At 34.7% G+C, this 71,127-nt stretch overlaps 6 protein-coding genes and 1 pseudogene across 12 annotated transcripts; 3 read left to right on the top strand and 4 right to left on the bottom strand.

Moving 5' to 3' along the window:
- Window positions 1–5,502: 5,502 nt before the first annotated feature.
- LOC129307652 (uncharacterized) lies at window positions 5,503–6,247 on the bottom strand. Its single transcript, XM_054948505.1, has 2 exons — window positions 5,979–6,247; window positions 5,503–5,892 (listed from the first exon to the last, which is right to left on the bottom strand). Exons 1-2 carry the CDS (start codon window positions 6,124–6,126, stop codon window positions 5,768–5,770), a joined length of 273 nt encoding a protein of 90 aa, XP_054804480.1. The 5' UTR covers window positions 6,127–6,247; the 3' UTR covers window positions 5,503–5,767.
- Window positions 6,248–7,427: 1,180 nt separating this feature from the next.
- Window positions 7,428–11,740, bottom strand: LOC129309350 (sugar transporter ERD6-like 16). Of its 2 annotated transcripts, XM_054950906.1 has the most exons (18): window positions 11,385–11,737; window positions 11,178–11,240; window positions 10,977–11,066; window positions 10,757–10,816; window positions 10,583–10,648; window positions 10,239–10,304; window positions 10,072–10,147; window positions 9,905–9,969; window positions 9,620–9,712; window positions 9,433–9,513; window positions 9,207–9,291; window positions 9,061–9,107; window positions 8,908–8,970; window positions 8,750–8,809; window positions 8,607–8,660; window positions 8,445–8,504; window positions 7,839–7,953; window positions 7,428–7,747 (listed from the first exon to the last, which is right to left on the bottom strand). In XM_054950906.1, exons 1-18 carry the CDS (start codon window positions 11,601–11,603, stop codon window positions 7,632–7,634), a joined length of 1,479 nt encoding a protein of 492 aa, XP_054806881.1. In that variant the 5' UTR covers window positions 11,604–11,737; the 3' UTR covers window positions 7,428–7,631. The 2 variants fall into 2 exon arrangements, with proteins under 2 accessions (XP_054806881.1, XP_054806882.1); XM_054950907.1 differs by lacking the exon at window positions 10,583–10,648 and having other exon boundaries at window positions 11,385–11,740.
- Window positions 11,741–14,705: 2,965 nt separating this feature from the next.
- Window positions 14,706–23,986, bottom strand: LOC129308496 (squamosa promoter-binding-like protein 7). The gene is made up of 10 exons (XM_054949620.1): window positions 23,214–23,986; window positions 22,552–22,709; window positions 22,210–22,433; window positions 22,039–22,113; window positions 21,826–21,933; window positions 21,407–21,521; window positions 20,916–21,051; window positions 20,043–20,205; window positions 16,227–16,805; window positions 14,706–15,129 (listed from the first exon to the last, which is right to left on the bottom strand). The coding sequence occupies exons 1-10, from the start codon at window positions 23,780–23,782 to the stop codon at window positions 14,836–14,838; spliced, it is 2,421 nt and encodes an 806-aa protein (XP_054805595.1). The 5' UTR covers window positions 23,783–23,986; the 3' UTR covers window positions 14,706–14,835.
- Window positions 23,987–35,754: 11,768 nt separating this feature from the next.
- Window positions 35,755–40,952, top strand: LOC129309407 (serine/arginine-rich SC35-like splicing factor SCL28). The gene is made up of 8 exons (XM_054950979.1): window positions 35,755–35,879; window positions 36,023–36,316; window positions 37,045–37,122; window positions 37,784–37,948; window positions 38,058–38,122; window positions 38,503–38,542; window positions 40,203–40,418; window positions 40,686–40,952. Exons 2-8 carry the CDS (start codon window positions 36,132–36,134, stop codon window positions 40,693–40,695), a joined length of 759 nt encoding a protein of 252 aa, XP_054806954.1. The 5' UTR covers window positions 35,755–35,879; window positions 36,023–36,131; the 3' UTR covers window positions 40,696–40,952.
- Window positions 40,953–43,314: 2,362 nt separating this feature from the next.
- Window positions 43,315–46,222, top strand: LOC129308088 (probable 1-deoxy-D-xylulose-5-phosphate synthase, chloroplastic; annotated as a pseudogene).
- Window positions 46,223–57,949: 11,727 nt separating this feature from the next.
- On the bottom strand, window positions 57,950–61,830 carry LOC129307902 (uncharacterized). 4 transcript variants are annotated; one of them, XR_008592507.1, is made up of 5 exons: window positions 61,767–61,829; window positions 60,428–60,523; window positions 59,524–59,653; window positions 59,240–59,319; window positions 57,950–58,672 (listed from the first exon to the last, which is right to left on the bottom strand). XR_008592507.1 is itself a non-coding variant. In XM_054948849.1 (4 exons), exons 2-3 carry the CDS (start codon window positions 60,516–60,518, stop codon window positions 59,529–59,531), a joined length of 216 nt encoding a protein of 71 aa, XP_054804824.1. In that variant the 5' UTR covers window positions 60,519–60,523; window positions 61,767–61,830; the 3' UTR covers window positions 57,950–58,672; window positions 59,524–59,528. The 4 variants fall into 4 exon arrangements, 3 of the variants coding, with proteins under 3 accessions (XP_054804824.1, XP_054804822.1, XP_054804823.1); XM_054948849.1 differs by lacking the exon at window positions 59,240–59,319 and having other exon boundaries at window positions 61,767–61,830; XM_054948847.1 differs by lacking the exon at window positions 57,950–58,672 and having other exon boundaries at window positions 59,076–59,319.
- Window positions 61,831–65,412: 3,582 nt separating this feature from the next.
- LOC129307847 (uncharacterized) lies at window positions 65,413–70,183 on the top strand. Of its 3 annotated transcripts, none has more exons than XM_054948775.1 (9): window positions 65,413–65,556; window positions 65,749–65,823; window positions 66,670–67,071; window positions 67,346–67,472; window positions 67,982–68,294; window positions 68,646–68,718; window positions 69,163–69,253; window positions 69,345–69,424; window positions 69,758–70,183. In XM_054948775.1, the coding sequence occupies exons 2-9, from the start codon at window positions 65,773–65,775 to the stop codon at window positions 69,890–69,892; spliced, it is 1,272 nt and encodes a 423-aa protein (XP_054804750.1). In that variant the 5' UTR covers window positions 65,413–65,556; window positions 65,749–65,772; the 3' UTR covers window positions 69,893–70,183. The 3 variants fall into 3 exon arrangements, with proteins under 3 accessions (XP_054804750.1, XP_054804748.1, XP_054804749.1); XM_054948773.1 differs by having other exon boundaries at window positions 66,664–67,071; XM_054948774.1 differs by having other exon boundaries at window positions 65,513–65,823.
- The last annotated feature ends 944 nt before the right edge of the window (window positions 70,184–71,127 follow it).

Raw genomic sequence — 71,127 nt, 5'->3', positions numbered from 1 at the left:
GTATTTTAGGTACGAAGTTATGAAATAAAAAGAAAATTTTGATAATAAAAATTAGTTTAGAAGTTGATTTTTAGATTATTAATGTTTATTGATAATTAAAAGAGGAGTTAAAAATTTTACTTAATAGTATTGACTCTAGATTTGTATTAAGATTGAGATTAGAAATTATGTTATATTTTAGAATTATTTTATTAGTTTCAAAAATTGAAACTAATATTATAAATAATATGTTATTTGTAGATTGTATTACTGGTGAAGATTGTGGTGAGAGAGAAATTTTAAGGAATAATTTATTGAAAAAGCCATGAGGTAACCATGCTTTTAATTTGTGATTAGTGTTACTTCTTGTTAATTGGGTGATTATTGAGAAAATTATGAATTTTGTAATATTGTATAATTGTGCAAGATTATTATGAATTTGTTTAATTATTGTGGGAGGTGTTGGGAGATTTGCTATTATTGTTGTATTTATGTGCCACGTGGTACGCCCCTATTGGAGCTCAATAGGTGGCTTGTAAGGGCTCGAGCTAATCTACCTTTGGCCGGGTAATTTAGCACCGAGTGAAGGCTACGGCTCGAGGTTAATGGAGGGATATAAGGATGGTTGTTTGTGTGTATTGTATTATTTCTTATATTTATTGGAATTATATTATTTTTAATTCTCACTTAGTAAACACACACTTAATTGTTTGTATACACTATCATAAATTGGCTTTGGTTACTAGGACTTTTGAGTCTCATTATGTGGTTAACAATTTTCAGGAGAAGAGCCACGAGTGACACGTGGAGGAGTCCCAGAGGCTTAGTGGTATAGATCCACTGTCTCTTTTGGGTATTTAATTTATGATTTATAATGTGTTATATTGCCAATATTAGGGCTTTTTGTTTATTGTCAATTATATGAATATATAAATGTAATCATGCTTTTCAAACTATTTCTATTTTTGGTACAATTTAGATGACTGTAATTTTAATATTTGGTTTACTTTGGATTGGTTAAAATGGCATGATTATAAGACCAAATAACTGGCTTGTGTTGAAAATTGACTAAATTGCTTATTTTACTTGTTGGGAGTATAAGGATGGACAAATGTGATTTAGTTTACTTGTTGGGAGTATAAGGATGGACAAATGTGATTTAGCCTAATGGCATGTGGGAGGTAAAAATTTATCTGAAATGTTATAGTGTGTGAGTTGAAGCCAATTATAAAATATTTTATATCGAAATTATTGATATAAAAATGTGTTGGGTGGCTGTAACCCAACTATGGTTGAGTTAAATTATTTAAAAAAAAATTTGGTGTGTTACAGGAACTTCTCTTTCCTTGAACCGTGCTGGCTTTAACTTGATTAACCTCTTAATTGTGACTAAGTCAGCTAAACCCACAAAGTAGGCAAAGAGACTTAGGAGAGCTAAATGCACAAGTAGAGAGTAGAGAGTTTGAGTGAATGAACTTAAGAGCTTTATTACTTTGCTTGAGTGGTTACAAATGAGGAGTGAAGGGGTATTTACAGGCCTCCCCTTTTTTAAAAAAATTCCCACCTCCTTAATAGATGATTGCGATTGATTCGATCTAACGGTGTATATTCTATCTCTAGATATTTTTATAGAAATATCTACAAGGAATATTTTGATATTTACAAGGAGACTTCTAGAATGTATAAGAGTAGGATATCCCTAAAATGATCTAGATACTTCAAGTGCTTTCTAAACTATTTTAGAGATATTTAGGTCTTTCGATGTCATATCGGCATATTTCAGAAGACTTCGATATCTTCTTGATTGTCCTAAATCGTTTCAAAAGTTTTAGAATATTTTAAACTCGTAAAAATTTTAACTTTATCACAGTCAACTATGAATAGTGGCTTTAAAAGAGTTGACTTATGTTTCTCCGCTTATTCCGGACAAAAGATATTAAATAAAATGGGTCCGTTTGCACCATGTTGTGCATTAGTAGCTTCTTGTACACGTTATTTAAAATCTCTTCTTATTTCTCATGCACATTATTTATAAGATTCATGGAAAGCTGTGCGGCCTGTTGTATTTAATAAGCAGGGCTCTACTTCTATTTACACGGCACTTTTAGCACGATGTATTTAAATTAAAGAAAATTTTAAAATTTATTAATTTTATTTAAAAATTTAAAAATTTATTCTTATCAAATATATATACTTTAACAATATATTCTTTCTTCAACATTTAATGAAAATTAAATGAAAAAATGATAAAAATTTAATGAAATGACTTATGAATAAAATAAAAAAAATTCTCTTTTATTTTATAAATAAGATAAAAAAAGTATAATAGTATATATTAATTTCAGTAGGGTACAATTTTATTTTAGTTTGTCATATATAAAATAATTTTAGTAGTTTGACGGGAAAAAACCCAAGGACAAAACGGCATAGAAGGTCACTTGAGAAAAGTCATCCAACGCTGACAAACACATATATAATAAATTGAAGGCATTTTTAAGTGAATTTTAGTTGACATAAGAAGAAAAAAGAAAGATTTAAATATGACTTAGATCTCAATAAAATGCATTCTACATCTCTCTCTATTCATTTTACCAGAAATTACCTTACAGGGTTTAATAATGCAGGAAGTTCTCATTTGATAGGACTTGACTATAAAACCAGAATGCAAGTGATAATATTTTCAGAGAGAGCTGAAAATGGGTTTAGTGGTCAAATACTGTTAAGGCTATAAAATTTAAAAAAAAAGTTAACTTTCAAATGCATTAAGTCTAAAGTGACAATGTTCATTTATTGCATTTGTTCAAAAAACGACTAGATCTGAGATCAAAAGAACCAAAAAAGTCTATGTCATTATCATTAATATTAGGCTAAACTCTGCCCCTCAGCTCTTGTTATGAAACATCTCTAACTACCTAATTAAAATTAAGAAAAGGTAATTAAATCATTAAATTTATCTAAAAATTTAATAAATTTGCAACTTTACGCTTATCTAAATAAAAAATTTTCAAATGTATATTATATTCTTTTTTATAACTAATGAACTTAAATAAAAATGATATTGAAAAATATAATTAATATCCCATTAAGTATCTTATATTAACAATTAAATATTTTTAAAAAAGTATTCTATAATAACGACCAGTGGGAGCATTTGCATGATTTATTAACTTTTTTTGGCTGCAGTTGCAAGGTTTGACTTTGGTATACAATAAATTAAGAAAATAAAATCAAGCTGGTTTTGCCAAAAAGAAAAAAAAGTTCGGCATACACTTGCTTGTTTAGTGTATTGTAAATGGGAAGTTATACATGTTGTAAAAATGTGACTGTTTTTTTTCATCCACTATCGGGATGCTGATCTCACTTAAAATTTGATATGATTTGATTTGTAATCACTTTTACACAGGTTCTCCATGACCTTATATTCAGGAAAAAAGAAAGAAAGAAAAAAAGAAACGTGCCTTTTTTTCCTCCTCTACATTGGGACGAGAAATATTAAGATGAAGAATGGTTTATTCCGTAAAATCAACACACATTTTTGTCTGTTACATGCGGCCTGTGATTATTTTGTGACCAGTTCGGAGAATGGTTTCTCGTGTGAATAGGTTATTTGCAACCTAACGGATGCGTGTCCTATCCATTGACAGTTTCTTGACATACAAGTCTGTTAAAACCCTTATGAATGAATGCATTGACATACAAGTTTGCTGGTCTAAAAAAGAGAATGCATTGTGCCACATAGCTAACTTCTCTAACTAAATATACTTTGACCCTATGAAATCTACGGATTATATGATTTATTTTTATTGTTACTCATTTCATTCCCTTATTTATCTTCCATTTCAGACAGACGCTACCCCCTTCTTTCACCCAAAAAAAAAAAAATAATACCTCTCCCATTTATGCATGCAGGAAAATAAACATAGTCTGGAGCTTCGAGCCTTTCTATCTGTTTAAAATTTTATTTCTATTGCACTCTTGTCCTCTTATTTAAAAACAAAAAACAAAAAAAGAACAAATTTAAAATCAATATAGTTTTCATCACGAGTTCCTTTCTCAACAGAGGATACAAATCCAAAAATTTTCCTTCGGTTGCCAAAGACAATTTCCTCAAGTATCTCAGTTAATTTAGAGGACTATAGGTCTGCTGAGATGAATAACACTGATCTTTTCCATTATCCATCTAACTTTATGCCCTAGTTGCCACTTGCTAGAATGAAGATCATGATTGCAATCATCATCAGTTCTTGAACTGGTGATTACACATTTTTTAATAAAAATGGATACTATTAATAATCAAAATTTACAAGGAAGAAATGCAAAAGTTCAAAGAGATCTCTCATCATCCTCCAACTCCAAACACCAAGGTGGGGAATAATCAAAGGTTACAAAAGAGGTAGAGAGCAGAGTCCACCATACAGTTTCTTGATATACAAGTTTGATAAAACCCCCATTGGTGAGTAATATTAATATCTTGGGACATAGTCCACCATAAACCAAACCTTCAAGTTGGTTGGGCATATGCCCACCAAAAGCACAGAAGACAATGATTTAGAAATACAGGAAAGGAAAACAAGTCCTCGCTGAATTAACAACCTCAAACCTTGCATAGCTAAGCTTATTCAACAATGCCACTAAACTCTTGATGAGCCTATAAATTTGCTTGGAAATAACCCCCATTAGTTAATATTCCCATCTCACTCTCATAGTCTCATTCCTAATACTTCAAGCTTCCACCGCCCAAAAGATTAAGCTTAAGAACCTTAACATCCTCATGTTATTCTAGCAATGCTTGTTTTGTATTGAGCCACTCCAAAGCTATGCAAATCCAATTTCTACTTTGTGTTTCTGAACCTATTTAATCCACTAAATATTGCAAGCTTGAAGGCTCAATTACTAATAAATGGAGGTAAAAGGCAACCTAGATGAAGATGGCAAATTTACTGTCTATCATTAAAAAACTATACATGCAAAGCTCAGCCTCATACAAGAATATTTTCACCATTTCCACATTCCCCAATATGCTAAGTTAAATACTTTCGAATTTCCAAGAACCATGAAACACAAACAATGCTTTGATGAATCAATATATCTCGCTGTAAAGTTTCAAACAATGATTCAATCCTGAACTTGCACCAAGTGTTCACAGTTGTGCATAACATAGCTCCCCAGGAAGCAGAATATAAGCCTGATGTAGGGAAGGTACCAGATCAACCCAGAAAAAGGAAAAATAAACCCTGACTTACCTAAATTAACGAGGTTGAATAAATATAAAATGCTGGCCAAATAAATAAATATAAAAGAGAGGGAATCCACTGAGGCACGCTTGGTTTAAATGATATTTGCAACGCAATAATTTTTTTTTTTTCTTTAACACCAATACATTCCAACTGCACGTATTGTATGAGTTCTGAACCCACAACCTCTATCCGAACCACAAGCATTCGCTTACTGTTTCAATATATGTTTTGTTAATGACTTACTGCATCAAAACTTCAAAATAAAGAGAGAATTAAAGGGCACAAGTTATAAGAAGTCACCTAGTTTATTTCACTGCACAAATCTCAGAACCGACAGCCTTTATTCAACTACCAACAATGAAGAAAACATTGATATTTTATTTTGCCCAGAATGTCTCAAATCTATCATTCTACATTCATACACTACTATAATAAGATACCCCTACCTCAATTATCATTGATAAAATAAACTAACTAGATCACAAAATCTCGAAAAAGACAAAACCCCTTTTTTATTTTCAGTTTTGTTTTCCACCCCTTAAAAACTCTCATCAGCCAACAACCGTCCGATAAACCTGATCCAGAAGCAGCTTCCGGGTGTTAGCACGACCCGAGTCAAACTCGTCGCGGTACCAACCAACCGATCTCTGAGCTTCCATAACGATCTGGGAAAGACCTGGACCGAGACAAGCATATAAAATTATTTCAAAAATCATGAAATGGAACACAGATAGAAGATATTAAGAAATAAGACAACGGTACCTTCTCGGACGGTTTGTTTGTTCTGCCGGATATCGTGTATGGTGGCGGAGATTTTCCAGTAGAGAGGGCGGCCCATGTAGAAGAGAAGAAGAAAGAATAGAGCAATCAAGACAATGCGGAAAGCAATCCTCGATGTAGACGACGCCATGAAATTATTCTGCCTTGGTCTCTTGTTCTTGTTCTATGAAGCTCTGAAACTCGTTTCTGAGAGGGGCCTGGGGCGAACAACGGAGATACCAGACAACTTCCGCAAATAATACTGTTTTGATCTCTTGTTCTTGTTTCGCTCCTTATACCGTGCTCAGATATTGCTATTTCCACGTCATTCTTTATTAATTTATTTACTAAAATCAAAATTCAATTTTTTTTTAAAAAAAGCATATCATTTTTTAAAGATACTTGTTTAACAAAAATTTTTTGTGACGTGAGTCGATATGCAATAAATTAATTTCATTAGCATTTTTTATTATGTTGGTAAAAAAAGCATTTTTTATTATATTATTGGGTTTTAACTTTAAAATTTAAATAGTATTCTATCATCCTCACGTCACTTTTATGATTTTGTCACATAGATATAATTTTTATCTTTAGTGAAATATCACACACACACACACACACATTATTGATGATTTGACAAACACTAAAACTAATCGTATATATCAAAAAGAAAACATTGTTCTCCGGTTCCAGCCTGTACACAGAACTTGCAACATTTATAATATATATTGAAAAATTTAATTTTTTTAATCTTTTAACTTTTAACTCACTTATAACTCAATCCTTCAATTATGATTCGCTACAACTCAATCCCTCAATTATAACTCATTACGATTCAGTCTCTCAACTTTTGATTCACCTATAACTCAGTCCTTATTTTTTAATTTTTTTAAAAATTTCTTATCAAATAAGAGGGATAAAAAAATGCTCATATATTATTTTAAAATATCCTCCTCTTACTCATTGATGTGAGATATAAGCTAATATAAAAAAAATTAACAAAAGTTAAGGGACTAATTTGTAACTGATTTAAAAGTTGAGAAATTGAGTCATAGGCGAGTCATAGTTAAAAGATTGAGTTACAACGAGTTATAGTTAAGGGACTGAGTTACAAGTGATTTAAAAGTTGGAGGATTAAAAAATTAATTTTTTCATATATATTTATATTAATAATGACTTGTAATGTAATACTCATTTCGTTCTTATTTATAAGAAAAACTATTATTTTATTTTTTTATATAAGCAAAATAATATTTTTAATAAAGATTTATTGCAAACTTTTTAAATTAACCCTCATAATTTATTATTTATAGTCATAAGAAATAATTAATGAAGGTTTGATTAACACGATTAATGAAGAATATTGTAGTTTAATTTTTTTATTTTCATATACAATTGATATAATTAATCAATTTTTTTAAATTAAATGATGCAATTTTTTTCTTCTACAAATAAAAACAGAAGGAGTATGGTGGACACATTTGTATTGCACAAATCAAGCTCTGCTATCTTGTTACTGAAAACTGAATGCCTTCTTTCTTCCTAGGCAATCCTATCCATTAATTCAAAGAATGTGATCAATGATGAGAGTGAATGGCCACAAAGATGGTTGAGACTGTCATGGTATTCTTCCGGTACTATGTAAAGAACTTGTGCTTATGAATTGATTGATGCCTGAATCTCTTCTAGTGTTTTCCCTCTGGTTTCTGGCACAAACTTTGCCACAAACAGAATGGTTACCAAGGAACATCCACCATACATGAATAAAGTACCTGACACACAATATCATAATTCAACCACATGTATCAGACAAAACAATTTTTTGAAGTATTTTTGCTTCACAGGAGTTGACCAAGTACTTACCAGGAGCATTCCAAATCATGAGAAAGTTGTAAGTGTATGAAACTATCCAAGCTCCTAACCAAGTCACCAAAACCACCAAGCTTCCAGCAATTCCCTTCACATTTATGGGAAATATCTGCCATACCAAAACTGCCGTTAGAATATTCTTCACATTGCTATGAACTCTTCACTAGACCTTTCCATTGCTAGGAACGATTCATCTGCTTGGTTGCTTTCACTTTTTCAGCTTAAGAACAAGGGGGGAAACTATTTCTAGATTTTCTCTACTGCTTGCATTTTCCTTTGAAGACTGCAAAATTCTTTGTCCCATGCTTTGGGCTTTCCTCTTCTCTATTTTCCTCAAGGCGATGTATTCATGATGCACAAAGAACAGAATTGGGACACACATACAGTAAAAAACTTTCCTGTAGTGTTAAAATGGATTGGATAGTTTGCAAAATGGCTTCAGTGAAAGCTTCTGCTTTGCCAATTGTACCAAATACAAACAAAAGAAGTCTATAGGAAAATATACTAACAGCAAAGATCTCAGAACTGACTTTTTATTCTTTAAAGCCATGCTGCAACAGCCAAAAACCATGGGAGCTATTGGTGTAGAGATATACATACCTCAGACATAATCACCCAAGGCACTGATCCCATTCCTATTGAAAATGCTGCAATATAGATCTGATACAAGCAGGGCCAGAAAAGATGTCACAATAAACACGTGCCTGAAAGAAACGAGACAAAATATTCAATTGTTGTCAAAAGCTGAAGAAGACGACTTACCAGCACTCCAGCAACAGCTAACATTGGTACCCAATCAAGCAATAAGCTTTGACCCTGATCCATGAGACACGAGCCCGGATTTTACATTTTAAGACGCATCACACACAATAGAAACTGGTTAAAATGTGATACAAAAGACTTACTCTGAGAAGGAAGGCAATTCCTGTGATGAAGCATCCTAAGAATGTCCCACTTGCAGAAACCTGCAATTGTACAGGCACTTTTACTAAGCATCAATGCTCCTGTCCAGCCTTCTGTGTTTAGATGGTAAGACAAATTGCATGATTAATGACCAATTTACCATTATGAGGGGCCTTCTTCCTGACTTGTCCATCAAAATGGCCCCCAATAAAGTGATTGGAATCTGTCATTCGTTTTAATAGATGAAGTTCAAACAGAGAAATGATGCGATATGCGATGGTTAGTGTAGAAGATTAGTAAAGGGATCAACCACCTGTATACAAGCATAGCCTATGGTACCAATGTTGGATGAAGAAAGTCCTACAAATCAAGTTATAAAGGAATAAATACAAAGGAAAAACAAATTAATTAATTCTTTTTAACATATCAGCGTATATATTGTTCTCAGTTCTCGCTTACCGGCAGCAACAAATGTCTCAGCGGCATAAAATCCTATACCATTGATTCCCACAGCTTGTTGACAAGCCATTATTCCAACCCCAATCTGCAGTTAGTGCAGAACGTTAAAAGTAAGATCCCTGAGCAGTTACATGAACAGTAGTAATTATGGATAAACTCATAAGCATGCCACTATGTTTTGGTTTGAATAGTTCTCATGTTCCTATGGGAAAAGTATGTTACTTACAACTACTGAGCGCACATGCTTGCTTCGGAACAAATCCAGAAACTGAGCTTTGGGAAGGCTCTCAAGAGTTGCAATATAATCCTGTTAGAAAATAATGTTGAGGCCAGCCCCTCTAACATGTCAAATCGATTAGAATTTTTCAGTTCAGCAAAAGTTGTTCAATCAATTAAGGAAGCTCAGAGTGCACCTGAATTTCAGCAGCTTCCTCAGAGACATCAGTATCTTTGCCACGAAGTCTGCCTAAAGCTGCATGAAAATCTTTTTCACGGCCAACCTTTGCCTGCAAACATTTTACTTTTATCATCCTTACATTGTTTTAGGACAAATCCAACACAAGAATTTTAGATTTTTTTTTTCATCTGCTATATTCAAGCATCTTATGAATATGTTTCTAGATGTTTGAGAAATGAAGTTTTCCTTATAACAAAAACAACTCATATCTTGAAGAAGAAAACAAGCTACAAGTTTTTACCAGCCATCTGGGTGACTCTGGGATAAAGCACAGGCCAATCAACAAGGAAATGAGAGGCATGAGACCTACAAATTTGAAATCAAACCAACAGTCAAACCATTTTTTTTTTTGCCATAATTGGCTCCACACTTTATGAGACAGTACAGTACCACAATGCTATAACTCACCAGATAAGGCCAGTGTCCTCCAAGTTACTACACTTCCTATTAAGAATGAGACTGATGATCCAATAACAATCATAAGCTGAGAAAAGAATCAAGTTATCTAAATGCCAACATGACTTTAATTAACCAGAGACAATACAAGCGTAACAATATATACTACACTCCCTCACCTGGTTTGTTGTTGCAAGCCCTCCTCGAAGGTTTTTGGGTGCTATTTCTGCTATATATACAGGGACCTGTTCCAGTTTTTCTGATTTTGTTAAGATTTTGAAATATACACTATACGTGATTGAGCTCAAACTACCAACATAAAAGCAAATACAAGTTATCACCAACTGATTGGTCTAGTGGTGGATGTTAGCGAGTGTTTTGTGGTTTGGCTCATTGTTACTTGTTCAGATTTTAACTCGGTCATTTTAACCCCATCAGTCCATTCCTTTATAGTTTCTATTTTTCTATAATAACACCAAGAGAAAAAGATAATCAGAGTTCATTGTTGTTATGAATTAATTACCACGTAGGAGATGACTCCGATTCCATAGCCTGTGAAAAATCTTCCAAGGTCAAGTGAGAAAGAACCCTACAGTATATATATTGAATAGAACATATGAACCCTACAATGGCTCAATTACATTAAGAGGTAAATAAAGAGTTGAACTTGAATTAGGTAGGAAATGCATATTTCTACCTTTGAGAAGAAGATTGCTATCCATCCAGTAATGCAAAAGCCTGATGACATTCTCATTGCCTGTCCCAAGAAAATTGAAGTCAACTCAGTAATTTGAGCCATTCGGATCAGGACAAATGGTCTTCAATTATAATTCCTCCAATAACATGTGTAAATATATAGCAGGTACACATTCAATAACATACACGATTGAAAATAATCTTTTTAAGGTTAAACATACCCCTTTCCTGCCCATGAAATCTGCAACCCGGCCACTAGTCACAGCCCCCAGCATTGCTCCAATGGTTACCAAGGAACCAAACATGGAATACTGCCAGTCCATTTTGAAACAAAGAAAATATTTATTAGGCACTACATTTCAAATAACATGAGATAAAAATAAGGATAACAAGGAGAAACAAATAAAAAATACGAATGATACCTCAGCAAGGGAAAGTTTAAGATCTGCTCTGATAGCCGCTTGAGTGGGTGCCGAATACCCTACCTGACAAAATAACAGCTTAAGCTAATTAAAAATACAAAACCTTTTTAACATTTAGTAGTAAACTGTATATTCTTAAGTCAATACGCATCACATTCTGAAAGGCAAAAGAGAAAGAAGAAGCAGGTATATATACTTAGTACTTACACAACTTCCAAAGGAGAAGGAACCACAAACAGCCACAAAGGTGCTGAGTAAAACCATATTAATGGATCCATTTTGAACCCTTTTGTCAGCTTCAGCATCTCTACAGGCCGCAGATTCTGTTGTTTTGTTTCCTTGTTGGATGAAAGGTTCCTGCAAATCCCCAAGCCTGTTGCTGTTGGCTTCTCCACTTTCAACGTCCTTGTACTGATCAATTCCCATTTTGATTTCTAAACGAAGTTATATATATAACCTACAAGCAGATTAAGAACACGAGACAAAAATAACACCTCAACCCCAATAACTCAGAGCGCAATATTGCAAACAGATGGAGAGCATGAAGAACGTGGTCAGCAATGCGTACTATTTATAATACACGTACCATACACTGAGATGGATATATATATATATATATAGCAGTATATATCCATGTGGTTGCTGTGTATTTCTACTATTAGTCTGACTTGTGGTTATAGCAAGTTGCATTAGAGTGGAAATTTTGTTTGAAAACAAGCATGTGGGAATATTGCAGCTGTCAGTGACGTGGTGGTGATTACAACAGGCCAATTTAGATAATCAGAGCCTCAGCCGATCCAGAAATTTAATTTTGGGTTCATTTTTGCTCTTTTAGGTTCACAAGATCTTGGGCAAGAAAAGAGAAAAGAAAAGAACAAATATCAAACCCACCTCCACCTATAAAAGCCTGAAAACTTTTGAACTTTTTAGATTTGAATATTTATTCAATCTAGATGGAGGACAAATTACAAGCAGACCAAATGAAGTATATTTTTTCATGGTAAAATAAACTCCCTTTCATACGCGTACATGATACACACATACCCCCCATGATGATCTGTGATGATTAGTTTATAATATAGGAAAAAGATTAGAAGGTGATCGAGTTTGGTGAAGGAGGGACAGTAGCATATATGATTGGTGCAGTTTAAGGGCTTACGTGGTTCTTAGTAGGATAGAAGGAAAGGACAAGTAATATGTGCGAGTGTTTGTGTTTTTTGGTCAATAAAAAATACTTTTTTTCATACTATTTATAAATAATTTCTATCAACCCCATCAACGTTGATATAACAAAAGCACAAAAAATAAAAATAAATAAAATTTTAAATATGGTCCTCAAATAAAAAATAAAAGGCAAACAAACAATATAATGTTTTTTTTTATCTTTCTTTTTCTTACTTTTCAAAAGTAATTTAAAAATTTTAATTTAAAACAAAATAATTTCATTAACAAATGACTTATAAAATAAATAAATTTGTTTTTAAAAGGTAATTAATATACAAGATCGGTGGAGAATATGTTATTTGATGACATTGGGTGTTCTCTCGTGTTCTGCTCCAAGACTAAGTACTGCACGTGGCCTTCAATGTCTCTCTCTCTCTCTCTCTCTGAGGTTGCAAGTGGTCGCCAATGGCTGTTTTTTGGATTAACAAATTGGATGTCCACAATAATGGTCGCCATCAGATTAGAAAATGTAACTAATTTGGAGAGCAAATAATCTCTTATATTAAATATTAATTTGTTGATGAAAATGCATAGAACAATACATAAAAACTAACTTTGGGGCATATATATGAATAATATGCATTTCTTTGAAATAAATAATATAAAAAAATCATGTTATCTTGGGCAACATTCGAAATATCGTTACTTTTTGGTCCCCTGATCTACAAAATGAATCATAATAAATTATCACAATAGAATTATCATTAGAACTGTACTGTTTACTGTCAGTTCATTCTTTTTATTACTGCTTGTATTAAAAAAAATATAAAGTTCATAGTAAAATATACTATTGATAATTTATAATTTATAATTAGTGTGATCTAAATCAGACTTATTACAATATACAGAAAATATATTTAATTATTTTTTTTATATCCATACAATGCAGGGTGCTTTGTGAATTATATTATCCTTGAGAGTTATAATCTATTTTAGAATCTCTAGAAAAAGTCACTTGGCTCGCTTGGTTAAAGTCAAGAGTTAAAATATAAGATTTTAACTAGTATGAAAAAAATATTCAGATTCGGCTTGTCAGAAAAAATATTAATATTCTTGCGTGAAATTGGATCATAAAAATCGAGAGCATTAAAAAAATTAATCTCATTGTTTCCCTTTTCAATAGGAGAAAACAAATTAATAAATTATCAAGTGATATGACCCCCTCAATTGCTTCTTATTTCTTTAAAAAGAAAAAAAGAAAAAAGAAATCCTTTCTCCATGCTTATGGGACGGGCGACAAAGACAACTCGTGTCGAGTCTGCACCCTAAAATATGCGGCAATATTATAATTTATGAAAATATAAAAAAAATAAACCCACAAACTCATCTTTTTAAAAATATTCAAATCAAATAAATTTTATTCTTGCCAAATTCATTATATATACACACACTCAAATATTTTCAAATTTATTATTTATATAATATAATAAATACTAATTGTGAAAATAGAAATTAATTAATTTATTCATTGATAAAACTGCTTGATTACATTGAAGCTTTTTTGGTGTTAAGTTATATTTCTTCTTTAATATTTTTCTCCATTCCCCCTTTTTTTTTGCCAGATTCTCCATTCCTCATCAATCTTAGTTGTGTGACAACTAATAAAAAGAAAAAAAGAAAACGCATTTACCCACATGACACGAGATTAGTTCGGGTTGCGAAAGTGATAGTATGTGATGGTAAAGTGCCAGAATTCATAATATACTTGGTCAAAGAAAATAACCTTTGATATAATAAAAATAATAATGATTTGAACATTTAAATTTATGAAACAAAATGTAATTTTTTTTCAATGATTGAAATTATGTTCACACTTACACTTCGTCTAACAGTGTAAGTTGTTGAAATTATTTCCAATACATTCACAGATAATATATTATTTTTTTATTACTTGCAAGTCTTCTTTTATGGAATTTAAAATTATAAAAGAATTATAATGAAAAATTAATAAAGTTGTGTGCATCCATCTAAATGAAAAATTTGAATTAAATTCAAATCTAAATTTAAATTCCTTATATCTACGTCACTTTACTGTAATAACTAATAACAAACCTGACTTGAATTACTAAACAAGTTTTTGTTTTGATGTGAATGAGAGAGACATCGTGGATCTTCTGCCAAGATGAATATAAGCTATAAGATCAAATCCCAAAAATACAGCCAAAACTGTCTAAGACGTTGAATAAATTTTCATTTTCGGGTGAAACTCAAATTTGTGAACCTCTTCGAGCCCACCGGCTATGATCACAATTAGCACTCGTCCGTCATGAATGCCCATCGAATTAAGTGGAAGGACGCAAAATAGAACCCATTAATAAAGCTTGCAATTTCTAATTAACTCGCTAATAATAACAACTCTATACCTTACGCATGTTTTGTTCAGTGTACAACAAATATGTACCAACCCAGAAATCACCCCCAAAATGTGATATATCTACGAATTGCTGAACAAGCACCTTCTAATGGATACTGCAAACTCACCAACCCTCCCAGGATGAAGGAGGGCTGCGCAAAGCCCAAGACACACAGCAACTGAAGCAATCATGAGAATGGCCGGCCGCGAGCTCAAGAATCCCCTCACAAGATGTCGATAACCAGATCTTTGAGGCGACTCTTCCATGTTCATTATGATATCACCCCCCAAAAGTGGTATCCTTCCACTTCTGTCGTAGTCACCTGCTGGACTTCTCAGTACTTTCAACTTCGCATCTGCTCTTGACCCGCCACCCTACAAATTATATCAATGAAGAAAATGCGTGTTGGTTTCCAAATCAATGTCACTATATCTTGCATGATAATGATCATTATAAAACCCTGGTAGACTGTGTAAATTTGGAGTCTAGGATGCAGAGAAGTTATTTAAAACAAGGTAGATGGCCCCATGCGTTGCATGAAGACTTTAAAATGAGTAACGCTATTCATGGCTGTTAAATGATGCAATTTGTCACAGGTTTTATATAGTAAATTGATTGATGATAATGTTCATGAATGAAAATTGAAACCATACATCAACTGTAGTGGAATTCAAGAGTACTGAAACATTAACAAAGAGCTTAATTGCGTACGAAGTTGGTAATTAATATGAGACACCCTACATAAACAGTAGGATCACAGTTAAAACGTTCAAGATTTACATAATTGCCACGTTGCATCCAGGGATAAAAACTGCCTTGTAACAGGAGTGTTAAACGATACCCATTAACTGCTTCTCTCAACTTGAATATTGATAAGTAATTATTTTATGTGTGTGTGTGTGGTTATCTAATATCTACGCCTACTTGGTCAGATTCAAGCATTGTTGAGCTTGAACCTAATTGAGAATAGCTCTCCCAAAGGCAATTGATAAGTAATTTTACTTCTCATTCCTTTTTCTCTCAATCATACTAGCTCACTGATGACATAAACACCTTTTCTATTTATAATCACTGCTCCCCTTCAATGGCAATCCATCTGCTTTCTTCTCCTTTCTAATTAAAGTTGTGTTTCTCAGGTCTTTCAAAACCAAGTTGATTCAGATCTCTTCTAGAGCCACATAATCCAAATTTATCATGCATGCCCATGTCATCAGGTCTAATCCAGATTCCATACTGTGAACAGAGCTAACAATTCGACTGCCTCTAGCTTGAAGAGAAGTTACCAAGCTTAAACTAAAATTAACCTAACTTATACCATCAATCTAAACACAAGCAACTCCATTTTATTCTCCCTAATTATATGTGGTAACAAAGACCCTATCAGATGCAAATGAAAAGCACATCTAAAAACTAAATTTCTTCATAATTTGTCATCACAAAACTATGAAGACATAAACAATAAAGTCCTAACCTGATTGCTGATTTTAACAACTGACGGAATGTTATCTTGATAGCAGCTTGGAGCAACTTTATGTCCATGCATTTCAGAAAAAACAGAGTACACGACAAAATCTCCACCTCTCCGATGTTTCTGATGAAGGAATTCTCTAGCTTGACAGGTATGTTTCAGTAGTAATGTCAAGTCAACCTCACTCATTCTGTTAATCACATTGTTGGTTTCCATATTGTCTGTCAAAATATTCAAATTCCCTAATATTTTCCCCAAAATGACAACTAAGTCATTGCACATCAGAAAGTCTATCAAATAACAAAATCTTTGAATTTGTGAAGATGTCATAGCTCTATGAAAATCTTCTGAAGTAGGATCCTTAAGCAGCCATGCTATATCTAACAGCAAGTCTGAGTATGCTGTATGTCTCAGTGCAAAAGCTTCACAGAAGCTGCAAATAGAACCGCCAGATGCAGCCTGCATTTGTTTTGAAAGAAGAGATACGTCTGGTTTTTGCTGCAATGTCTCAAATTCAGAGCAGATTTCTGCGTCCCCAATGAGTACAGGAATGAAGTTTGATAAACCAGACTCATTCTCCACCTATAGAAAAGGTAAGAAAAAACTATGAAATGGAAATTACGAATGGATGAAAAAGACAACAATCCAAAGATTTACAAAAATCTTCCAGTAAGAAATGTGAATTAACCACATTTTAAATGCATCAACTATCAAGAATCAATATCACTGGGAAATATGAATCAAATGGTTTTGGCAATCTATTTGAATATCGTGTTATATTTAATCATCAACACATGCAGTTCCATAACTAAAGCAAACTTTTAATAAATGCTGGACTCGAAGCAATAGTCCTCATTCCTACTGCAATCATCATCAATAAAATTGTACGGTTTATAATTATTTACAAGTCACCATCTACAATATGAATCAACAACTAAATCAAAAGTACTCTCCAATCAGTTGTGAATTATATAAATTGGCATGATTTGATCTTCTATGGTAGAATCACATGATTCTACAATTCATAATGTGTGAAAATGTTGGATATCCCCATAAACTAGTGAGTTGTGTGATTGTATTTTATCTGTGTAGCTGAGTGATATATAGAACTAGGATAGCATAGAGAAACAGAAGAGAAAGATAGATAAGGGGAGGGGGATAAGAGGAGAATAGAACTCAATCTCTGTTACTCAGAAAGCCTAGTTACAAACTAACCAAGACCATTTTATTCACAGCCATGGTTGTTAAAAGCCTACCCCCTCAAACTATCTTTTAACCCCCATAATTACCTCCCTCATTTATTAATAATTACACATCAATACCCCCTTCCCAAAAGGCCATTTTCCCCCAGGGTCAAGTGCACTGAAGTCTTCCACTGTACTGTATCAAAGCCACCAATTGAGTAGGGAAGAGTTGCAGGATATGAGGAGCAGTTAGAGAAATCAATGGAGGCAAAAAGATCCAATTGCAAAGGTACTCTTGGACCCTTTCCTTTATTGCAAATCACAAGGCCCATATGCTTATCTGGCAGCACAAAATCTATTACACCATTCCATTTCCAGGTCGCTGCCAGTTGTCCTGTTAACCTTTCTAGCTGAGCAACACCTGACACATTGAACCATGCAGATCGTTCAATCTTTGACCATGAAGTTCATTTACCTTTCTCACTTCGTGAAGTCCAACAACCAAGAGAACCCGACAGTGGTGATGGTGAAAAAACAGGAGTCGACAGTAACAGTGACAGAAAAACAGAAACAGACAATGATGATAAAAGAGAAACACGCAGTGGGGAGAACAATGAGACAGACAGCAGCGATGACCTTGCAACTCAAAGAAGCAGCTGTTTCAAAATGCTCCGAATCCTCACCCCCAATAAGTGACAAAGGAACCTTGGGTACCTTATTTGCAGCAGCCCTCACCCTCACCCACAAGTCTGCAACTACTAAACATTCGAAGGCCCAACAAGAATGTGCCAAGAAGCCTTCTTGAAGGCATAGCCGTCAAGCAAAAGGAGTTCTTGCAACTTGACGCACTCTCTTTGAGTGGGTGGCAAAAAAGACCCACCTTTTTGGACTACCTTGTCCCAGGGCTCCCAAATGCCACCACCTAAGTCACTGGGTTTGTCCTTCCATGAGATAATTTGTTGGAGCCTACCAATACTTCTGGCTTCAAGCAAGGTGACAGGTTTGAAAAAACTGCACCACAGCCGCAGGTTTTGGCTTGAGACCCACCACACAGCAGCTGAAAAGGTAGCTCTCTGGTATTTGAAGCTTGCTAGTAATAAAGTCAAATGCATCATTGAAGTTAGACACCACCATGCTGTCATAGCCACATCCCATCTGCCGCTGATTTTCTGAATGACTTGGATTCCATCATGTTAGGCTAAGAATCAGTGGCTCTAATACCACTTATACGTAGTCATAGCATAGCAGAGACAACTAGAAGAGAAAGACAGGAAATAGATGAGATAGTAGGGAAGATGGGGGGGGGGAAGAGGAATCAGAAATCAATCTTTATCACTCAAAAAGCCCAGTTACAAACTAATTGAGACCATTTAATTTTTGACCTGGTTACATCCCCTAAATACACTTAAACTTCCATAACTAACTCCCTCATTAATTTAGAATTACACAGCAGCTGACAAGGTAGTTCTCTGGTATTTGAAGCTTGCTAGTAATACAGTCAAATGCATCATTGAAGTTAGACACTACCACGCTGTCATAGCCACATCCCATCTCCCGCTGATTTTCTGAATGACTTGGATTCTATCATGTTAGGCTAAGAATCAGCGGCTCTAATACCACTGATACGTAGTAATAGCATAGCAGAGACAAATAGAAGAGAAAGACAGGAAATAGATTAGATAGGAGGGAAGAGAGGGGGGCGAAGAGGGAGCAGAAATCATCTTTATCACTCAAAAAGCCTAGTTACAAATTAACCGAGACCATTTAATTTTTGACCTCGTTACACCCCCTAACTACAACTCCCATAACTAACTCCATCATTTATTTAGAATTATGTATCACCGAGTGTTGTACTTGTTAAACATCAATCTTTTTGGGACAATGAGTTGACAAACAGCGCTGTATTTTTATTATTGTCCACATCTCTTATCAAGAAAGAAAAGAAGCATATTTTGTTGTGGTGATCTTAAGAATGAGTTATTCATAAAGTGGTGCTAATGATCTTATCTATGACATATGGTTTAATACTTGCATTAACTGTTGGGCTAAATTTAGGATAAAACTACATGGACCTCTCATATTTTAAAAACATAGATGACCCACCCCTGAAATAGAAAGTTGTGCAACAATTCAGTATGAATTCTAATTTTTTAACTAAATTACCTTCGGTTAACCTAAATATACTTCATTGTCAAATTTAATGAAGACAAAATCTCCCCTTTTATTTTTATCAGTGCGATCTACTCTTTCATTTTTGATGAATATTTGGATACAACATATATTTTAATACAATGACTCAGAGAATGATGGTTTTTTTATGTGTTGATATTTATTTCTCTAGAAAATGAACAGACCCATAATAATGAACAGACCCTGAATAATAGAAATGTAATACCAACCCAGCTGGTATATAATGCTTTAGTTAATACTACTAAGTTTTGACCATGAATTTTTTTACAAAAAAAAAAAAGAACACATCAAAAGTTTCTAAATAAGAGATTCATATTCAACGAGCCCTGCAGTAATTATAATCAACACAAGATCTCAACACTGGAAGCATAGCAATCCAAAACAAAACACTCAAGTCAACATTTAGGTAAGGCTTGAAAGAAAGAATTCATCAAGCAATGTCTACCTCAATAAATGCAGGTCCAAATATGTTTGGTTCTGTATGAGGGACGTAAATCTTGTACAACTGACTGTCAAAAGCACAAGAAATGCCATCTCCTGCCCAGTTATGAGGAGATGCAACACAATATTCGTACTTTAAATACTTTCCTGAAAAAGATACAAGAAGCCTGCCATGATAAACACCATACTATAGTGAGAGGTGCGCTAACAATTGAACAAGCATGTTAAATGAGAGGACAAGCTGTCTAGAGAATTAAGTTGTTATTTTGTACAGCTTCTTCAGCCCTGTTTCTGATTCCGGTTGCCTGATGTAATTCTTTTGTTATTAATATATCTCCTTTCATTCAAAAGAAAGAAAGAAAGAAAGAAAGAAAGAAAGAAGAATATTAAATGAGGTACAATACAAGATAACAATTTAATGTTGTGCAGTTGAGCTTATATTAACAGCATTGAATGGTAAGAAAACCTTGTAAGGCATGATAAACTTAGGAAGAATTTATTTTTTAAAAAAAGAATTAAGCGTGACAACAAAAGGAGTAAATCAAAAGACAGCCACCAATACATCCCACATGCTCTGGAATCTTAAACGAACTAATAACTTAAACGTACAGATACAAAAGGGGTGTTGATTATGCTTCTAGGTTTAACGGGGTCAAAGCACATTTCCACTCGAACCACTCAGCCATTGCATTCTGCATCTTCCTCTCCCTCACCGATCCCTACTGGAACTGCCCTTACTTTCACATTGCCAAGAAATACATATGAAAATGAAATGCAGCGTGCACACAATATACTTATGTTTGTTCCTGTACATGATACGGAAAATAAATCCACAATGGTAAAAAATGATACAATAGAAGAGGTGATATGTTCACACCGAAACTTAGGCTGCTTCAAGTTACTTCCACAAGCAACAAATTCCATAGGTTTTCCAGCCTCAAAGTATGTAGGATGAACATAGTGAAGCCTTGGTGCGTGCACCTTTATCTGAACTTCCATCACAGAAGTTTCATCTGCAATCATTAAAATCTTCTGATTATTTTTCACAATTTGAGAGATTTAAGAATTATAACCTTCTATAAAATATATTAGCTTACGTTTAAAAAAGCTGAATATCATCTATAAATACTTTCAGATCACAGTTTTGCAGAAAAACACAAAGGGATAAAACCTGAAATATTAAAAATTTAAACCGGATATTTCAGCAACCATGCTGGAGGATAGTGCAATTGAGGAATTTATGCAAAGACAACAATTTTGAGGATAAAATTCTAATCTAACATCTCAAAATCAATGCAAATGAAATGTAAATCAAAAAGAAAATATATTTAGTTAACCGAAAGGTGAACAGATAGAACATCAATAGACCTTTCAAAATGCGGAAGATCATGTCATTTAGATGAACAAGTGCAGTGCCTCTTCCAGATAGCATCTTTCTTGGAGCTACTAGGTCTTGAACATAATATAGAGGGTCTTCAAGTAACTGCACCATTCATAAGAGAGAGAATGAATAAAAGAAACCATGGCAGGTTCGGTAAAACATGGTAAATTGAGCAGCTTAAGTAGAAGAAACCTATACTGCTAAGAGTGAAAGCAGGGTAATTGATCATAAAACTATTTAAGAGGATGAGAATGGATAGTTTTTGTTCACTTCCCCAAGAATATTTACTTGAGGAAAATCAACTTCTTCAGGTCTAACATGCTTAATCATCACAAACAACAAAACGGCACCTCCCAAACTAAGAATAGATACGACGTTACACAAAGGATAGCCAGTTAATCCTTACATTTGTCCACATAAATCTAGGCATAGCAACAAAAACTGTCAGGATTGTACACCCAGGGCGGATATAACCCTCCAGCTCAACAGGCATACTGGCCAACCATTGGAATATCTACAAGCACATTTGACTGCATGTTAATCTGTTACCAATGTCGAAACAGTAGAAGATTTTACCACTATGTAAATACTAAACTGTAATAACAATGCTTTAATATACTTGATGTCGTAGCCTTCTGGGAAACTCCGCAGGATTCCAATCATAAAGCTTAAAAGATACCCGACCTGTTGGGCACTACAAGTAAGTATTGGATCAGCAAATCACACTTATCTATTCCTGCATGAAATAAAATATTCAAAAGGCATGAAGGACACAATTGAGCAAACTTACCATGGATGAGTAAGCACTCTTGTCACAATATGATGGTGAATAAGAAATATCAGAATTCTCTTTTCTACCATTCACTTGTGTATCACCGTAAGCAACATAGGACACAAAATTATCATTTTTAGTGTTCAGGGTATCAGGAGCTGAACATGGCGTAGTAAATTGTCCATCTTCATGCTCCAGAGCAGTTTCTATTTCGTTTATCTCACTGCTTATATGGGAACTATCTGCATGATTTGAGCAATGACCATTAAACATCTTGTACTGTAAAAACATACTTTTTGTATCAAAATATCACTAGACTGATTAAAAAAATTTACAACGCTATTGAGATAAAAAATAAACCTTTTCCCGCATCAACCTCAGCCTGTTTAACAGGTTGAACTTCTTGATCTTCTGCAGCTCTGGTTTCTGTAGGCTTTCTACGCCTTCGGTTGTTGTGGCGCTCTAATTTTCTTCGACAGCTTCGTTTACCTTCATCAAAATCTGGTAAGATGTGAAACCTGACAAGCAAGAGGCTAGGTCAGGGAGAGATAATTATAAGGGGGCCAAACGACAGGACTATGACAGACAAAGAAAACATGAGAATTGTCACTCCACCAGAATTCAAAACTATGTCAGCACAACCATCTCACGCAGAATGCGTTAAGCATGAAAATGATCCACATCACAAATCAAGTCGAACCATGACAAACCAGGACTTGTACATTCAGAAAAATAAAGGAAGTGAACTGAATTACAAATGAACCCCCCCCCCAAAAAAAAAAAGTGATTCTTCAAGCTTGGCGCTATCATTAAAAATGCCCACCCAATGGCCGGTGAACATTATAAAAGATTCCAGTTCCCTCGTTTCCTAAGTTCAAGGTTATATATTATGTACTATCATTTCGATTTCCAAAAACGAAAACTAACCCTATTTTCTCCAGACCAGAATGCAGTAACGAAAGAGATGTGCTCGATTAAATTATGAAACAAAATTGCATTTCCGTAATCTAATTTAAGCTTACTTTCCACACTGCTGGCAGTATCTCTTAGCGTCCCCATCAAGTATAACTGTACTAGCGTTCGCGCAACGCAGGCAAACCCTGTGCCTTCGATGATACCCTTTGAGCTCACTAATATCTGCCTCGCACCCAGGTACCTGGCACCGTGCAATTCCAGCCGATGCCCGGACGGTGCGAGCGCGCTTCTTACCAGGCAAACCTTCTTCCTCGAGCTTAGCATCGACCTCCGGGCATGCACATGGGACCCGACCGGCCAGGTAATTGGAACAAGTCAGCCTGGGGTCTCGCTTCCGAACCTTCTCGGAACTGGGAATCTCTTGAGGAGGAAGCGCCGGATTTTGAAGAACATCTGAATGAGGGGGATAATCGTCAAAGGAGAGAGCTAAATTCTCGTCCAAGCTAAAATCCAAAAGGCAGTCCAGGTCCCAAACAGATGAAGAGTCTTCCGACAAATGATGTTGCGCCTCCATCTCAGAATCCCCCGGTGGCCTATCGAGGACCGATGGTGGCGGGGACAGCTGCTGCTGCGGCGATTTGGTTGAAGTAGGAGTAGAAGGACCTTGTGTTTCCATTATCGCGGATTAGTGGGTAGGATATGATGGTGGTGGTTGGGTGTTTGCGTGAAAAGGGCAGTAGACGGCGGCGGTAGGTGGTGGTGGTTTGATGCATGTGGTTGTTCTTTTGATTGATTTTTACGTCTTCTTGGATCTTGAGGGTAAAATGGCCAGGTGGGGTCTTCTGTGGCGACACTCTGAATTTTCATTCATCACGCGCTCATGTTCCACTCGCATTTACGTTTTCTGGGAGATTCCCTTGTTTTTCTAAAAAAAAAACGGTTTTATGGGAGATTCCAACTTTTCTGCGTTGTGACATGACACGAATATTCAAGGTTCAGATCATCTTTTGCAGTGAACATTTTATATCGGCCTCTGTTCTCAGAATAACAAGTGAAACGATAGAGCAACCTCGCAACCCAAATCTGTCCCCTGTTGGAATATTTATTTAATTATAAATTAACATTAATTAATAAGTCTAAATAGATTGGTCTTTATGATCTTGTGTGGATCGTAATATGAGAACCACACAAGTGAGTTCAATGGGCAGAGACTCAACCCACAACCCAATAGCCGTCAGGTATTCCCTATCTCTTAACTGACTGAATCAGAGATAATAAGATATATAATTATTTGTTATCTAATAAGGTGGTTACCGATCTGATCTATATAAGTCAATTAGTTGATAATTGCGAACACACGACTCTTTTCTTTACTTTCATTATCTATGAACTCTCTGAAGGCTCTGGAACCTGTGGGTTGTGTACCTGTCTATACTCGAGATAATCGAGATTTCTCTAACATTCATGGATTCTTTAGGTACGCATGAATTACTTTATTCTATCATATTTTATTATACATATGAATTGAGATATCCGATCTAACACATGGCATCAAAGCTATGGTTACGAACATTAATTTATATATCTCAATTCAATATCTTATGTTTACAATGATAAGTAATTCTTTTCCAACTTAACATGTTTGAATTTGATTTAACATGTACATATATTTTATTAGTTGCTCTTTCCTCCCTTCATTATTGCCTTAATTGACGCCGGAATGAGTGGTTGGTACGTCTCGGGAGCTGGTGTCATTGAGCCACCGGAAGTCTCTGTCTGAGATCATAATTTACAGCCTACACAGTGTCACGTTTATGCTGTCAAAAAAAAAAAACCTCCCAGCTTCTGTCATCGCGTCATCGAATAAAGGATGCAACAGGTTCCTGTTTTATGAGATACGCTGGCTGGTTCACGGCACTGGGTAGTCGCTGTACGTTTTATGTTTATGCGACAACTGCCACCGGTTCCCCGCCCAACGGCATTGTCCTCTCTGGCAGCTGGAACTCCTACGCGCCGGTGACTTCACCCCTTCTTCCTCGTTCCTCTTGCACGGCAGTCACACACGTCTCACCTGATGAACAGCCGCCGTGAAGGTGTCGGAGTCGTGGTGGCTGGCTGCCGCTCCATGGACGCCGGCGTCATAAGGGTGGAACAGCCATGAATGCCGGTGCCCCTTCTTCCTCGTTCCTCTTGTGCTGCAACCACAGACCCAGAAGACAAGGTCAGAAACTAGATCCTAGGGATCTGGTTTCCTAGTACTGGGCCCATATTTCGTTTGAGCCCGGATTCATTACTTAAAATAAAATTTATGGTAGGCTGGACCAGGTCCACTGGGCACAAATCGTATGGGTCCAATATAATTATAAAAAAAAATTCTGTTAATTGCGTTTCGGCCCTAGTTTTAAATTACCTCCTTTGGCTCATAATTCCTTGAATTTACAAATTAGCCCCATGATATTTTTAAAAATTATAGTTTAGACCCTTAACTTTCAGAATTGCAATTTTGACCCAAATCTCTTCTAGAATTACTTATTTACCCCTGATTACCTTTCAAAATTTCACTTAAGTCCTAGATACGTTTCCTAATTCTCAAAAAACCCTAAGGACTTTTAAAATTATGTTGTTTTGTCCTAAGGTCATAAAATTTGTGATTTTGTGAATTACTGATGATGTTTAGGATCTTGTAGTATGGATAATGGACATACCCCATAGGTGTGACATTATTAATGTGATTTTGATAGTTGGCTTTGAGAATAAACTAATAGCACTTCTTTAATGTGTTAGATATTTGTTGTACCCTATAGGTATGAAAATGTTTAATACATTATTTTGTATGGATTTTTGTATGAGCTAAATTGTATGGTATATGAGCCTTCTTGGTGCATGATTATAGTTGCATAATTGATTATCGCTTGTTGGGGAATTCTGTTTTATAATTATATTGTGCACGCATAATTAATATTTCCCATTTTCTGTTTTGCGATTTCAGTTTCCGCTTTTACGCAACTATCCTTTGTGAAGGCTCTAAATGGGACTAATTATGATGACTAGAAAGAGTCCTTAACTATGTATCTGACCATTTTTGAGAAAGATTTAGCTATGAGAGAACCTAAACCTGCGGATCTCTCTTCCGAGTCTAGTACTTCTGAAATGGCCTTCCATAAACAATGGAGTGAGTCCAACCAGATCTGTCTGGCGATCATCAAGTACACAATTAAAAAGGAAATTAGGGATAGCATTCCTGAAAAGGATACTGCAGTAAAGTACTTGAAAGCTATTAGTAACAAATACAAGAAGTTTGACAAAACTCAAAAGAACTACTATCTATCACTTCTAGACAATACTCGATATGACGGAGTTTTTGGTGTCAGGGAGCACATTCTGAAGCTTGTTCATTACTACAACAAGCTTAAGTCATATGGGATTGATTTAGGTGAAAGTACCTTGGTTTACAGTGTTCTTCAATCACTGCCATCAGAGTACGCATTCTTAAAGACTTCATACAACTCACAAGAAGCTGAATGGTCTGTTGACCAGATGATATTGATAGTCACTCAAGAAGAGGAAGCTATAAAGAAGAATTCCTCTCACTCAATAGACTATGTTTCTCATGGCTCTAGCAGCAAATTTGGAGGGTCATATGAGAAAAAGGGAAATGCCCCAAAGCCTAATAATCCAACCTTTAAGAAGGATGGTGATAAGAGTGAGAAGTCGAGGAAGAAACCCTTTAAAAGGTCATGCAATTATTGCAAGAAACCGGGTCATATTAAAGCTAATTGCTTCAAATTGAAGAACAAACAAGAAAGTAAAGGTACAACTCTTCAAACTGCCCCTCTAGCTCTAGTTTGTTTTGAATCTAACACCATTGAAACTTCCTTTGACTTATGGTGGCTGGATTCTGGTGCCACTATACATGTTGTGAATTCTCTATAAGGGCTAAGAAACCAGAAGGTTCCAAGTGAGTCACAGAGGTCAGTCTTTGGCATAGCGGGGAGCAAGGCATCGTTTGAATGCATTAAAACTGTTTCTTTATATTTAAATTTTGGTCATATTTTACATTTGAACAATGTTATTTATGTACCTTCTGTAAAGAGAAATTTAATTTCAACTTCTGCATTGGATATTTGTGGCTATTCATTCTTCCAAGGAAATGGGAAAATTGACATTTGTTTTGATTCCATTAATGTTGGTGTTGCTTCCTTGATATATGGTTTATATTGATTGAATGATTGATCAATTGAACTTCCTAATCTCCATATCAATGCTGCTATTGGGCATAAACATTAAAGGCCTAATGATAATTCCTCTATGCTATGGCATCGTCGTTTGGGTCATATCTTTAGAGAGAGATTGAAGCGCATGACCAAGCAAGGTGTCTTACAAGACCTTGATTTCTCAAATTTTGAGACTTGTGTTAATTGCATAAAGGGAAAATTCCCTGCTAGAGCTAGAACTAAAAGGGCAAAGAGGTCTGAAAACACTTTAGACCTAATCCATACTGATATCTGTGGACCTATCACACCTCCGACTATAGGTAGTTTTAGATATTTCATCACCTTTACAGATGATTACTCTCATCATGGATAGATTAAACTCTTGCGTGAAAAAGGTGAGTCCCTTAATGCATTCAAGACCTTTAAAGCAGCAGTCAAATTAAAATCTAGCAAGTTGATCAAGTGTGTGAGATCTGATAAAGTAGGAGAATTTTATGGGAGATATACTGAGACTGGCAGGAACCTTGGGCTATTTGCTTTGTACCTTTAAGAGCATGGCATTGAAGCTCAGTATACTATGCCTGGGACCCCACAACAAAATGGGGTTGCAGAAAGGCAAAATCATACTCTCATGGATATGGTTAGGAGCATGATCAGTCACTCCTCATTGCCGGAATTCTTGTGGGGTGATGCACTTAAAACTACTGTTTATATTTTGAATCAAGTTCCTACCAAGTCAGTTCCAAAGACTCCATATGAGTTGTATTTTGGAAGGACTCTTGTGCTGAAGCATATGCGAGTTTGGGGTTGTAAAGCACAGGTAAAACCTTACAATCCACAACAGATAAAGCTTGATGCTAAAATTGTTGATGGTTTCTTTATTGGCTATTGCATCGGATCTCGTGGGTACAGATTCTATTGTTAAAATCACACTACTAAGGTAATTGAATCTGATCGAGCTTATTTCTTTGAAGATGCCTTAGACAGTGGGAGCTCTATGCCTAGGCATATTACTTTGCATGACGAAAGTAACATCTTGCCTATGCCTATCTTGACAACCCCTCATGTTGACAGAAATAATGCCGTAGATCAGGATGAAGCTCAAGATAAACCACCTTTAAAGGATGATAGGGATCTGGTTGTTGAACCAAGACGGTCCCAAAGGGTTCGCGGGTCTGCTATTCTAGATGATTACATGGTGTATTTGCAGGAATTTAATTCAGATGCTATTGATAGTTTAGACCCAATATGTTACCAAGAGGCTATTTCTAGCTCACATTCTTCTGAATGGTTGAAGGCTATGAGTGAAGAAATTGCCTCTATGTACCGCAATCACGTATGGGAGCTTGTAAAGCTACCAAAGGGGTTTAAACCAGTGGGTTGCAAGTGGGTCTTTAAAACAAAACGAGGAGCTAGAGGTAAAATTGATAGATATAAAACCAAACTTGTAGCTAAAGGCTACAACCAGAAAGAAGGTATTGATTACATAGAAACCTTCTTTCCGGTATCCACCAAAGATGCTTTTAGAGTGGTAATGACTTTAGTTGCACAACTTGATCTTGATCTTTACCAGATAGATGTCAAGACTGCGTTCTTGAATGACAATTTGTATGAAGAAGTCTGCATGACACAACTTGATGGTTTTGTTAAATTCGGTAAAGAACATCTAGTATGCAGATTAAAGAGATCTATCTATGAGCTAAAACAGGCCTCTAGGCAGTGGTATCTAAAATTTGATGAAGTTATCACCTCTCTCAGTTTTGTTGAGAATGTCTCAGATCAGTGCATTTATCAGAAGTTTGATGGGAACAAGTTTGCCATTCTTGTTCTCTATGTTGATGATATCTTGTTAGCCAGCAATTCAATAAATTTCCTCAATGAGATAAAGCGCCTATTGTCTTGCCATTTTAACATGAAGGATATGGGTGAAGCCTCCTTTATTCTTAGGATACAGATTCATCGTGATAGATCTCTTGGTATGCTTGGTTTATCACAGGCTACTTATATTGAGCGTGTACTTAAGAGATTTAGAATGGATTCATGTTCTCCTTTACCTGCTCCTATACAGAAAGGTGAGCTGTTGTCAGAGTTACAATGTCCCAAGGATGATAAGAAGAGGGCTGAAATGAGAAAGATACCACACACTTTGGCTGTCGGCAGCCTTATGTATGTTCAAGTGTGTACTCGACCAGATATAGCCTTTGCCATTAGAGTGCTAGGTCGATACTTAAATGATCCAGATTCGGATCATTGGAAGGCTGCTAAGAAAGTTATGAGGTATCTTCAAGGTACGAAGAATCATATGTTGACTTACAGAAGGTCAAATTCTCTTGAGGTTGTTGGGTATTCTGATTATGACTTTAAGGGATCAGAAGATCTTGAGATTGTTGGCTTTTCAGATTCAGATTTTACCTCTTATTTGGATGATCGTAAATCCACGACTGGCTATATTTTCATGTTGTCTGGAGGAGTTGTCTCTTGGAAGAGTGTGAAACAGACACTTATAGCAGTTTCATCCATGGAAGCTAAGTATATTGCTTGTTTTGAGACTACACATCATGCTATATGGCTAAGGAAGTTGATATCTGGCATGAGCCTAGTTGAGTCAATATCACATCTTCTGACCATATTATGATAACAAATCTGCAGTATACTATGCTAATAATCACAGAAATTCCAGCCGTACAAAGCATTTTGATATCAAACTTATGTTTGTGAAAGAGAAAATTGCTGAGTCTCAAACCCGTGTGGTACACATTCCTGGCACGCAGATGCTTGCAGATCCGTTGACTAAGGGCTTACCTGTAGAATTTTTTCAAAATCATGTAATTTGTATGGGTATTGTGAATTCCTTTGATGCCCTAGTTTAGTAGGAGTTTGAGAACCTTTTATGTTGCAATTTCTCTTTAGGCTTTATTTTTTTTGTGAGTTATGTTCAGTTCAGTTAGATGCGTCTATATCATTTGTATCTTCATAGGATTCAATGATTCTATTGTGGTACGCTATGCATGTCACTTGTTTCCCTATAAGAATCAGTGATTTATGTTGTTATCTTACTGAGTTGTGTTTTGAAATAAAATTTCATGTTTTATTCAGATTGTGAGATATTATATCACTTGTTTCCCCATAGGATTCAATGATTTTGTGGAGTTTCATTTTTTGAATTTTGTTTGTAATTTGTTTATACAACTTGCTTAATTAATGCAATTCAAGTGGGAGATTGTTGGAATATTTATTTAATTATGGATTAACATTAATTAATAAGCCCAAACAGATTGGTCTTTATGATCTTGTGTAGACCGTGATAGGAGAACCACACAAGTGAGCCCAACGGGCAGAGGCCCAACCCACAACCCAGTAGCCATCAGTTATTCCCTATCTCTTAACTGACTGAGTCAAAGATAATAAGATATATAATTATTTGTTATCTAATAAGGCGGTTATCGATTTGATCTATATAAGTTGATTAGTCGATAACTGCAAACACACGACTCTTTTCTTCTACTTTCATTATCTCTGAACTCTCTGAAGGCTCTGGGAACCTGTGGATTGTGTACCTACCTATACTCGAGGTAATCAAGATTTCTCTAGCACTTATGGATTCTTTAGGTACGCATGAATTACTTTATTCTATCATATTTTATTATACATATGAATTGAGATATCCGATCTAACATCCCCTCCTAAAATCTGAAGCTGGTTTCGTAAGATCTTCCATCTTTGAGGTCAAGGTTAGAGCTCCAGTGTTACAAAAAGTGAGTTGGCCAGTTGGCTGGTAACGAGATTATATCCATCTATGATTACGTGAGAGATTCTAGCTTCTTTTTTTTTGGTATAGCATTCAGTATCGCAACTCACTAACTCATGGGCCAGACTAATTCGAATTGAGCCAAGAAGGCTCATTTTTGGGGATAGACTCTATCACACCCTCCTAAAAAGATTTACCATGCTACTACATTCCCAAACTCAAACTCAAAACTTGATTAAATTAGGACAGTCTCAATACCAGTTGATCTAAGTGTTGGATCGTAGTGGGAGACTCTAGTTAGTAATGAATGATTTTATACTTCACAACAGATGTTTTTCTCCATTGTAGAAAAAAGAAGGCTTCAGTCCATCCTTACAAAATTAAACTTCACTATAGGGGATCGACATCTCTCAGTTCTCTTCCAATAGCAAGACTATTAGGTATTGTTCGGAAGCTTCCTTTTATCAAATGGAACAGAGCAAGATGGGAAGTAAATCCCTCCACGGCGCTCCCCTTCGCATCCTTCATCATCACCTCCTTTTTCTCTCATTCTATCTCCATCCTTGGAATAATAAGGAATATTCATATTAATTCAACTGTAAAGTTGTTAAATAACAATTTTATGGATATTTAAAAAATATTTTTACTATATTTATTTAATATAATTATATATTTCAAAACTTGAATTCAATATCATAGAATAAATTTATTCAACTTTCTAAACTAATTGAATCAAAATAAATAATATTAAACTATTAAAATTTAACGTGCACAATATATAATTGCAATAAAATACATAAATAAAAAATTTTAATTTAATAACAATATACAAAAACTGTGCATATCTTTAAATTTACTTATTTTTATGTGATAATTATTTCATAAAAAATTGAATTTGCTGGGAAAAATAATTAAATCTAAACCATTCACTTCATAATTTAATGGTGGAGATGAGCTGAGGAAAAGAAAAAGAGAAAGAGGATTAAGAGATCATCTGGACCCAGCAAGATAATCAAGGTTTGGAAATAAAATTTTAAAAAGGAGTGAGACAGTTTGGAATAATTTTCAGAGCAACCATAAACCTATCTTTTCGTAATTTCAATTTAAGAGTGATTGGTGAAATTACTCAATATAAATAATATCATTGCAAAATTATCTGACCATTCTCACGCTCTCTTATTCTTTCACTTGTCTTCACTTTAAAACTGAAAAATATAATTATAATTAATTAAAAATTCATTAATTTTATAATAATCTTTAATAGATTAAATAAAATTACCCCTTCATCCCATAAAAATTCTCAAACGATAGAATATTATATTCTATTCTACATTGTTTTAGTCTATTCTATTCTATTGATTATCATCTCACTTTATTTTATTATTTAGTCTCAACTAAATCTTTATAAAACGAAGGTGTCATATAACAAAGGATTCAAGCCATGTTGTTGAAGACCTTATTATTTAGCCAAGCCATTAACAACTTGGCTTTGTGTTAAGATACATGTTGAAATTAAACTTGCAACTGAAAGTCGAACATATCTTCGAACTCCATGAGCATAAAGCTGCAACTTTTATTTTTCTTAGTTCTTTTGATACTCTCGATCTTTTGAATTCAATCCCTAAAACGATTCATTTGAACCGCAAGCTTTGGGAGTGAGCATCGATCAGTTTGGTGCCAAAATATACAAAATCGATCGACTGAACAACACCAAAAAGGTAAACAGAATTGAACCAAACAAATCAAACAAGGACTAAACTAAACTTTCACAATTCAGTTCAGTCGGTTAATTAAGTTTTTTTGGTTTCATATTAGGCTACTTGAAATTGAGCCCATTTTAATTACACCCATATGATATAAAAGCAATCACGACAGCAAAATTGAGCTTTTTTTTCTATTTATTTTTTTTAGTAGGAGCCCATTTTAATTATACCCATGTGACATAAAGCCCAAAGATAATAACAGTATGGATGATCAAATAATGGTGCCATAATCTAGTCACAACGTCAGCCATGATGCCAAAATAAGTTCTCAAAATATTAAAATTAAATAATCACAGTGCCATAATCTAGTCACAGTCTTTAAAGTTAAAACAATCACAGTGTCATAATTCATAGAAACTAACAAGTCTTCAAAACATTAAAATTAAATCATTACAATAATCAAGTATCTAGATTAATAAAACAAAATAAAATTAGTAGCCTTTATAAATGGAGCACCACGTCATTGGCATCTTGCAACCTACATTACACAAGTAAAAATCATATGAGAAGCCAAGAATTATTAATGAATTTAGCATTAAGCCTATAGTAAAAAGCTAACATAAAAAGTAATTACCTCAAGTCAGTAAGAATAAAAGCTTGCAGTACATCCACATTTGATTCCATAGGAATTTTTTTAAGATCTAAACATAAATAAAGCATTTAATATTAATATCATTTAACCAATAACTCAACATTCGAAAGAACGCAAGCAGCGAGTTGGAACAAAGACAAGAGACTGAGTTACGAGCTAGATTGAGAACAAAGATGAGACATGAGAGAATGTAAGCGGTGAGTTGGAGAACAGAGATGACAGACTACGATGCGAGCTGGAGATGTGAGAACAGAGATGAGAGATGAGAACTGCAATTTGAGATGCAAGAGAGATGACTAGTGAGAGAGAGCGAGCGACAACAGAGACAACTTGAGAGTTGAGACCCAAGGATTAAGACTAAGAGTGACCAAGTTTGAGTGATAAAGTGAGGTTTAGGGTTTAGTTTAAGTAATATTAATATTAATAATATTATTATTATATTTAAATATAAACTTAAAAAATAAAATAAAATAATTTATAAATTAAATATAATTTAATTAGTTCGGTCTATTTTTATTAACCAAATTGAACTGATCAACCAAAATATAAAAAAAATTGAATCAAACTAAAAAATTGAATAGACCGAATCAAATAATAAAAATTTGATTTGGTTTTGCTCACTCCTAACAAGCCTCATGCAAATATGAAACTCACAACTCCTTAAATGTTTGTTTTGTTGAGTTTCTTTCTTTGTTTTTTTTTGGTACAAGGGTATGGAAATTGTGCCGGGAAAAACCATTTCATGGTAGAGTATAAAAAGCTTTTGCCCTCTAAGGGTGGGTTTACAAAAATCATATTAACTAGATTGATGTTTGACATTTGATGAACAAATCAATTTGCACATCTATTTATTTCTCTAAAAACATTAATGAAAAATATCAACCTAGTCTTTCATAACTCAGTCCCTTATTTTATTAATAATACTGGAGAGTTGATGCTTTTGGATGAAGTCACGCTGAATGAAAGTAAGAGCCTCAATTGAGTTAGAATAGATATTAACTTTAGAAAAATTATTATTTTAATAAAGGTTAAAACCTTTTAAGATGCCCATGGGTTTAGTAATAATATTGAGATAGTAATTTAGGTATCTAGAAAATCTCGCAATTCAATTACCCCCATTATCACGCGTGAGACCTCCATAGGTCACCACCGGTGTCAATAAAGCAGCCAATGTCTGGTATGATCCTACAGACTTTGCAATCAAGTTTTGGAAGTAGATTAAGGTAATTGACGATGAGTTTTGCTTTGACGCTCCACAAATTTAAATTTATTTGAATCGAATGGCCCAGCCATATTCATTTTCGGCCTAGAAAGGCCCAACTACATTCGCCATATTTTGTTGTTGTGGTTGATATAAACTGCATGATGCAAAAGCAAAACGCCATCTCTTGGATCAATTCTCTAGTTGGACCCATACATGTAACTTGCCAGATCCAATCGCCAAACGAGGCAAGGATCGTCATGTACATATTTGATTTGGATTGTATTCATATATTAACATGGGCCAATAGGATCAAGAGCTTTTTCCTTTTTATTTTTAAACCCCGTCGGAGGCATGGCACATCCACACAAAAGAAGGTCCCGCACACATGCCATACACCCAATATACTTTTTTTTTTTTTGGTCACCTAAACCATATGGAGAATTGATGTGGAATCCCTTCTATCAAGGAATAAGGATCATGCCACTTGAATTACAAACTCAACTTATATATAATAGAAAAGTGGATTCAAAGTAAATGCTGCTGAAGTCGCGTGTCGTGGACACAGGGAACCTCATGACCCAACTTTCCCATATTTTTTTCATAAAAAATGTGCTATATTTTTAAAAGTTCAAAAAATTATAAAAAGTTAAAAGGGAAAAGCCCAATAAAAATAAAAGATAAAGGATTTAAAATATTAAAAATGAAAGAATTAATAAGCAAATAAGGTCTTAAATTTTTGTTTGAAAATTATTTTAAATCTTAAGCTCTTAAAATATGTAAAATAAACCTTAAACTTTTAAATTTATAATAAAATAAATCCTAACAATTAACTTTTTAACGCTGTAATTGTTTATGCAAGTATTGTAACAATTAAAGTTAAATTAATAAAAAAATAAATTTTAAATAATACTTGTATGAACAATTATAATGTTAAAAAGTTAATGGTTAAAATTTATTTTTTATAAATTTAAAAATTTAAAATTTATTTTATATTTTTTAAAAATTTAGAGTGTAGGGTAACTTTCGAGCAATAATTTAAATCCTGTTTGCTCATTACCTTCAAAATGAAAATTATAATCAATGCCCTGCATTAAAACGAGAATTATTGGAGCTCGGGGCCGGGGGTGAAGCCAACCCTAGCTTGCAAACCAGCTAAGCGAAAATGGCCGCGCCGCTACTTGCAAAGAAGATCGTAAAGAAGAGGGTCAGGAAGTTCGGGAGGCCACAGGGCGACCGCAAGATCGCTGCCGAGGTATCGGAATGTATTCTCTTGCATATGTGTGTTAAAAAAAAAAAAACAAACAAACAAACAGAGGGAGAATTATTAAATTAAAAATAATATTATACAATAAATAACTACAGACAACTTGTTAATATAAATTTGAGTAAGTGTAGGATTTCCGTATTTTTCCTTTGCCCAAGCTTGCATAGTGCATACGATTCTGCCTCGGGGGGCTCGTAGGGTTTCCTCTATCTTTCTTTGTTCACTCCAAGTTTTGCACCAATGGCGAGATACCGAAGCCGGAGCAGAAGCTACAGCCCACGCCGGAGAAGCAGAACCCCACCGCGTGGACGCAAGCGGTACGACGATGAACCTCGTGATCGCTACCGTGACAGCAGGTCCTACAGGGACCGCCGCTCTCCTGCTCCTTCAGGCTTGCTTGTCCGTAATCTTCCGCTAGATGCTAGGTCAGTTCTCCTTCCTATCCCCCTCATTTCCGCTCGCTCAGTGGATTTTATTCTGTTTTCCTGCTGATAATATTGTCATCTTGTTCCTTGCAAACGATCCCGTTTCTGTTAATAGGCACATTTTGTGGGGAGCCTTTGTTTTGAGCCTCTATAAAAGTTTGGAATGCCCATGTAATAGACAATACTAGCGTTTAGAGGGCATTTACCGATTAAGAGCGTTCTGACTTCCAATCTATTCCTTTCTTTATATTATGTGTGTGCCCGCGTGGGGTATTTCGTTCTAATTATCTGACTAGAAAAGTAGAACGCGCCGACGGTTGATGAATTTAGGCTACCCTTAAAGATCATCTGGGTCGTTGCTAAGGCTTTAGGAATGTGCTAGAACTGAGAAGACTCTGATATCTACAAGATTTGGATAGCTTGGTGGATTTAGAAAGATATGGATGAATTGTATTCTAGGCTCATAGGGAGTAAAGAAGCCACTAAACCCTAAAAATGCCCAGTCCTTTCGTGGTCAATGCCACGTTCTTTACACCATCCGTGGGAAGAATCTGGCAAGTCATTCGCTCTCATTTCTTCCGTTACTATAAGCATCCAAGAATTCCGCCAAGGTTTTGGACCATTAGATGGTTTCCTTCTGTTTTCATTTCATTTCATTTTACTTTATCCCATTTCATTTATCTGAACAAGATTCTGGAATGATAACTTTTTAATTGTCTGTTATGCAGGCCTGAAGATCTTAGGGGCCCCTTTGAGCGCTATGGCCCTGTGAAAGACGTATATCTTCCTAAGAATTACTACACTGGGTATGTCTGACCTCCATTTATGGTCGACACAAAATGAAAGTTTAATTCTGTTAAAAGCTTTACTATATTCTTATATTTCCACTGTAAGGCATGCTAAATTTGTAAACCAATGGGGTAGCTATAGGGCACACAGGTGGGTTAAGATCGCCTCATAAAAAGTGCTGTGGCTGTGAGATTCTTCTGAGAAATAGGATGTTTTCTTGCCTTGTTTTTTAAAATTATTATTGGAAATCTTGATCATTAATCTGTCTTCCCCTTATAACAAAATCTTCCAATATTTATATATTTTTCGTTTTGCTCTGCACGAATTCTGTTGTTGTGAGGCTATTTGCTGTTCCTTTATTGATTATTATTGTTGTTGTTGTTGTTATTATTTTGATATTGAACACTTTAAGTGTTATTACACAGTTCATGTATTATTGCCAATTGCCAATGCTGTAGTTCATCTTCAGTTTTATATCACTACAAAATTTAGAAGTGCATACTGTTAGTGAAATATTTACTGCAGGTTATGCCTGTTTGTGAGAAATGTGAATTACTTATATCTCTAAGATAAACAGTAGCAAAAGCTTGTTGTTTATGTGTGTTCATACATTGCTTTCCCTGATTGCATTTGTATGCTCTCAAAACACTGAAAAATTTTGTTTAATTTGAACTGTAGTGAGCCCCGGGGCTTTGGCTTTGTGAAATTCCGGTATGCTGAGGATGCTGCTGAAGCAAAGCAACAACTTAATCATACTGTTATTGGTGGACGTGAAATAAGAATTGTGTATGCTGAGGAAAATAGGAAAACTCCTCAAGAAATGCGTACAAATGCTCGTGTAAGGTGTGATGAAAGTCTGTTCTCTGAACTGTTTTACATTCTTGGAATTTATTTATATTTTTTACTGGATCTCCAATTCTTATTGACTCATTGTTTCTTTTTCAACTTATAGTGGTCGTTATGGAGGAAATGGTAGGAGGAGAACTCCCACAAGGTCCCCAAGGCGCCGATATCGATGTTAGTTTAAACCACTTAACTTTGGGTTTAAATTAGTTTCTTAATGCAACACATTTAGCTTGTTGAGGTTTAATCTCGCTGTGATAGATATATATAATAAGTATTGCTTGCAACCCTAATACTTTCTTTTTCCTTAAAAAATGGGGCTTGTTATGAGAACGAATTATCTATATCTATATATCTGTGTTTATATATGTTGTAAAATTTATAGGAAGTTGTATTTATTATAAGTTACGCATGGCGCCGATTCGCTTTAGATTCTATGCAAAGCACTTGCCCTGTATTTTATTTTTTTTTTTATATCTATCAAACTTATCCATTCTTAAACCTTTTTATGGGAGTTAATTATTTCATGCAACTTTATCTTATTTTGGTTACAGCCTACTCAAGGTCTCTATCACCAGCTGAGGATCACACAAGGTTTGAGTTTTATAGATTACAAATATATTACTTTCCCCTTGTATATCTTATTATGTTTTCCCTATTGATATATTTTTGGGTATATTCATGCACAGTGCACTCATATTTTGTTTAGCATTTTGATATTATAGTGCATGAACATGTTATAAAAATAATATGCTGAAGCATTGTTGTTGCACATATAAATTGCATTAACTGCTATTTAAAGCGTAATTGATATTTTTTTCATCTGAAGGAGTATGATAATTTCAGACTTGTATTGGATCTAATAGCATAGGATAAAAAATCTTCTTGAGTTGGAGCCATCTATTTTTTTAATTTTATTTTTTTATTTTTTATTTTTCCTTATCTGCAGAGGTAAAAGTTGATAACGTGTTATAAATACTGCAAGAATTTTCTAATGTTTAGCCAATTAATTCAATTAACACTTTGGCAAATGCTACAAATCAGTCCTCTGCGTATGAATGTGGTTTGCACGTAAATGTTGGTGTTTTGTTACCTTCCAAGCTTGAACCGGTTAACTTGTTCAACTTGATGAAACTCTGGTTTTTAATCTGAATTACCCAAAATACAACTTGATGAAATTCTGTAGTTTTCTATCAGGAACGTTACGAGTTGTACGTTGTCCTTGGGCAAAATTTATCTCTTGTTTGAGTTGACTACCAGCCATGGTATACTATTATGATACTAATGTTTTGATGAATTGATCATGGTAGTGGAGGATTTTTTAGCGGGCTGGGTTGCATAAGAAGTTGGGGTGGTATCCCATCCTTTGATCTTGATGACTTCCCTGTAATGTGTTCCAATGAATTAAATGATATCTGCTTATTGTCTTCTTTATGCAGATATTAAAGTGAACTGGAAGACTTTAAAGACTTCTGGATTAATAAAGATTAACGAGTATAGAGGCTTAAAGTGATGTGCTACTTTCCATTTCTATCAGACTTCCCATAGGAAATTCCCATATGTTTGACTGTTCTACCAGTTGCATGGATTTTCCCTACATTGTGGTATTTGGTTTGTGAGGCATGCTTATTGAGCGTTCCCGCAAAGGTTAATCGTGGCATGAGGAATGGTTCAATTACATAGAGTAATTTTTTTCCTCTTATATAAATTTATTTTAAAGTAGGCTTTATTAAGTTTAATACCTTGTTTTGCATATACCATCCAGTTTATAAAGAATATAAAGCTTATACTTGGCCAAAGAAAATCATCCTCAAAGAAAGGAAGCCAAAGTTTTTACTGGTAGAGAAATGATGACACTGTGCAAGAAAGATAATTGTGATTTTATAAAGTTGGGGCAAAGAGAGCCTATGAAGTTACGGATGCTGATCTTCCAGTGCATCATTCATAACTCTGTTTCGATCCAAGTATCTGTATTTGTCCAAGAAATATGGAAAGGTGCAGGTAAAGGTCATATTTTTAGTTAAATTTTAAAGAGGAAGTAAGTATTAGTTCATTTATATGTGAAAAATGCTCAGAGTTTGGATTGAGTGACTGCATGAGTGACTTATTTTTGGTTTGCTGCTGCTGCATATATTCAGATCTCTTACTGATTTATGAGATGCTTCTGGTTTGTTATTCTTTCTTATATGTTTTTCATTTGTAATTGTTTATTCACCAATATCTCGTCAACTTTGTTTTTCTGCTGTTGATACAGGGATCATAGGGACAGGGATGATTATTATTCTCCTGAGCGATCAAGATCTTATTCCAGGTCTCCTTCACCTCGTGCAAGGAAGGGTTACAGGAGGTCCCCAACTCCGAGGGAGAATGGTCGGAGTCCTGATGACAGGAGGGATCATTCGCGGAGTAGATCAGAGAGTCCCAGGGGTAATGGTGGCAGTCCCTCAGGGTCTCGTTCACGGTCGTACAGGTAAGGCTTTTGCAGGTGTACCAGCTGAAGTATACATATATTGTCAGTCCTTGCGTCAAATTTCTGCCCGTTCAGAGTATGATCCGTAATGATAATGTTTAGCTAGTTAAATCCTGGAAGTATAGCAGTTCTGGTTGAGGAAATTCATTTCTGCTCCCACTTTGAGGCTAAATACTAACGTTGAATGCGTAGTTATTTTCAAATTTACGGCGGCCATATTGGGATGATTGGGCAATGACTGATTAGTTACTCTTCGTGCTTGTGCAGTCCTCGTTGATTGGCCCGTAGGCATATCATTTCAGGGTGGCGCTGTGTCTAGTCTTTCCTTGAAGGGCCGTACAAGTAGTATTTTGAGAGGCAGCGATGTTAATATATCTTACATCTTAGTCTGTAGTTGATGACTATTTTGGGTTTTGTGTTGGAGGAGGCTGCTTTACTATTTGAACAGTTGCTTACATCCTTGTTCACGATTTCATTACCAATCTACATGGAAGACTATCAGTGAGTTATCTAGCCGTTGGCGAATTTTCCCTCGATCGTTTGCAATCAATTTTTTTATAGCATCATGGGAAGTTAACATCTTGTAATTTTTTCGGCCAGCTAAGCAAGATCCAGAAATCTTTATATATGAAAGGGTTAAGTAGTAAATTTAACTATAAATTATTTTTCAAAGAGCATTTGGTAGTTTAAACTATTAGATGACGTAAAATAAATTATGAACTTGCAAAAATGAAGCACCAGTAGCCTACAATTAACTTCAGATAATGGATATTATGTGAGACTCACAATGATACATGAAAATGACACAGGCACAATATATCAGCACGGTAAAAATATAAGTTTAGTTATGAATTATTTTTTAAGGAGTGTTGGAAAGCCACTATTGTTAAAAAAAAGAGACCAATCAATACTTTTGTTTTTATTTTGATAAATATCATTTATTTTTATACTTATGAGACTTATAGCATTAATTTTTTTGATCTTCTTGCCTGTGTTCTCAATTAAAGTTTAGAAGAAAAGTTCAATGAGTTTTTATTTGAAAGACATCTGTAAGGATGATGTTAAGTAGAAGCTTGATTTTATTATGCATGATAGAAGCTTGAGTCTAGCTTAATTTAGTCATGAATTATTTCTTGTACTTTGTTAGTGTTGTCTTTGTGAATGTTTTTAGACAAAAACTCTTTAAATCTTTGGTTTTTAAGCTAACACTGAGAACAAAGGTAAAAAAATTGGAGATGTTAATGCTTTATGGGCTTCATAATTATAAAAATAAATAGTATTTGATCAAAATTGAGGGGAAGTTGTTAGATCTTTTTTTTTTATAGTAGAGGTTATCTAGCGTTTTTTAAAAAATAATTCATGGTTAAATTTGCACGTTTGTCATGCTGATATGTTATGCCATATGTTATTATGGGTTTTACATAATGTCCGTTAGTTGAAGTTAATGACAGACTACTTGATACTTTATTTTTAAAAGTTTGTGATTTATTTTACACTATCAGATGCTCCTTGAAAAATAATTTATGGTTAAATTTACACATTTATCATGTATAAAATACTAAATCTTGTGTGAAAATTGTTTTAGCGTATTTTTTATTTGTTGAGTATAAAAAAATGGCTTAGTTTATACACCCAAAAAAGATGCTTATGTTAATTATTTTTACGTGTATACGCGTGTTTGTGTGTGTACCTTATTTTTAAAAAAATGAAATTCCTTCTTCGGGTAATCATGTAAGAGCGCACAAAATTAGAAAAATAGGGTTGAATTGAATCAAACTGAATTGACAGGAATTGAGAGAAATCGAATAAAAATTAGATTAGGAGTGAGGGTTGGGTTGGCTTGGCTTGTATGATGTTTGAAATTTGATTTTTAATATAGTTTAATTTAACCGAACAATGTCATCCGCGTCAAATTATTCGATGATTTGCTCACAATATCTTTAATATTATTAAAAATATGAAAAAATATAATTTTTAATTTTTACACTTTTCTTACATTTTGTTATCGATCATTGTATTTTTTCAAATGTTTTAAGATTTTATACTTTTATTTTTAAATATTTTAAGTTCTTTCATAGATAAAGTGTAAGGAGTTTAAAAACATTTAAAATATCATAAAATAAAAATATAAAAATTTAAAACACTAAAAAAAATGCAGAATTAATAATAAAATGCAAGCAAAACATAAAGATTAAAAGTTATATTTTTTTTTGGAAGATATAGAAGTTTTTAATTATTTTCAGAACTAGAACCAAGCGGACGTTTCAGTTTTGGACAAGTGGTCGGTTAAGATGGAAAGGGTGGAATGCGTGAATGCCTACATGCATAGATACATCGTTTCTTTCCAGCAACCTCTCCTTCCGCTTTTCCTCCATTGCCTTAAAATAAAATTTAGTTCAGATTAAATTTTTATTTTATATTTATTAAAATTAAAATTTTTTAAAAACATACTTTATCACTAATCTAAATTGTTCATATTTATTTTAGATAGTTGAATTTAATTTTTAAATTTTTAATAATTTTTATAAGTTGATTATCCAGATATATTTTGAATAATACATATTTACTTAATAAATTTTATAAATTTTTATTTGGAAGAAAATCTGAGTCTAAAATACATCTGGATAGTCAATATATAAAAATTATAAAAAAATTTAATATTAAATTGGGTCATTTAGATTAAATTTAGGCAGTCCAAGTTAGTGGTATAGTATATTTAATAAAAATTTCAATTTTAATTTTAGTAAATATAAAAATTTAATTTGGACCAAATTTGCCAAATTTCATTTTAAGGTAGTGGAAGGGAAGGTTTGTGGAGTACATGCATATAAATGAGTGGGCTTGGATAGTTGGATGACTCGAGTGTGTTAATACCATATAAATGAGTACATGCATGCATGTGATCATAATTCTCCCGTCTCTTTTGCCCACAGTTTAAAATAAGTATTTCACTTTATCTTGGACGTCAAGCGTTATTACTAATGTCTTCTAACTTCTAATATCTTATCAAACAAACAGGAATGGCTGTCCGGAGGGATCTGATGGGAAGGAGGAATCATGTGGTTGCTATTATTGGTGATGAAGCCATCAGCTGGACAAGCTTATGAAGCCATGAACAATGCAGGACATCTGGATTCTGAAGTGATTGTTATTCTAAATGAGAACAAACAGGTCTCTCTTCCAACTGGTACTTTCGATTGGCCCACACCACCTGTTGGAGCTTTGAGCAGTGCTCTCAGTAGGTTGCAATCAAACAAGCTCCTTAGAGAATTGAGAGAAGTTGCCAAGGTGAGGAATAGACCACATGCCTATAATTATGAAGAAACACTCGTGCAAAGTCTTGTTCAAACTGCCTCCGGCAAGGGTTTTTCTGGTCTAGGGGCCTCTATGCATGAGTTAGCTGCTAGAGTTGATAAATATGCTCGTGGCATGATCAGCGGTTCTGGATCACCACTGTTTGAAGAGCTTGGACTCTACTATATTGGACCAGTTGATGATCATAACATGGATGATCTTGTCGCCATTCTCAAATAAGTTAAAAGTGCTAAAACAACTGGTCCTGTACTGATCCACGTTGTAACTGTGAAAGGCCGTGGATACCCATATGCAGAAAAAAGAGCAGACAACTATCATGGTAAAGGTGGCATTGATTTTTTCTTTTTAAACTTTTTGTCTTCATGATTTATTATATTTTGGTCATTTTGCCTTCATTAGGTAGGCAGCACCAAATACTTCATTATATAGACTTAAACTTGCGACCTTGAATACAGGCGTGACTTAGTTTGATTTTGTAGGAGTTGTCAGGTTCGATGGTGCGACTGGAAAGCAATTCAAAACCAAGGCTGCTACACAGTCTTACACAACATACTTTGCAGAGGCTTTGATTGTTGAGCAGAATCTGACAAAGACATTGCTGCCATCCATGCTGCAATGGATGGTGGAACCGCATTGAATCTCTTTGAATGCCGATTCCAACAAGATGCTTTGATGCGGGGACAGCAGAGCAGGATGCTGTTACTTTTGCTGCAGGCCTGGCCGTTGAAGGTTTAAAGCCTTTCTGCGCAATTTACTCATCATTCCTGCAGAGGGCTTATGAGCAGGTGGTTTAAACACTTCAATATTTTTTTGCCCTCTACCTCACCTCATCACTTAGTCATGACAGGGTGGATGATTTAACTTGTTGCACAGGTGGTGCATGATGTGGATTTGCAGAAGCTGCCTGTAAGATTTGCAATGGACAGGGCTGGACTAGTTGGAGCAGATAGTCCAACACTCTGGTTCTTTTGATGTCACTTTCATGGCATGCCTCCCTAACATGGTGGTGATGGCTCCTTCTGATGAAGCAGAGCTCCATATGGTTGCAACTGCCGCCACCATTGATGATCGACCATGCTGCTTCCGTTACCCAAGGGGAAATGGTATTGGTGTTCAGCTACCAGCAGGGAATAAAGGCATCCCTCTGTAGGTAAAAAGATGTACAATTCTCCACACATACCCTAATGGACATCATCAAAAACAATCTTACATAAACATGGCATTTTATTTTATTTTACTAAAGCTCGGTGTCACATATTGGTTCTTTCAAAGAGTTCTTCTGCGTGGTATGTTCACATTTTAAAACTTGAAAGTAAGTTCCTTAGGAACTTTAATTGACTATTTTTCCGTGTGAATTAACTTAATGTGAGAGTGCTGGTATTGTAACTGGTTGGAAGAGGTAGGATATTGATTGAAGGGGAAAGAGTGGCCCTCTTGGGCTTTGGAACACCTGTTCTGAACTGTTTAGCTGCAGCTTCTTTAGTGGCACGTCATGCCTTGCAAGTAGGAGTTGCAGATGCTCGTTTCCGCAAGCCATTGGATCATGCCCTTATTCGCAGCCTCGCAAAATCACACGAGGTTTTGATCACAGTGGAAGCAAGATCAATTTGGGTTTCATGTTGCTCAGTTTATGGCCCTCAATGGCCTTCTGGACGGCAAACTGAAGGTAAGAATTAATCCAAGACAAAGACATGTCAATAATATATGACTCAACATACTGCAATTTCCTTGCGATTTTCTTCAATATTTGCTGCGATCCCTTCATAACTGTGCAGTGGAGGCCAATGGTTCTTCCTGATCGATACATTGAACACGGATCACCTTCTGATCAGTTGGCTGAAGCTGGTCTCACAGGAGCTCAACATAATTGGACAGACAAGAGAAGCTCTGGAGGCTATGTCATGAAAGAAATATACAAAGAGGTTTTTCCACCCCCCCAAACTGTACGAAGTGTATTATGTAAAATACGTGCTTGGACAACACGAGGTTGTCAAAACAGTCTAACTTTCTAGTTGTAAATGGAAATACAATTTCAATCATCCTGCTGCTGCTAGGAAGTAATTCAGCATATACTTAAGAATCCACTGAAGATATCACACATAAGAAGGCGGCACGCATGGCCTAGCTTTCACTCTTCAAGGTCACTGAAATCATTTTTATAATGTTAAAGTAATGTTCTTGGTCATCACAGATGTCCCCACCAACGCTAGAGCAGAATGTGGACATCATAAATGCATGATAGTATGAAGGGAGGTAACATTCAAATGTACAAGGCCAAATTGAAGTGCCACATTTTCTCACCTACCACTATCTTTGAATTTTGATTGAACTACCTCTCTCCTTCCTGGAACATGGATTCTTATTCTTATTCTTAGCTTGTCTTGTTCATGTAAATCTTCAGAACCCAAAAAAAAAAAAAACAATAGAAAAATTGGGTATCTCTACTTGGAAGGTTTAATGATTCCTGTGGATAAATCAGGAAACAACCAGGTAAGGGTGGAATGGAAAATGTATGGTAATTATGATTTAAACTCTCATAGCATTATCAATTTTTTAAAGGAAAAAAAAGAAAGTAGAAAAAGCTTGATTCCTTCTCATCGTTCGTCTTGAATCCTAAAGAATACAACTCTCGTGATCAATAAAGAACTAATTTTTCCTTTATAGCACATTTATGGATGTGTGAAAATTATTCTTCTGAATTATTTTATTAATAACTACTCACTCACACCCATTGCTTGCCATATCATTGAGAAATTAGATTCATTAATAAAATATTATCCAGGAAGTTATTATTGGGAGGAAGGCTTATCATCATAACACATGAAAACTAAAGAAATGTATGATTACCAGTCTGCAAACTTGGTGCTTTAAGAACACACATGTAATCATATAAAATTCATGGTTGAAGAGAATGAACATAATGCAACGTACCACCTTTCCCTCATTATTCCTCTGGAGTGGAGAACTAATGCTATATACATAATCCATAAAATAAAATAAAGAAGCATAAAACAAATTAAGAGTATTGCCAATGCTATGCACTAATATTAGTTGGTGTACTTTAGTGGTTTTCCTATGTCATTTCAGTTGATATGATGAGGAGTGAGGACAAAGCAATAAAACACATTACATTTGTCCCAATCCTTCAATTACAACCAAAAAGCAAAAGAATATGTCCACATCATCACAAAGCATTTGGCCTTGTGAGTTGAAGTTACAATGGCAAATGGAGAAAAAATATAGTCAATGCATTTGAAGTTATAGTTGGTACTACTATTATATTGTATGGTATGATTGATGTTATTGCAGTGTCGTCATAGAAATAGAATAACAAAACAAGCGTTCTCTCTAAATTATGGTACATGCATGTGGATTCTCGTCGCTGAAGATCATCAAGACTTGAGTGTCTAAGCAACCATCAAATTGATGCATAAACGGGTTCATCAGAACCAGACCCGAATTCTGACCCGTTTTATCACATCCTTGTTTTTCTTCCTCGTTCTTGTTCCCTACAAACTCCACTTTCTTCCCTGTCTTCTTCTTCAGTTTCTTCAGCACTTTCTTCGGGTCGATTCGACCCGTCACCACCACCTGGTGTTTCTTCATGTCTGTTGTGAATTTTTCTACTCCTAATTAGCAAAACCAGATGATTAAAACTTAATAATGTGATAACCCCATCAATAAAATTCAAAGTTAAACACAGTAATTAAATTGAGAAGTGCCTTTACACTTGGAGATGGCTTTGGCAACAGTTCTCTCACATGCATTGCAGTGCATCGAGACTTTGAATTCCACGACTATTACCTAACATCAGATTAAAATGTGTTCAAAACGAGGGAAAAAAAGGATAAAATCAAAGTCATGTGGGGCCATTTAAAATTAAAATTTCGTTTAAGGAAGGTCATACTTTGGTTTGGTAATTTTTTGGGGACTTGCCCATTGAAACAGTCTTTCGTTGTCCTATCGGAGAAGACGAAAGTAATGCGTTAAAAAACGAAGGGGCTATGGGTAATTTCAGAGAGATTAGTTAGTTATGGCAGTTATTACATGAATTTCACTACCCAAACGTTATGGTCGTTGGCGGGCGATCGTTTTATCCAAGTAGCTTTTATTTTATTTTACGAATCACCATCTTTACAAAGTGAATGAATAGAATCTGGCCCCTCTATTTAATGCCAAGGGGTAAAGTCCACCCAAACAATAGGATAATAATTAAGAAGTTTATCAACTTAGGATAAAACGATTGGAAGCCAATGAAATTTTGTATGGAAAGACTCGATCATCTTACAAGAGCCCAAGTTGAAGAGAAAAACTATAAGCCAATGAAATTTTCTAATTCTAGACCTGTTATATCTCATCTATTTTTTCCTATTTGCTGAAGCTATTTTGGAGCAGATGGAGGTAATTAGGCATGTTATGATTACTTTTTGCAATATTTCTGATCATAGAATTAATTTAAGTAAAAAATGTTCTACTCTAGAAGTATTCATTTTAGTAAGGGAATGGAACTTAGCCAAATATTGGGGACTGGACTCACTTCTGATCTAGAAAAATATCTTGGGGGCACCTTTAATTCACTCTAGAGCATCTGAGAGAACGTATGATCATATTGTCCTCAACACAAGAAAAATGCTTTCATCTTGGAAGAGAAATTACCTAAATTTGGTTGTAAGGACAGTGTTTATTATAGGAGTGTTCTCTGCTTTACCCTTCTACCTTATGCAAACCACCTTAGTACCTTATGAAATCTCTGCGTTACCCTTCTACCTTACATTGAGAAGATTAGCCGGAGTTTTCTTTAGAGTCAGGAGATGGAAAAGAAGGAAATGCATTTGATTTCATGGGATACTGTTAGGGAAGATAAAATATATGGTGGATTGAGCATCAAGGATTTGTATAGGTAGAATAAGATTTTTATAATGAAATTGTGTTGGAGCCTATTCATCAAACCCAATGCTCTCTCGGTGAAGTGTCTATGGGCCAAATATGTGACATCCCAATTTAATTTTTTTGAGTTAATTAAAGTTAATAAAAATTAGGGAGAATGTTTGAAGGTAAATAAATTAGTTTGGAGATTTTTTTGTTTAACTTAGGATATAATTTTATGTTAAGTTTTGCTTTTAGAAATTGAATTAATAATAATAATAACATATAAATATAAATATATATATATATAATAAAAAGAAGACTTAATGAGAAAGTATATTGAAGTTAAAAAAAAAAAAGAAGAACAAGAAGAAGAGGCAGTGGTGTTACGGCCAATATATATATATATATATATATATCCTATTGGCTTTGCTTCCTTATTTCATTTGACGCACATAAGAGATCGAGAGAAGAGGAAGGAGAGGATAAGAAATTTAAGGAGATTTTGAGATATGATTTCATACTTAAAAGTATTCCTATTTTCAAATTTTTTTTAAATATTTTTCTACTCATCTAGAGCTTTTTAATGATAGTAAAATTTTAATGAATAGAGCAAATTTTAAGGCTAGAATTTAGAGTAAGTATTGACTTTTAATAACAGGAACTATAAATTAGGAGAGATAAATTAATACTTAAATTCTATTAATTTAGATTTGTTTTACTAACTGATTTGAGAGTTTAAAATTAAGGTTTTAACTATAAATTTTGTGATTTCTAATGTGTAGGATATTCATATTGATTAAATTGTGTTTTTGAGATTTAGGTAAGTTAATTTAACTTAGCTTTGGATCTTTATCAAATGAATTTAGATTGAAAGGATATGGTTGTAAATTTGAGAGGTTTAGTTGAATTTTATATTTAATCGATAAATTACAATATATATATATATAATGCTATTTATATCATTTGATATCGTAGATTAATTTGTTATGGTAGCTAAGAAGTTCTCTACACGTTTGAGTTCTTTATAGCTTGAAAAAGATATAACATTAAAATATTTGTTCATATACTGAGATATTGGTTTTTATTATTGTACAAATACACATATATGTTAATGCTTGTGTAATTTTATTGTGAAATATAACATTTGTTTTATGTAATACAAAATAGGTAATAAGGATAGCTAGTAATGTCATTATTTGTTTGTTTGGGATTGATGGTTGACTATTTATGCCACATGATTTGCCTCCATTATGAGCGTAGTGGTTGGCCTTTTACTTGTAATTCCTAATGTCTTTGACATTTTAGGATGATGGGCATCTCCTTTTTAAAGAAAGGAGTCTTCTTCTAATGGCAATGTATCTTTGCCAAGATATAACTTTAGTTTAGGCTCCAGTTAGCAGTAATAAGAGAGTTAAGAGTTATAAGGGTGAGTTTGGGTAATATATTATTGTTGTTTTAATTTGACATTGATTTAAAAATAGTTATATGATTATGAATCATGCATTCCCTATTTTATGCACTATTTGTAAAAGGATTGTGAAATACATTAGTATAGTTATGGATATGTTTACAAATTGGTTTCAAAAAGTATGTTAGTATATGTTAGAATATCCATTTGTTACTGAGATTTTCAAGTAAGCAGTCAAGTGGAGATACAAGGAGGGCACCGAAGAAGCGAGCTTGGGCTCCCTTCTCTTGGCTTGGCACATGTTTTTCAGTTTATTTTGCAATTATAACTGTCATGAACTAGGAATCTCATATAAATTTTATTTTAAATAATTGTTGTAAGTTATTTGATGAAAACAGCTTAATCTTTTTGTTTGAGCTGGATAACTTTTGAGTGTGCCAATGTAAACCGTGGTTTTCTATTGGGCCAAGCCCATTTATTTTGAACTGTACTTATTAATGGTATAAAAAAGTGTGTTTAGCAAGATTCATGATATCTATAAACTGTTATTGAACCCTAAACTTGTTATAAATTGTTTATTAGGTTTCATTTACCTTAAGCCTAGTAATGATTGTTAACCTCATTGTTGTTCGGGTCGGGCAGGTACATTTTTTGAGAAACATATATATTATAAAGAAAAAGGGAGAAAGGTTTCTTTTTGTGAAAAATTTATGATAAAAAAATTAAGTCCGTTACAAAATACCATTGTTGTGAGGATGTAATCCCTAAAGTTAATCATAAAACAAACTCCTCACATATTTAGAAAGCCATCAATACTATTTAGGAAGACTTCAATAAGGGGTTGGTAAGCAAATCAAGAGTAGGCTACATACTCAATTTTGGTGGGATCTTTAGACTTAACTTAATCAACCATTAATAGCCTATGCTATTAACAACATCCAAGATATTAATCCTCAAAACCTAGTGAGTGATTTTATTCTTCCTAACATATAATAGAACCAAGGTGCTCTTGCCCATTTCTTCCCTTTGTGGGTGTCTCAAAAAACATGTGGGAATTATCTCCCTATATATTGAGGAGATGATGTGTTTTGTTGGAGATACGCCACTAACGGTAAAGTTAGCATCAAATTGGCCTACAATTCTATTGATAATCACATCCAACAAACTAATGGTTGCCCGTGGAAACACCTTTGGCATTGGCTCATCTAAGAAAAAGTAAAATTCTTTTTCTAGCAAGTGTCCCATGAGAGATTACTCACTAACTCCTTAACAGCCAAGCATTATATTACAAGTAATGTAGAGTGTCCACTTGAGTGTCATAGTAATAAAAATATTCTTCATATTTTGAGAGACTATTGTGTGGCAAAAAAGGTGTGGTAGCTTATTATTACTCCAAACCATTATGCATCTTTCTTTTCCTTTAACAATTTGTAGGTTTGGATTTAGGAAGCATGTAATTTTTTAGATTTTAACTATGAAAATTTTAAGTGTTTAAAAGGGTATAGTGGTAAAATTAAGTGAACTTTGATTAATGATGCTTTTGTGAGACTAATATAGTTAATGGATTATTAGACAATCTTAGAAAAGGGCTAAATTGAAGTTTGAGCGGACCGTGGCATGAAGAGAGGTTTAATTCGGGTGTGCGGTTCTTTGTGCTATGTGTCACGGTAGACATGCCAATGCATCCCGACACAAGTACAAAATTTACACTTATCATACTCGCGAAACCAGACCTAAATCAGAAGTGGGAGAAGAGAAAATGCAAGAAGGTGATGAGTTGTGACAGGTAGGTGCTAAGGTTTAACTTTGGAATCAGTTTGGAAGTATTTAGAGTAATATTTATCTTTGGGTAAGCTTCCTAAACCTCTTCCTCTCCCTTTATGTGAATTTTTGAGTTTTGCAGTAATGTGGGACTTGATTTTGATTGTTCTTGGGTAATTAGGGAGTTAAATCAAGCCTCTAAACCTAAATTTGTAGATTATATAGTGATTTTAAGTTTTTGGATAGGGTTTGAATAAACCCTAAGTAGCAATTAGGAGATTAAGAGCAATATGGGTAGAGATTTAGAGTTGTTAGTGTGTTTGAGTGTTAAGTAGAATTAATGAAGTGTGTTAGGAGAATTGATTAGATTAAATTAAGATTTTGGGTATAATAGGTACCCAAAATTATGTTAAAAATGGGTAATTAGCGTGTAGATTAACAACTAAAAGTTTGATTTTATAGATTAATTGTTGATCAAGCATTGTGATGTTAATGAACACGTGTGGAGCCATTATTTGACTACAGTAATCCTTTTATTGACAAAAAGGTTGAGATAACTGAATTGTCTAAATTCTCTATTTGTGTGTTTGGATGGTTGTATAATTACTTTTAAAGCTAATGCTCTTGTTTTGTAATAGTATAGTATTAACATGAAATTATTATGATTTATGTAACAGCCCTCCTGGGTCACCACTGCCTCTCCAGGGTCTTTTCCCAGGCGCTGGACAACACACATGTCACCACATGATTGCCGGCTTTCCCACTGGTGGTACAGTGGTTATTCCTCACCCCACCCTCACGGGGGTCTTTTGGAACCTCCCCAGACTCGAACCTCCAACCTCTACCACCTTAACGAAGTTGAGGCGAAGTCTGGTACCATTAGGTCAAGTTGACCTAATGGTACCAGACTTCGCCTCAACTTCGTTAAGGTGGTAGAGGTTGGAGGTTCGAGTCTGGGGAGGTTCCAAAAGACCCCCGTGAGGGTGGGGTGAGGAATAACCACTGTACCACCAGTGGGAAAGCCGGCAATCATGTGGTGACATGTGTGTTGTCCAGCGCCTGGGAAAAGACCCTGGAGAGGCAGTGGTGACCCAGGAAGGCTGTTACATAAAAGGCGCCTTTTAATGTAACAGCCCTCCTGGGTCACCACTGCCTCTCCAGGGTCTTTTCCCAGGCGCTGGACAACACACATGTCACCACATGATTGTCGGCTTTCCCACTGGTGGTACAGTGGTTATTCCTCACCCCACCCTCACGGGGGTCTTTTGGAACCTCCCCAGACTCGAACCTCCAACCTCTACCACCTTAACGAAGTTGAGGCGAAGTCTGGTACCATTGAGTCAACTTTTATGTAACAGCCCTCCTGGGTCACCACTGCCTCTCCAGGGTCTTTTCCCAGGCGCTGGACAACACACATGTCACCACATGATTGCCGGCTTTCCCACTGGTGGTACAGTGGTTATTCCTCACCCCACCCTCACGGGGGTCTTTTGGAACCTCCCCAGACTCGAACCTCCAACCTCTACCACCTTAACGAAGTTGAGGCGAAGTCTGGTACCATTGAGTCAAGTGACTCAATGGTACCAGACTTCGCCTCAACTTCGTTAAGGTGGTAGAGGTTGGAGGTTCGAGTCTGGGGAGGTTCCAAAAGACCCCCGTGAGGGTGGGGTGAGGAATAACCACTGTACCACCAGTGGGAAAGCCGGCAATCATGTGGTGACATGTGTGTTGTCCAGCGCCTGGGAAAAGACCCTGGAGAGGCAGTGGTGACCCAGGAGGGCTGTTACATAAAAGGCGCCTTTTAATGTAACAGCCCTCCACTCACCCCGCCTCCCCGAGGTCTTTTGCGGCGCTGGACACTCTCCCCCCAGGCCCCACAACAGGGCGACCCCACCCCTTACGGTGAGCATCAGGAGACAAAGGCTTCCCCGCAGTAGTGTGCGGATTATTCCCCTTGCGGAGAGCCTCCCCAGGTTCGATCCTCCAACCTCTACCACCTTAACGAAGTTGAGGCGAAGTCTGGTACCATTGAGTCAGACTCAATGGTACCAGACTTCGCCTCAACTTCGTTAAGGTGGTAGAGGTTGGAGGATCGAACCTGGGGAGGCTCTCCGCAAGGGGAATAATCCGCACACTACTGCGGGGAAGCCTTTGTCTCCTGATGCTCACCGTAAGGGGTGGGGTCGCCCTGTTGTGGGGCCTGGGGGGAGAGTGTCCAGCGCCGCAAAAGACCTCGGGGAGGCGGGGTGAGTGGAGGGCTGTTACAATTTAGAAACCCTATGTGAAGTGGAATAGAAAAGTGTTTTTTGAATATTGTGTATTTAAAAGACTAAACCTTATATTCAAGTGTAATTATTTATGAATTTTTATAGTTTTAGTGGGAACTTACTTGTTACGAATATGTGTGGAAATAATTAAATTGTGAAAATTATATTTTGTGGCTATATGGAATCACAAACTATATGTTTGGCATGATTATTGTGAGAGGGTGGGAGTTCACCCTAGTGTGTTGTTAAGGATATTGTTTAGAAATTTATATGGTATATTGGCACTATGAAGGCTCCGATACTTAGTATTAAAATTTTTAGTATTATGTGAGATAGATTGGGCATTGACACCCCTAACATTCGAGAGCAAGGGGAATCTGTGGTTTATAGTAGTCGAAGGAGCTCTTGGCTAGGGCTGCCTCCTACTAATAGTGAGCTTGAGCCAATCTAGTTATATAGATTTGGTTTTATTGAATTGTCAGCCCACAAATTTAGTTGGAAGACATAAGAAAGATATAAGGTGGTGTGTTGATCATGCATATCATTCTATAACCATATGTATGTTTGTGTAGCTTGCTATGCATTTTAAATGCCACTTTATATATGCACTATCTATTCTCACACACGAGTAGTTCGATTAGACTATTTAGTTATTAAGTCCTCGACTCATCCCATGGTTGTATTTTATAGGTGAAAGCTTTGATAGGAGCAAGGGAAAGGAAGGTGCGATCGAGCATTGAGGAAACTAGCTAGTGTTTGTAGAGTCCTTTCTATTTCTATTAGTTTTGTAATGAATGATATATACATTTGCCAACTTAGAAATCATATGTTATTTTGAGAAGTACTTGCCTGAATGCTATTATGAAGTGAGATATCTTGGCCTTAGATGTAGTATTTGTGTTGTAATGGCTATGAGAGATTGATATACTAGTACAAGTGTTATTTTATGTTGATTCACATGGTTGTTTGGCTATTGGAATGATTATTGTATGTTTGTTACCCCCTGTGGCATTTATGCTAAATTGGGGTTTAGGTGGCTAAATCTTGTCTGGGATGTTGTTGTTGTGGTTTGAATGTATGTACATATTGTTTGTGGTCCATTTGAGATGGATCAAGATGTTCCACAATTATTGACACTTGATATATAAGTTTGGACACCTTGGTTGTAGTTTTGAGAAGAAAATGCACCATTTTGGATTTGGCTATCAAATTTCTTTTGGTGTGGTGTGTGGATGTGAGACCAGTGCTAATAACTAGGTGGCTTTAAGAGTTACGTGTGGACACTTGAATTGTTTAAATTAGACGTTAGACGGTAAAATGATGCGCTCTGGAAGTTAGCCTAAAGCGTTGTCATGATAGTAGTTGCGCGTTGTGGCTTATTGACACTTGAGTTATAGCGTGAGACACAGAGAGGGACGTTTCCCTCTATGCAGTCCACGGTAGGGTGAGGCCTGTGCCACGACACATTATACCATTTTTTGGAAAACTTTTCAAAATTATTCCTTTTGCATTTCTTATATATGTTTTGGGCTCTTATGCTTCTATTACCTTATTCGATTGGTTTTAAACTATAATTTAGGCTCAAATGAATTTTAAAAATGATTTTCTTGAATCTTAATTTTTCTTGAATCTTAACCCTTGAGTTCTAATAATCACTTTTGAGGGATTTAAATGTCTTAGTTATCATAATGGGATTCCCTGTTTGGTGTACTGTGTTTGGTAATGTTGGGGATGATGTTACAAAGCAACAAGGAGACATTTGGGGAAAACATCATTCAAATGTTGGCCTTGGATTAAGATCTTTTGCATTATCTGTTGGATCATCTGGAAAAATAGATACGGTAGGATTTTTGAAAGCTAAGGTAGCATAACAAGTCAAATTCTCTATTCACTCCTATTCAATTTGATGGAAGACTCTAGCAGTGGCCACTATAAGCATGATGTGCTCTAAGAAATTCAAAGTAATAACTCTTTTTAGACTAAACCTAGGCATGGATTCATTTGTGTTGATGTTAATGCCTCAATTGGGTATTTGAACCAAGCAGCATGTGGAGGAGTGCTTCAGGACCATAAAGGTCATTGGATTCTTAGTTTTAATTGTAAGTTGAGGCTTACTACTATCTCAACGACAAAGATCTTGAAAATTTTCTCAGGTTTATCGATTTGTAAACAGAATGGATTTAACAAAATTTAACTATTTGCTGACTCTCTTAAGGCTATTAACATTTTGATTCGAGATAGTGGAAGGAATCATCCTCATGGAAGTATCATTGATTCAACTAGAAATATCATATATTAGGATTGGAAACTAGAGGTCAACTATAGTTGGAGAGAAAGCATCAAATGTGTAGATCAAATGACAAGACTAGGCCATTCTTCTAGCACTAATATCACAACCTTTTTGGTAGCTTCAACTAAATGTAGTCAAAATCTAGTTGACAACTTTGTTAATAGTGTTTGGTTTGTTCTAATTTGTACTCACTTCAAGATTTGTTTACCCTTTTATTGGAAAAAAAGGGTTTACATTTTATAGTATAGGTTAGATTTAAAATAGCAATATTTAGGTTTTTATCTAATTGATTGGTTTTGTGCCTCTTCCATGCCGATACTTAGTCTGGTTTTTTAAACATTGTTTATAACTTTTACATTTTTATAAATTAACATTATTCTCTTTTAAACTTCTATAATCATGCACCTAATTCATTGTAAAAACAAAACTTTATAGTGAAATAAAAATTAATTTTATTACAAATAATTTAATGATTTACACTGGAAAAGATATTGCAATTTTTTTTAAGAAAATGAGATAAATGAACTTTATTCAATCAAGAAGAAAATAGTATAACTCTAAAAATTTGAACTTGTTGGAGTATTGTTATTATAGATTTTACCTTATATTAACATAATTATATTTATTTTGTATATTATTATAACTAACTTTACAGTTGTTATGTTATATATTCTATTCTTAATTTTAATTTCACATATATATATCAACTAAATATTTAAAATTATATTTTATAAAAATATCATTATTTTATATTATACTCCTTTGGTCCTTTAATAATTCTTTTTTATGAATCTTTTCAATATCAATACAAAGAAAGTATGAGGAATAAAAATATATAAAATTTTAAATATGTCCTAATATAACAAATTTAAAAAGTGATGTTATGTCATTTTTTCTCTTTTATGAAGGATAATTTTGATAATACCTTTTAAATATTATCTAAAATTCGCATTGTTACTTATAAATAAAATTAAATAAATCTTCTAGAATGTAATTTATAAATAAAATCGGGGGAAATATGTGCAATAACAATTGTGAATTATGCTCTGATGGACTTAGTAGTAAAAATAAAGTACCCATTTTACATAACCTATAACTTACACCGTGTGACATCATTGAAGGTTGCTAAATTAAAATTTATTTTTAGTTAGAGAATTATTATTATATCATCATTTGTATATTAAAGTAGTTAAACTTCATTAGTAAGTCAAAATTATGGCAGGTGAGTTGAATGACGTAGTAAGAGAATCAGCAGATGGTCAGATCACTGTGGAATCCCTCTTCACGAACAGTTCCTAGCGTGCTTTATTAGGGTAAATCCCAGTAATTATGAACCTTTGAATGATCCTGAAATCGAGAAATGAGAGCAATAACAGGCTTCAATGATGATTATCCAAATCTCAATCTGACACGCTATGAGATTGCCCTGCGGATTGGTCTTCCGAGATACATATCAAATCAAAGGATACGAATCATGAACCTCTGCAAAAAAGCAAGTGCAAAATGAGACTAAGAGCCATTTAAGTCCATCACTTCCCAATTTGTTCTGATTTGATACCAAGCGTCGGCAGATCCTAGGATGAATTGTGCATGAAACACCATTTAAAGCGGGGCTATATGATGCCATCAATTAGACTTTGCCATATATGGACACCCAATTTATATGATTAAGCAAATTCTAGTCCACAATCAAATACTCCTCACTTTCCTGGCCGACCAGCGACCGACCGGTATATTAAGCACTTTCAAAAAGAGGACGATGTTCAAAAACTGAAATGGAGTGGAGTTATGACCTGAAACCCACCATCAAGTTAGGAAGGGCAAGCAATAAGCGTCCACCTAACAAGAAATGACTGTCATGATTTGGAGCAGATCTACCAACATCATGGATTTGGCCAAAAAAAAAAAGTTGGGTAAAAATTTGAGAAACATATAATCAAATATTAAATACTAAGTCAGCTTCAACCTGGCTTTGGCCTTGGAAGACCCAAGCGAAAACAAGTGAAACCTTTGATCGCTCTTCTTGTCTGGGGAGAAGAAATGAATGGCGTGGATGTATCATCTTGGTTACTCATGGAGGATAGCGCAGATTCAGAAGCAGACTCTGGCTTATTTAGTCTCTATCCCAGCACGGGCACTATTGCTGGTCATAATGAGGATGACGCTGAATCTTGTAATTATGACACAGACGGTATATATGGTCTATCTGAGGTTGGTGATGGTCATGAAGATGATCAGGAAGCCGGTGAATTTAGTTGTCATGAAGATAACATGGATGAGCTGGATTCTCAAAGCTCCATGACATGGCAATCAGATGCAGCGTCAGAATGCTTTTCTCCTTTGCCTATGGAAGATGAACGAGAAGAAATAAAGATGGAGGTTGATAAAAAAGAAACGAAGATAGGTGGAGTTAATTTCCGTGAACTGGAAGATAGACTATTTTGGGAGACTTGCATGGCAGTGGGGTACCCGTGAAAGTTGAATTTTAGATCGGGGGCAATGCATCTTCTAATTTTTTCCCCCGCACTTGCTCTTTAAGAACAAGGAATGTAATTAAACCTGTGTGTATCAGATTGCAGATGTGTATAAAGTCCTTCATCTGTCTCATTTTCAAGCAGTCCGTCTACACTAAATCTGTTTGTTTTCGCAGAACGTCAAGTTTTTGGTTCAACGGCCAAGGGAATCAGGTTGTCAGCTAATTTCGAAAAGCTAAAGTTAGTCTCCGTATTCCAATCAACAATTGCAGATAACAAAACACATCAGGAATAGTACACCATTTGATTTGAAAATCTACATTTTGAAGGCTGTGATTCATCCAAAGGCTGCCCATGATCAACAAGCAAGGCAATAGGCCAATAGCCACGACAATATCATAGTTATTATAACAAATTGCTAGTTCTGATGCTATTACTTTACTTCACATATGCTCTCCTTTTGTTTTTGTTTTCCTTCTTCTCTTGCATACTCTCCTAGCTACACCTTCATGAAAATCTGTACAACAACAACAACAACAAACCTTTATCTCACTAGGTGGGGTCGGCTATATGGATTGCAAGACGCCATTGTGCTCTATCATTTATCAAGCTTTTAGGAATATTATTAATTAAGAGATCGCGTTCAATAACTTTCAAGAGTATTTTCTTAGGTCTCCTTTCATGAAAATCTGTGAAGGAACAAAAAAAAAATGGTCCATACTTAAGTCAGGATTTTTTCCTTCTTTCAGCATCAAGATGTTTCCAAGGATTGAGAGCTTCTCTGACTGCATTAGCTTCAGGAGAATTCTCCCACGCACGCTTCTCTGACTCCAAAACAGTTACTTTGTCATCTGCATGATACAAAGGAATGCCAACAAATTCAAGATTCTTGACAAGGCCATATTTTTTGTTGATAAAGATAAAGAAAATCTTTCATGAATCGTATCTCAATAAGCCAGCTCCCAATATCTTATTAGTGTACGAGGTGCTGCTAACTGGTTATGAGATGCAACTTGACCGGTTGAAAAGTTGGGTATCTTCTGTTATAAGAATGAAACTACACTAGAATAAATGCTATATCAAGTGCTTGACATACAGCTTTTCCCCAAGCAAAACTCGTAAAAAATCCAGAATTTCATGGTAACGCACAATGTCATTATGCTTTCATTGCTTCAATTTAGTTTATATACTTCATATGTAAATTTGAGTCAAATAAACAAAGTCAGCGAATTTTTCTCCCTCATCCTCAAAAATGATCTGTCACCAGAAATGATGGAAATGCAGCTAGCTAATTTGTCTGAAGGTTTTTACATTAAAGATCCGTAATTTGGTCCAATGTAACAATCCTTTCAAGGCTTGTTAAAACAATTTTTCAGAATTTTCAACGTTTAATTAAACACTTTATCAGTATTTCACAGTTTTCCACTTCACGACAAATGACATCTCCCAAAAACCTGTGATAAGCAACAATGACCGTCCATGGCCACAGCAACCTTCATTTCAACTCTCCATTTGAAAAATTTAATTACCACCAATATGTTTGCTGCAAGTCTGGTCATACAATAATTGAAACAGACCTAATAAGATTTTTTATTTTCAAAAAAGAAAAAGGAGGTTTCTCACACAGAAGCCAGTTTTGATCATGAACAACTCCATAGAAGCTCCAATCAAGGCTGACACAGCCCCAATCTTCAAATACCAGTCCAGAAACTTCATTAAAGCTGCATTAAAGACAATGATCATTGTTGATAAAAATAATAATTCAATAAAGGAAATTCCCTTGCTACTAAGGAAAGGTAATGGCATGATAAAGAAAAGAAGACCACCACAAGTTGCACAACAAAAAGGTTTTATCATCCAGGCAGGTATTAATGCTTGACTTTTATTCAAGGTCTGCTAGGGAATTTTAAGAGTCGGCAGAGAATCAATTTTTAATTGTTGCTAAGTTAAGGACAACCATTTCACTGTTTTCAATAAAAAGTGAAGTCAGTAAATCAAAGGAAATAATCTACAAGGCTAAAAAGGATTAACACAGATATGATAAATTCGTGCAGCTCAATTGCAGGTGATATTTCAATTGTGAGACAAACTACTTCTAAAGGAAACTAAGTACAATGCAAAACACGGACAATACAAGTGCAAGTACACTTTTTGTTGCACTCCTCAACAACTAGTTAAGTAAATCCATATATTCTCTGCCAATGATACTTGGGACCCATTTGGATACGCAAGATTTTAGAACACGAAATGGAAATCAGCCTCCTTCCCACCTACTTGGGCATTTGGTTTCAGAAAGGGAGAGAAAAGTAGTGTTTCCTTCAAACAGAGGAGAGACGTTTCCTGCCAGGGGTGGGAGGACAGCTGGGTCCAGGGAGGGAGAGGGAGGTAAATTTGTGGAACTACCCATGAAGAAGCAGAATAGGTTGATAAAGAGGCATGTGTACCAGATTTACACAGAAGAGGTGGAACAGATTGAAAATTTATTAGCAGGCATTGGAAATTAAAATATTTGCACAGATTGATTGAAAATTTATTATCAGCCAATTGTCCACTCTAGCTCAATCAAAATCTTTGCTCCACGCAATGTCCACTGAAGGTGTATAGAATCCGAAGCTTGAAAGCAAAAATTCCACTCCTTTCCATCACTTTAAATTAAGTGAACCAAACAGGTCTGGGGTGAATAATTGGCATAACTCAAATCATCTACCAGAAAGCCTTCAATCAATGTGAATGCGAAATAGTCAATCATCCAAATGTTAAACGGGAGTAAAAGAGTATCTATGAAACAAACCAACGTGAGTCTACCGCATGCCATGAAATAATTAAGCTTTCACTTCAGCAAGGGGCAGAAGGGAATTAAATGCAAGTGAACATAAAAACAACGCATTGCCTGAATAAGAGCATGTGTGTATGTGTGTCTGTGAATAATTGAGGCACAGAATCACAGGAGTGAAGATGAAATACCTAGACTAGGAATCGCAGGACCGAGACGGAGAAGACGACGAAGACAGTTCAGCCGAGGCAGAAGAAGGCGATGTTCCCAGGAAAACTGCAACAACGGATGGACCGCTGGTGGGCCCATTTGTTGGGCTCATACTCGATGGGCCATTAGATTGACTCATGCTGGTGGGCTCATTTGCTTATATTGAATAGCCCAAATCCATTTTTAATGCAAGTTAACCCAAACACATTTTAAAAAAAAAAACAATGAGCGTTCGATGGAGTTAGAAAGTACTATGACTGACATTTCTTTAGGCAAAATTCAAACGAGAAGTGACAAATGTGATAATTAAAACAGTCTCAAAAAAATTGTCCCAAGGATACCATGAAAGGGTAGTTTAATACCAAAAAAAAAAAAAACATCATATTACTTCATCCATCAACTCACACCATCTACAAGTACTTGATGGACCATTAGATTGGACACATGCTGATGGACTTTTTTGCATATCTTGAATAGCCCAAATTCAATTTTATTGCAAGTTAACCCAAACACATTAAAAAAAAAAGATGACAACCTCATGTCACTTCATCCATCAATTCACACCATCTACAAGTACTTCAACTGCAAAATCACCTCGATCGAGTTAAATATGATTTATCACGGGGAGCATCCTTTTCATAAAACTTACTAAATTTATTATTTAAGTCATAATTTCATCACTTAATTAACCACGTGCATGCTTATTAGTCCAAACTCTAAACTGTTGAGTCAACAGTGATGCATACAGCATTGCAAGTGTGGGCAGATCATATCATTCAAAATAAAGCATATTGAATAGATTGAGGTTTGGTGGTGATCTCAAACAATATATGAAAATAGAAAAATCCATCAATGCCGTTGACGCTGATACGATCATGCGATTCATGTTAGCATTGACTGATAAAAAAAGATAGATAATTATTACTTAGTTCAAAATTTCTGATTCATGTAAATAAAACGTAACGTGAGGACTGAGCTAGATCTGGGCTGCGGACTTGACGCATAGATTTTCTTCTCACAATTACCATTGTTGAATTTTTGTGTTAGGAAATTACATTGTTTTTCATAAAAAATACACTTTTTTAAAAAAGTCAGATTTAAGTATTATTAAACTCAATTGAAGGTGAACTCTTCCAATTATATTTTCTACATTTATATGAATAAAAATATGAGATAATTCTATACTTGAGTGATCATAATGTATTCCACCAAGTAAGGGCAACGCATATTGGTGTTACAGGTTTTAAAGTCTAATGTAAAAGCATAATTATAATTTCTTAAATGTCATGCAAAATATACAAAACCCGAGGCTGAGTGAAACGAGATGAAAAGGACTGTCATGACATGGTTGACATTAATGTGGATTGGGTATGAATCAAAGGAATAAAATTGAAAAAAAAGTCGTTAGTAAATGTCTGGCTGGTGAGGATCGATAGAAACATGACAACAGCAAGTGAAAAACAAAGAAATGTGGTATTTGAATTCAGACTATGGCATATGCTGCTTAGTTTAAACTTAACAAAATAAAGAAGGACATGATGCTCCCGAGTTAAAGCAGGTGATGCTTGAGTTGTAAGCAATGATCTAACACGCGCCCGCGCCCACAAAATGTTAAGCAGTATCTAACATCCTCTATTAAATTGTACTAAAATGAATAACTACAGATATATCTATTCACCAAAACATTCCCTATATTTTTAAAATTTAACTTCCATCCATCCAATCCATAGTTAAATCATATGTGTTGGACTAAAATATCCCTGTTTAATTATGAATATTGTCCAAAAATCATTCAAATTGCAAAAAAATAAAAATAATACATACATATTTTTTTTTACTTTTTTTATTTGTATTTCAATTTTAATTGTGTAAACGTATTTTTTTGTATTTATTTAGTATTTTTAAAAAAATTAAATACATAATTTGGTCTAAATAATATTCAAATACACAATTAAAAAATGTATGAAAAATTTAAATATAATAAATTACTCAATTTAATTTATGTTTATTTTTTAAAAAATTCATTAATTTCAACATAAAAATTTTAAAATATTTAGTTAAATATTGATATGCTTAATTATTTAAAGTTTTTAAAAATTTAGAGAGATAGAGAGAGAATAGACAATTAGATTATAAGGGCAAATTTATAATTTTAAATTTTTTTACATAATTACAAATAAAAAATTAAGTATTTTAATATCCTTAACGAAATATTCCTGATGATATTAAAAATTGGATTAAAATGTAAGTTTTAAAAATAGAGAAGAGTTCTCTGTAATTTTAGGAAAACGAAAGGGAGTTCAAATTTATTTTACTAAAAAAAAAAGAAAATTACAATCAGTACTTGAATATAAAAAATTTAAATTTTTTTTTAGTCTATTTATAATTTAATTTATATATTTACATATTAAATTTCGATACGTATTTATAAATGAACGGATTCGCAAATAATCATAATATGAGATTTATATGTAATTTTTTTAAAATATCTGGGCGTGCCATGATGTGAATTATGAAGCATGCATGTTGCTTGCAACATACATTATATTATATTACACTCTATATCTACAAGCGACAATATATTATGGTGCAACAGTCCATATCAATAGACGACAATGATTCAGCTAATTGCACGGCGGAGAAAGTGAAGGAATATTTGATTTTTCGTGAAACTTATTTTTAAATCAAAAGCATCGTAATCGTATATTTTAATACTACGCACTACCGCACTGCTGAATAACCTTCAACATGTTTTTTCTTAAAGAAAAGAAAAAAAAGTATTAATTCAATATCTTAACTTTTAGCTCGTACAATATTATTTTTTCGTAAATCTGGTCATTATAAAGATTCAAACCTTAATTTTCCTATAATTACTTGTTTAAGTTTCTGACGAGGCTGCTGATAATCTAACTGAAATGGCTTTGTCATCTCTTATGAGTTTCTTCCCGTTTGTCCCTGTTGTCTGTTTCTTGTTTTATAAAATAAATACACACACAAATAAAAACTTATAATAAAAGGTAAATAAACAAAACAATATTCATAAACCAAGAAAAATATAATTTTTTTTACCGTGATAAATCACATAATCACTGTTTTAAGAATTGGATCAGACTAGACAGTTAAACTAATTTCACCGCCATATGCTCTAATAAACTACCAAGTTTCATGTTTTAAGCTATTTTGAACCGGTTATTGAGTTTAAAATTGAAGTTAAAGAAGAAAACAAGTCAGATTTCTAAGATCGGATTCATCCTTTCTTCCTAAAAATACTCACATTATCATGCCCCCATGTTGTCCTGTAAACTAAATTCAACTTTTCTGTGAACTGTAAAACTGGATTTTGTAAATTTATTTTTATGTTATTTTAATAATTTGATATTTTTTTAATTATACATATGTTATTATATATTATGCTATTTTTTAATTTAATTATTGATGGATCAGGTGAACCATCGAAACAGTGGGCATAATTTCATAATTTCTTTTGTACCATAAATGAACTCGTAAAAAAGTAAATAAACAAGTGTGGAAAGTTGTGGTGTCCACTCACAAGTCGTAAATAATTGTTAATATTGCAATTGCAAATGTGCGAAGCGCCAAACATATATGACGATTGACGACGACACCAACTGGTCTGAACCGAACCGGAGTCTTCGGACTGAACAGTGAACCGTACACATCTCCTCCGAGCGAGCTCTTTCAAGAAGTTTCATCCTTTCCCAATCCTCGTCATTCTCTTCTGCAGCTAAACAAGGAACACTGTCATTCCATGTATGAAATACTTGATGCTCTCAACGACCCTCAGTCTTCCACCAAATATTTAATACTCTTGCATTGCTACTATTTCTTTGTCGGCTTCTTTCATGAATGCCTTTTTTTTTTTTTTTTCCTTTCTTCCTCTTTCTGGTTTTCCCTAATAATTTTACTCTTCCTTTCCCTTTCTGGGATTTTCCCGTTTCATAGTTTTGATCTTTGAAGCTACAAATCATGCAAGCGACTCAGGCTGCCACGAATGAAACTTCTGATAATTCACAAAAGGTTGGATTTCTGCGATTGATCTGTGTAACATTTAAAGTTATGTGCTTTTAAATACTCTATTATCACTATAAAAAGCAAGATGGTTATTCTGCTTTTCTTCTAATTCAATTCATGACACATGGATAAAAAATTAAGGAAAAAAAAAAGACAGCTGCAGTAGGTTTCTAACTTTTAGCTTGTATACTTGAATCTAGTAATGTTGATTTTACAGTTTGTTTTTCTGCAATCTTGTGGATGAAATGTTGTAGTTTGTGATTAGTTTCACTTTTGGCTATTTGTTATTATTGATCCAATTGAAATCAAGGGGTTGCTAATTTCAGCTTATCCTATGCTTACTTGAAACCGTTCCTGAAAGCTAGTCCTTGTACTAAAATCCCTTTATAGATTTGCGTCCTAGTTTCAATATTTACCATGACTGAATAATTTGTTCTTAACTGGTTACTTTCCAGAGAACATATCACGCATAATCTGCAAATTACCAGTTGGATTTCATAAATTTGTGTTCATTAAAAATTTTTAGTTCATGTGAGGATGAAAGAGACCCATGAGGTAAAATTTACACTCAAATTGGAAAAAGAGAGAATCTGGAGTTAAGTTTATAGGCATTGCAATGGTCGCAATCCCTGATGCTGGCGAGTCATTCATGTATTTGCTTTTGATGTAGTTGACACTTACAGACAGAGTTGCGGATGTATATAGGTTTTTCTTCTCTAATTGGAAGTTTGTTCTGTACTTCATTGCAACTGGCATGCTCTATATGTATGCACTCTGTAATCTATGGTGCTTTGACTGGTCATGTTGTATTATGACTAAACACAAGTTCTTAAAATTGTTTGTTAGTTGCAGACTGACCTTCAGCTAAACAAAGAAGTGTCGGATAATGGACCAAGTGGGAGGCGGCCAGATATTTCACTTCAAATCCCACCTAGACATTTAGGGCTTGGAAGTACACGTGGTGTAAGGTCTCTGGACCATTCTCAAAGTTTCTCTAAAGTGATTCCATCGCCACGAGGCTTTTTGCGGGCGCTGAGCCTCAAAAGGAAAGGCAAAACAGGAGAGGCTGAAAGAAGCAGCCTCCTGTATTCAGATCCCAAGGCAGCTCCGGACAGTCCAAATACGGCCAACTTTACATCTGCAGTTTCATGGACAAGATGCACTTCTCTTCCTGTGACACCTGCTACAAATCTGTCCCCTTCAATTTCTACACCTGCATCTGCAAGGACATACAGCGAACAGCCTAAACACCATGCAAGTTACCTTCTATCTCCTGTGTATGCCTTATTCATGGAAATTCAAATAGTTTCTGCATCTGGATCCACGTGAAGGTTTAATTCATGGTCAAAAGTTATGTTACTCTTGGGGTTTGGCATCAAACCTGATGTAGACATTTAATCAAGCTTTTGTTTAGTGCATTGTAAAACTATTATGACATGAGCACACTAACGTGATATTACTCTTTGCCTTGGGATATTGGCATTTGTGATAGTAAAACAAGCTAAGGATTCTTTTTAATTTTGTGCAGAAAGCTCCTGCTGCTTCAGGTTCCAAGGTTTCAAGGTCCCTCTCTGTGCCTGGGCGGAATATGGTTATTGTAAGATCTTTGTCTTTCGCTGCCCATAGTGAGCATGCACAGCAAGATCAGAATGATGGTACGTTATGTCAATTCAAAGATGATTTGAATGATTTAATCTAATAGACTTTATCATTAGCAGGCAAGTTCTGTTGACATCATATTCATATTTAGACAGCGCATCTAATTGATAATTGAGTTAATTTCTGAATTGTATCAGTATTATAGTGCTGGACTCTAGTTTAATTTCTGAATTCTTATTGAGTTGGTGACACTTGAGTTATCCAGTCTTTTGCATATATTGCACGTAAATAGGAGAATATATATATATATATATATGAAGGTATTTTGACCAGATTGATATATATTATATTCACTGTGCAAATATATATATACGCGATTACAAGGCTGACTGTACAAGGCAATAATCGGAAAAAATCAAATCACTTATTTACCCTCATAATCTTATCTAATCATATCCCCATAAATCAGAATCATATCCCCATAAATTAGAAAAGAATATTTCCTAATTAATTATATTTCACAATATATATGTTCATATCTAACGTTGGTTTCTTAGCAAACCAGATCAAATAACTCCTGTGCCAGTGGAAGATGCTGATGAAGAAATTCCTGAAGAGGAAGCAGTTTGCCGAATCTGTTATGATGTCTGTGATGAAAGGAACACCCTCAAATTAGAGTGCAGTTGTAAGGGCGACTTAACACTTGTTCATGAAGAATGTGCAATTAAATGGTTTACCACAAAAGGAAATAAGAAATGTGATGTTTGTTGTCAAGAGGTTCAGAATTTACCTGTAACATTGCTTCGTTTGCCGAGCTCTGCTCAGACAGGAAGGAGACAGGTGCAGGGTGAGCAGAGCATGCATCCTGAGACAATAAGGTGATTCGATAATCACATCCTCAAACTTAATCTGTTCTTGCATTATAAAACTAATATACTCTAATTGAAAATCCAGGCCGTAAGTTTTTGTACATTCACACACATGGATTTCATCTTCTATTTATAAGATAGTATCAAGAATTTTCGTCAGTCCATAGTGTCAAGAGTTTTCTCATTTCATCATTAACATGGCTGGTAATGAAGTGTTACTTTGGCAACTTATTTTCAGAATGAATTAACGGGTGCTTCAATTGCTAAGCATCTAATATTGAGTATTCATTCTTTAGTTTTCATCAACCACGGTTCAGTAACGTTTTGCTGATTCATTATTTGCTCCTATTCTTTTTACAGTGCTTGGCAAGACTTTGTGGTGCTTGTCCTAATAAGCACAATATGCTATTTTTTCTTCCTCGAGCAGCTACTGGTATGCCTATTTGCTATAAGAGAAAGCTTATGGGAAATAAATTTCATGATTATACAAACTGCATTTGTTGTATTATCTCATTCTGATTGAATGTTGTTTTCACTTTCTGACATCTGTTTGATCTTTTCTTCCTGTGGTCTTTTTTTTTTTTTTTTAAAAAAAGGAGTTCGCCTTCAAGTGGAAATTATTATTTCTTTCACATGATTGGAGTACAGTGTTATCTTTAGACTGAAGAAGATATAGATTTTTCTGTGTTTGGAGGGGTCAGGTGGTCAAAAGGGAGAACCACAAATTATTTATGCATTACAGTATTGTGACATGAAAATGTCTGACTGGATACACCTTAGAAGTTAGAGAGATGTTTTTATTTTTCTATATTTCCCCTCAAATTTCAATGTACAATCATATTTGACGTAACATGATGTTGATGTGTACATTTTGTAGCTTCCTGACATGAAGACTCAAGCAATCATTATAGCAGCGCCATTTGCTTTTACCTTGGGTCTCCTGGCATCCATTTTTGCAGTCATCCTTGGTATGGTCTCAGTAACAGTAAACAGGACCACCATTTCCCACCCCAATTTTATTTTAATTACTGTTTGAATGTTTATTCGTGTTGCTTGCAGCAATAAAAGAGTATATATGGACATATGCTGCTCTCGAGTTTGCTCTTGTGGCTATAACCGTGCACCTGTTCTATACTATGGTGAGCGGAAATTTCCCATAATCATTTTGTACTATTGATGCCATATAAACCAAGCATGATGTTGCACAAGAAGGGGAATCAAGGAAAACAACCAAAATCCCTCAAAATATATTTTTTCATATGAATAATAAAGGTGTAATTTCCTAACAGTGATGGTAGGCCTGTGTATAGACAGCCTCAATGATCTGAGTTCTGAGAAGCGTTTATTTACCTGATCTTAGAGAGATGGAAGTGGAAGCTCTGTATTTTTGTCTTTTCTCTTCTATCTGAGACAGCCATTTGGTTTATCTGAAACAACTGTTAAATGTATCTTTTCGTGTGACTTGGTTGCAGGTACATTTGAAGGCCATATATGCAATACTGCTTTCATCAGTTCTGGGTTTTGGTATGGCTATGAGCATCAACTATGCATATATCCAGTATGTTTCTTGGCGTCTTCAAGTTCCCCAGGATGCCAACCCAGTATGAGTCTCCTCGACAAGGTTTTTCTGTTTATCTACTGACGTCACGACCTTCCCTGTGTTTACCAATCAATCAAATGTTGTATCCTCTCTCTCTTTCTATATATATATATATATATATATGATGTCATGTATTAGGATTTGAAGGCAAGCAAGGAAAACAGATTGTCTGGACTTTTTTGTTTAGGCAGTCTTTGTTCTAAAGAGGATTTTACTGTTAATATCTAAGATGAGTAAATTTTCATGCTAATGGATGCTGTGTAGCTTTCTGCTCATCAAGATAGGATGATGTTAAGTAGGCCATGTGATTCCATATTGATTTTGATTTTGTTCAACTCCCTCCGTTAAAAAATATAAGATATTTTTAATCGAATTTCATCCTCTAATAAAATAGTTACTTATATTCAAATTAATTTTATATTTTCATATTTATCCTTATTTAATAGAATGTTTCACCCTAAAATAAATATCAAGTGATTTATTTAGTAGAGGCACTTTTTTAAAAAAAATAATGATTATATCTTGAAAGATTAAAAATATTTTATATTTTTGAATATCTAACAGAAGTAATGCCTCACATTTTTAAATGAAAAAAGTATTTATAAATTTGATGTGGAACACAAATATCAAAAAAACAATGAGAACCGCCAGATTTAGATTCATGAGCAGCTGGTGTTGAGTATTAATGTTTATATGTATTTTTTTCAGAGTTTATTTGTTGATGGTTGCTTTTTATTTAATCTAACAAGTCTTGAACAAGATATTAGGCTATACATATTTCTTTTCATTCGATTGCACAGAGGAAAATAAATATGAAGACTGATAGTTTTAAAATTATATTAATTCATGATTAATTTTTACTCATGTTTTGAGGAAGACAAAGGTAAAAATCTGTAAAATTACATGGCGTATTTTAATTTTTTCCACCCTTGGAAGGAACTACAGACGTTATTTTTTGGATCCAATATTTTCTTCATTTGATATTCACGAGTGCCACTATGATCATCAAAAGCTTTGACCCTCTTAATTCCATACAAGAATCAGAGGTGCAACCAAAGTTATCACAAGGCACAAATTAAGGTTAACAAATTGAACGCAAGCCCATATCATTCATGTTCGAAAGGGGACAATTTGTTCACAAAGTAATTAGAATACAGTTACACGAGAGCTCAAGTACAACATATCATAAGTATAAAAAATCATTAAAGTTTTACATTTAGTCACTAAAAGGAAGGTTCTCTA

This window comes from Prosopis cineraria, unplaced genomic scaffold, assembly GCF_029017545.1.
Source record: "Prosopis cineraria cultivar Desert tree isolate PC_DT_omini unplaced genomic scaffold, ASM2901754v1 PC4, whole genome shotgun sequence".
NCBI classification, from domain to species: domain Eukaryota; kingdom Viridiplantae; phylum Streptophyta; class Magnoliopsida; order Fabales; family Fabaceae; genus Prosopis; species Prosopis cineraria.
This window is presented reverse-complemented; position numbering and strand designations above follow the sequence as displayed.

Coding starts and splice junctions, on each gene's coding strand:
- LOC129308496 (XM_054949620.1), bottom strand. CDS start 23,782: ATGGAAACACAAGGTCCTTCTACTCCTACTTCAACCAAATCGCCGCAG. Junction 21,522..21,825: donor CTAGATTTATGTGGACAAAT/GTAAGGATTAAC, acceptor TGAATGGTGCAG/TTACTTGAAGACCCTCTATA. Junction 21,052..21,406: donor GATCTTCCGCATTTTGAAAG/GTCTATTGATGT, acceptor TAATGATTGCAG/ATGAAACTTCTGTGATGGAA.
- LOC129307847 (XM_054948773.1), top strand. CDS start 65,773: ATGCAAGCGACTCAGGCTGCCACGAATGAAACTTCTGATAATTCACAA. Junction 67,473..67,981: donor ACAGCAAGATCAGAATGATG/GTACGTTATGTC, acceptor TTAGCAAACCAG/ATCAAATAACTCCTGTGCCA. Junction 69,254..69,344: donor CATTTTTGCAGTCATCCTTG/GTATGGTCTCAG, acceptor TGTTGCTTGCAG/CAATAAAAGAGTATATATGG.
- LOC129309407 (XM_054950979.1), top strand. CDS start 36,132: ATGGCGAGATACCGAAGCCGGAGCAGAAGCTACAGCCCACGCCGGAGA. Junction 37,123..37,783: donor CCTAAGAATTACTACACTGG/GTATGTCTGACC, acceptor TTTGAACTGTAG/TGAGCCCCGGGGCTTTGGCT. Junction 38,123..38,502: donor CCCAAGGCGCCGATATCGAT/GTTAGTTTAAAC, acceptor TTTTGGTTACAG/CCTACTCAAGGTCTCTATCA.
- LOC129307902 (XM_054948849.1), bottom strand. CDS start 60,518: ATGAAGTTTCTGGACTGGTATTTGAAGATTGGGGCTGTGTCAGCCTTG. Junction 59,654..60,427: donor CATGATCAAAACTGGCTTCT/GTGTGAGAAACC, acceptor TGTATCATGCAG/ATGACAAAGTAACTGTTTTG.
- LOC129309350 (XM_054950906.1), bottom strand. CDS start 11,603: ATGGGAATTGATCAGTACAAGGACGTTGAAAGTGGAGAAGCCAACAGC. Junction 10,148..10,238: donor GGCTTGCAACAACAAACCAG/GTGAGGGAGTGT, acceptor TTCTTTTCTCAG/CTTATGATTGTTATTGGATC. Junction 9,970..10,071: donor GAGGACACTGGCCTTATCTG/GTGAGTTATAGC, acceptor TCAAATTTGTAG/GTCTCATGCCTCTCATTTCC.
- LOC129307652 (XM_054948505.1), bottom strand. CDS start 6,126: ATGGCGTCGTCTACATCGAGGATTGCTTTCCGCATTGTCTTGATTGCT. Junction 5,893..5,978: donor CAAACAAACCGTCCGAGAAG/GTACCGTTGTCT, acceptor GTCTCGGTCCAG/GTCTTTCCCAGATCGTTATG.